Source organism: Cupressus sempervirens, chromosome 6, assembly GCF_028749045.1.
Source record: "Cupressus sempervirens isolate cs-2001-9-10 chromosome 6, ASM2874904v1, whole genome shotgun sequence".
Lineage (NCBI taxonomy): Eukaryota > Viridiplantae > Streptophyta > Pinopsida > Cupressales > Cupressaceae > Cupressus > Cupressus sempervirens.
The window spans coordinates 401,080,594-401,152,682 of record NC_143123.1 but is presented as its reverse complement, the minus strand read 5'-3'; positions in this window follow the sequence as shown (position 1 = coordinate 401,152,682).

Sequence of the window (72,089 nt, the reverse complement as noted above, 5' to 3'; positions counted from 1 at the left end):
AAATTATTAAATCCAAGGAAATAATCCTTCCTTTATACCAAGTCCTCAAAATAATTCATTGAGTTAGCCTTGATGCTTTCCAAATTAATTACAATAGGACCTCATTAAGATAACATACTATAATACATCTTTTTCATAATTAAAAAATAGAGTCAACTTATAGTCTTCATAACTTCTCACATGTATGACCTTAGAATTCATGCACTTTTTGATGTCATCATCATGTTGTCTTCTATCTTTTTTCTAACTTCATCGTCCAGATTCTATCCATGTTATGAGATATAATTCAATAACCAAAAACTACTTCTTAAGTGCTCTATTTAGAAACTATCTCCTATAAATCACAAATAACTATCATGAATCTACAAATTTTTTCATATGCACTTGAACACTAAATTAGGATACATTGTAGAACACATCTTGGACTCCATACAACATCCTCTAAAGTTTTTAGTCTATACAACATTATTCTCTATTTGCTACTCTGTCAATCTTCTTAGTATGTTGACATCAATGACAAACATAGTCATGAATGCAACACATAGTCATGCTAACTATCTCTCCATTTCTCCACCAATGCTAGTTCATACTCCCCCATAGGAATATCAACATCATTCATGATAATATTTTTAGTGTTACCAAATTTTTGTGTTAATGTGTTATGTGTTATGTATTCATGAGTTTTTATTCATATAATTAGAAGGTGGATCTGATAACATGTTGAAGTATATGATTATACTAATATGAGGTTAATGTTCAAATGGGGTTTATGTAAAGTCAGCAAATATGTTTCATGTTTGAAGTGTAAAAAGTTATATAGATCTTGTTTCACCCACCTCCCCCCCTCCTCTTAGTATCTCATTTTCCTTATTAGATTTCCAACTATGGGCATCATACCCACTAGGGTTTTCCCTCTAATCAATAGTTTCTCTAGTTAACATGCTTCTTATCATATGGTTGTTGCATATATCAGACATTGGAATTGGATTAAATTATATTAATTTGAATTTTATTAAGCACACAATCACCCCCCCTTCCCCTAGTTGTGTTAGTGGGATTTTATTTCTAACAACACTCCTACATACTTTGTGGGTTGTGTATTAAAATTGAACTACATTTATTGTTTAAAAAAAATATTATGCCAAGACCTCTAACTATCCACAATTTTATATTAGCATTGCAAATGTTCTTACTACTTCTTGATCACTTTCTATTCAAACTATTAAGTACCATCAACTTTCTTATGGCTTTGAGAAAACTATTATTAACATTGATTTGCTTCAATGAGAACAAAACAAATGTATGCTTACCATGATCTTTGTACCTTTATTGATTTAACTATAGTGCTTCAACCATGTTTAATTATCCTAATTGTTATTATTTGGAAACACTATGAAAGACCCTATGTAAATATATTTTCATATGTAAATGTTATTTAGTTGATCAATATCTTACTATGACAATTTAGAATTCTTGAGGAACTAATTGTTATTATTTGGAAACACTATGAAAGACCCTATGTAAATATATTTTCATATGTAAATGTTATTTAGTTGATCAATATCTTACTATGACAATTTAGAATTCTTGAGGAAATATCTTTACATATATGATGTAAAGCATATATACTTAAAGAAACCCTTGTTGGTTTTAGCTTTCATCAATCATTGGATGCATAAGTTTATTAATTCTAATTCCATCAAAAGTATCTTTTCATGAGACTATTTATGGCTAGGATACAATTCATCTCTCAATATTGTATTTAGATATCTCTTCCAACAACTAATACCATTTTAATATAAGATAAGAGGTATTATTTTTTTTGTATATTTTTCCTAATTTTCATAAATCTTGTAGAATACATGAGGGTTTTCCTATATGAACAATGTGGAATAAACTTCTAAAATTTGAATTCAAAATGATAGCTTCAATGCTATTTTCCATTTACTAATCAATGTTGTACTTTGTATAATCAAGTTTCATTTCATTGTGACATCTAACTGCCATTATCATTTTTAATATATATTTGAGGAAAAAAATTGATGTATTTTCCCCTATAGCATTACTCTCTATCATAGTACTTTTTGAATATATTTAAAATATTTTTAAGATTGATCTCCATTTATTATTTGATTATTTACTTTAATCTTGAATTTCATTTCCTTAATGTATATCCCATTTTTTAAGATAGCCTTGATGCTTATATTATTTTCTATAATATGTGGTGAGTTTTTTTTTAGTTTCTTTGTAATGAGCACTTCTCCCAGGCATTATTGACATGAGTTTGTATAATGCTTCTAATATATTCATGTAATTTACATGTGAAAAAACATGCTACTTAAAATTGTAGGCACCTACATCTGATTATTAATTAAGTAGTTTATATTTAACTAATTTATTCTATTCCTTAGTATATTAATTTAATTAATTGACTATAGTCCAATTGATAAATCAAATGATAACTAATAGTCTTATTATTAATTAAATCCCACTTCTTCTATTAAATTGAATAATTGCACAATACCTATTTAATTTAATTTGAAAATTTTCATTTAATTTTAATCATATGACTGCATAAATCTTCAACCCTAGCCTAATGCCCTGCCTAATCCTAACCTAGTGGTTCAAACTTGACCCAACCCTTTCACTCATATTAAACCTACTTGATTAGCCAATTAAACCTAGGTAATTAAAAGCACCCACTTGCATTTCTCTAATAAGACCACATACATCCTAATCACTCCCTAGTACAAGCCTAATCTAACTATAATCATTTGTACAACCTTAGGAATGAGGATTAAGAAATCCTAACCCAAACCCAAGTCAACACTTTTCACATCCTCTTACACCCTCAGCCAAATGTATTTAAGTCTTCCTTAAAATTTCCTAATAGATCTTTTACATTCCCTTACAAACTTCATCTCCCTCATTAGTTCTTTTACCCCTTCATAATCCCCAAAATGGTCATTTTCCCTCCAAAAACCTGATTCTCTCACATGTGCTCTCTTTGTGACACTTCTCACAAGGTTATGCATTTGAGAAGGCACAATCCATGCACTTCCATTTCCTTGCATCCTAGCTAGTCCTCACAATCTTATGAACTTGACACTTGACCATCTATTTCCTTCTCCATTTTCATATGTATTAAACTCTTCACCTTCACAAGTCATCAACCTTTTGAGATTAAGTTATAATGCCAATTTAAGAGATAAAAACTACCAATTTTCTATTATAATGTTAAAATATCTCCACACATAAATACTCCTTATTTTCACCATCCTCCATTATTGACTATCCTTTGAATCTTGGAGCATCATTGAGAAGACATCTCTGCATCCTTGAACCAAATCCAAACATCAAAGAAGCTACAAGGTTTTGAGGTTTGCATTGCTTTGTATTTGGTTTCTTTTGATTCTTTCCATAAACATTGAGTTAGCTTTTTTTTTGAATGTTATCTTGCTTATATTCATGTCAAACTCTACAATTTATCTTATACAAAATTATGATATGTTCTTCATGTTGTTGATCTTTTTCTAATTGCTAATCAATTGAAGAAACTTTATGTGGAAGTCAATTATAAAAATATAGTTTATACTATTCATTTCGTAGACTTTTTTAGAGTAACACCATTTAGACACCTCTTATAGGTGTCAATTTCTAAGGATCACATACACAACCAATTGATTCAACATACTTTGTTGGATTGTTGTAACCTTTGAGCCAATGGTGGACTTAAACCATATCTTTTCTCTTGACTTCTATATTTAGTTTCTTCTTTATGTTTATTGTGCTCTTTCCTTTGAATATTTTCTTATGGATCTTCTATAGCTTATGTGGGTTATCTTTTCTTTCATTATGGCATAAATGAAGTGCATTCATAATTTGCAATAAGATGTACATTTAGTTGAATAATATCTCATTTGAAAGAACTAAGATTTTTTCACTTTCTAGTGTATATGAATTGAATGAAAGATATTCCTTTTGAACTCTACATTTTAATCTTGAAAATTCAAAACATCAAGTAATACACTTTCTATTTCATACAAGGTAGGTAGGGGAAATGAATATATTCTAGTCTCCTAACACCTTGCCAAGAGTACACACGAAAGCAAACATAGATGTAGTAGAAAAGAACTAACTTTACTCAAGTATAGATATTGATTTATTAGATGACTCACATGATAAAAATTTATATGTCAGGTTGTAAGGCCTTCCTAGTTGTGTCCAGTACAAAGAATTATAGTCCAAGAGCTCAATCTTACTATCTTGATACTTTCTAACTTCCTACAAACTACTAGACTAGTTTCATAAACCTATTCCAAGTTCTTATAAAGCTAGAGAAACCACAAGTCAGCCTATCATGTACTTAATTAAAAAACAGATCCTATCTTGGAGAAGAAAATAAAGAACCAACAAATGACCAAAAGAGAATCTACACTCTTAAGGATAGGTCCATACATGATCCAAGAGACAACTATGGAAGATGCCATGTCATCATAAGAAACTATATTAAAATAAACTCCATTCCATGTTGGATGAACCAAGTACTAAAAATAAAGTGAAGAAAGAGGCACAAAAATCCACACACAAAGACCATTAGATTCTGTGTAGTTAAGGAAAGGATAAAAAATGGGTCCACATTAAAATGCCAACCACACACAACTTGAAACTATGAGCAACAAGGGATACTTCACAAACAACAAACTGATTCAAAAAATAAAGCAATGGGTAAAATCATAGATCTTCATCACCTTTTAGGATACCAAAACTTGTTTTGGTCAATCTCATTTCTCTATCAAAGCTCAATTTTTTTCAAAAACTAAAAATGCCCTTTTATAGATCTTTGATTCAATATCATCATTATATAAATTTTAGAGTTTTTTGATCAATCATAATATATTATAATTTTAAAATATTATATGTTGATATTCAACATTTCTAAAGTGCTCACTCAAAAAAGGAAGAAAAAATAGTAAATCATGTCAAAAAATTCAAAAAACTATATTTATCTCCATAGGAGAGTGTCCTCTTCGAGATTTTTTTTGTTCTATTCAAAAAGGTGTAAATTTGATAAGGGAGTTTTGATGAGAGGAAAATATTGTTCAGTTTTTGATAAGGTCGACCTTGAGTACGTATTAAAAAAAAAAAATTCATACACACACACACACATGTTCCCTAGCTAAATGTCATCTATAAGATATTTTCAAATTAGAACAAAAATAGATGATTTGCAAATATTTGTTTGACGGGAAGTACACCCTATATTTTTTATAGATAAAAAGGGACTTTAATTTTTTTTTTAAATTAATAAATTCTTACTCAAAACATTATAAAAAGTTATAGGAATAAAACTTACAATTCTACAAATTTTATTAGTTTACATAATCTTCAAATTTTAAACATAAATACCATTTCTTATGTCATTAATGTTGAACAATTGCATTTTGAGATCCATTTTCTTTATTTTTGGTTGATGTAAAGTTTCCCATTGACCCAAGATGCTCCTACTTCAGACACTTGGGGTAAATAGAGAATGTATGTCCACATTAGTAAACCCTAATTTCCTAACCTAAATCATAGAGATCTAGCTCAACTTGTGTTATCCATGAACTATCTTCAACTAGTTCATCATTCCGCAAAGAAAGGTACTCCATATAGGCTTTAACTCTGATGCTCTTACTTATTATGGCATCCAAAACCTTTTCAATACATTGAGTCTTCCTCTTGGGATAATCTAATTTATCTTCTAATTCATCATCTATTTCAAAATAATCAAAGATCTCTACAATATTGAATATTGGTGAAATATCCATGTTATTTGATAATTCAACTTCAAAATCATTTCCACTATCAACTTTCTTCAAGATCTTACAAGGACAAAACTTCTTCATCTTCAACTTACTATAGGTACCAATTGGAAATCTAATCTTCTTCAAGTGAACCATAACTTCATCTCCAACATCAAAAGATTTATGTCTTTTTTTTTAATTTTCCCTTTGTTTATACTCTTTATTAAAAATCTCCATACTCTTCTTGACTTCTTCATATAAAGTCCATGAAATCCACAAATTCATTTGCTTCAATGCTCCTCTTCATTTGAGTACTTAAATGCCTCAACTCAGTAGTTCCTTCAGGATGCATTCCACTTACTATCTCAAAAGGTGTCATCTTAATAATCCTATCAAAAAAATAGTTATATGAAAAATTTTCTTATGCTAAAATGAAGTCCCAATCAACATGATTATCTCCAATAAAACATCTTAGCAAGTTACCCAAACTATTGTTTACAACTTTAGTCTATCCATCTATCTATGGATGAAATGTATAACTAAACTTAAGCTCAATTTCCAACTTCTTCCCAAGTGTCTTCCACAAAAATCAATAAACTTAGTATTTCTATTTAAAACAATAGTCTTTGATAACCCATGCAATCTCACTACTTCCTTAAATAATAATTCAACCATGTATACTGAATCCAATGTCTTCTTACAAGGTATGAAATGAGTTAGTTTAGAAAATATGTCAACCACTACTACAATACAACCATTACCTCTCTGAGCTCTAGGTAAACCATGCATAGAGTCCATATGGTACCTTCCCAAGGTTTATTTGGAATATACAATGGTGAATACAAACCCAAACTCTAACTAGTTCCTTTTGTTGCTTGACAACTTTTGTAACTCTTAACCATCTTCTAAACATCTTTATATATTGAAGGCTAGTAATACATGTCAGATATCATCTTCGCTATTTTTTTCAATTCTAAAATCTCCAACAAGTCCTCTACTATGTTTCTCTTTGATGATGTTGTCCCTCATAGATCCTTTAGGTATTTATAATTGAATTCCTTTAAACAAAATTTCTTCCTGAGTGAATTAATTAGCTGACTTATTTTGTTTACTTATCATGTGGATCTTAAAAACATTCCAAGGTTCTAAAAAATTTTGATTAGTTTTATACAAATGTTTCAAATCATTAAACCCAAGTACTTGAACTCTCATTTCTATTAGCAATTTCCTTCAAAGCATCAATTACTTCATTTTTCTATCCAATTTTATGCTTTAACATTAAAAAAAAGTTATGCAAGTACTCTATCCACTTCATGTGTCTTTGATTCAACTTATTTTGACTTTCCAAATATTCTAAAGCTTTATTATTATTGTGCAACAAAAAATCCTTAAACATCATATAATGTCTTTATTTCTTCAAATCTTGAACACATAGAATTCCTAATCATAAGATAAATATTTTTTTACCATCATTCAAATTCTCACTATAAAATGCTACATGTCTCCCATCTTGACTTAAAATAGCTACGACACTTCCACTAGCATCACAATCGACCTAAAAAATCTTACTAAAATTAGGCAGCCAGGAAAAAGACAGAAGCAAGGACCCCAGTGACAATCAGGAGGACAAGATCACCCAGCTCGAGAAAAAGGTCCAAAGGCTGGATTCCGTTCACCAGGTTGTGACTAAACAAGTTGTGGATACCCTCCATACCTTGAATGAAAACATTGTCAATCTGGGGGACTATCTGACCAATGCCAGTCTTGTGGGGAACATGGAGTAGAGTACAGAGAACGAAACCAGCTAGGAGGATCCTCAAAAAGAGACTGGAGTCCAGGAAAGCCAGGGGGACCAAAAGCATTTCCCTCCTACGACCTAGGAGGAGGAAGCCATCTAGAAGGAAAGTGATGCTTCAGAAATCTTGTAGGCAATAGAGAAGAAGGGGCACTAGTCTGCCCGCCAGGCTTTGTTCCTAGCCTTTGCTTCCTTGGTTTCGAGCCTTTTTGTTTTTGGCCTTTTGTGGTTGTTGTTGTTTTTTCTGACTTTTATGCTTTTAATTTGTTTGTTGCTGTAAAACTTTGGGTTTTAGGATCCCTGTAAAACCTATTTTCCTAATAAAAAACATTTAGGTAATTATGCAATCTTTTGCTTCAATATTTTAAAACTTCTATGTGTTCTATGTATCAATTTGAAATCCATTCTATCCCCTCTCATAGTCTTATTCATGGTATTACACAGTGAACTAAAATTTCTAATGAACTTCCTATAGAAATGTGCTAATCCATGAAATGATGTAACTTCCCTAATATTTTTAGGTGTAGGACAATTAAGGATAACTATATTACATCTTTAGGATCTATCTGTAAACTATCAATAGAGATAAAAAAAGAACTAAGGTACACAATTTCTTCCTTCATGATTGAACATTTCATCAACTTAATCAATACCTTCTCTTCATTCAATCTCTAGAACACTTGTCTAATATTCTCAACATGTTCTTCTTTATTCATACTGAATATCAGAATGCATCAAGATATATAATGATAGACTTACCCAATAATTTCTTTGAAACATCATTCATGAACCTCATGAAAACACTAGGTGCATTAGTTCAACTAAAAGGCATAACTAACCATTGATACAAACCTCCATTTTTCTTGAAAGGAGTTTTCAATTCATCTCCTTCCTTGAATTTGATATGGTGATACCCACTTCTCAAACCAATCTTTATGAAATATCTTGCTCCACTCAAAAAATCCATTGTCATCCATCCTAGGCAATGGAAACCTATACTTCATTGTTATCTTATTTATAGCTCAAGAACTAATGCACATTATCTAATCTCCACTTTTTTTAGGTGCCAATACTATTGGAATACTTTCGAATAACCAAGGAGAAGGGGGGGGGGGGGGGGGGTTGGTTGGGTGTGCAGGGGGCAAATGAATTAGTTATCCAAGGTCTAGATGTATAAATAAAACTTTTCACAGCTTAGTGAACCCATACAACATTTATACTCATCTATGCATCCATAAGATTATGTAATCACTAAAAACTTGTAGGTTTCTATCAAATCAATAGGCAAAAATGCTAAGCATGAAAGATAACAGATTCATCAATGCACTTGACAAAATGATTTATGTGGAAACCCAATTTGGGAAAAACCACCTATAATATGGTAGTCTTTTCCACTCTTCTGAAGTGACACCCTATGAAAGGCCAACCCTGTTAAAGGTTACAATACACACTATTAAATGCGACCCTATTAAAGGATTTCAATCACCCTATTAGAAGTGAGCCTTATTAGAGAACTTTAGGCCATTCATTTGGAATGCCTCCTAGTTAAAGGATTTACAATTGACTGTTAGGTCAACCTTAATCCAAACTAGACTGATACAATTGTTAGAGGGTAACAATAGAGATTTGATTTGATTCAACTTACAACTTCTCTTATAGATTACAGATCACTATTCAATCCTCAATTCTACTTGGCCTTCATACTTTGTAGCTCCAATAGCTTGTTCACCCTTCAAGCATTCATCTCCTTAAGCCTTCTTGGTTAATATGCTACTGTAGACTCTTCTCTTAGGTCACTTGATAAAGGAAAACCCTTGACTCCATGTCTCTCTTATGTTCTCAAACATGATAACATTGCTTCATGAGCAACAATTCCTATAAATAGGAAATTTAGATATTTTTCCGTTCATTTTCCATCATCCAAATTTAGGATTCAAATGGATTAGGTAGGATATAATGTATCTACCCCATATCTCATATCTCTTCTAGAAACTTCTCCTAGAATCCATTTGAATTAGCCTAAAAATGGTTTACCTTGAATTATATGCCACTAGCTCATCAACCTTATCTTTCACTTGGTTCACACAATCTAAGAAAATAAACTTGTTATCTTAATTTCATCTAATATTCTATCTTTTAACTAATGTAGCATCTTGACATATCAACCTTCTGATGCTTGACACATACTGCATTGCTTGGAATTCATTTTGAAATTACTCAACACCTACTAAAGTTTACTGGTGCTCGAAATCAACTAAAAAAGTTACTTGGCATCAACTATTTTTCTCAGCATACACTAGAATGAAATTTTACTTAGCTCCAACTAATTTTCTCCTTGGCTTGCACTGACTTTTCTGGGCACCTACTATCCACTCAATCAAGCTTGGTAGAATTTTTTTGTATAACTTGTCCTTCTAAACTTTCTAAGTGTAACCACCCTTTGTAACCTTATGTAGATTATCAATACATCATGTCATCACTGTCTTAATTGATCCTTGTAGTTCATTACATAATCATAACTCAACCTTTCCTTTAGGTGCTATTGTTACATCTTTTGATCAAATCCTCTTCATTAATAAAATAAGTGATAATACTTGAATTCTATAAGTAGTTGTCTTATTAGCAAATAGTAGGTTTGACATTAGTAACAAAGCAATGATTGAAACACATCATCTTCTTCAACAATATCCCTTTATCAATAATCTCTCTCAACAATGATCTTTTCAATTAGATCTCAAAAATATCCCTCTTTGGCATTGATGGCAAACCAAACTGACTAGGTTAAAATAGTAAGATAATACTAAAAGGAAAACTTGTATTGATATCTCTCCCTTTATCAACAACTTCCATCTTATAATTAGGTTACAAAATTCACTCTTTCTTATGACTCCCTTTGACTAGGTAGATTAGGATTTCTGATTTCTCCCTCTATCTTATATTCTTCTCTATCTCTGTGACAAAAATCTCAATCTTTTAATATGTCTCTCTTTCTCATTAATCATATTGGCTCAATCTATCTCCCTCTTTGATCAATTTAATATCTCCCTATATGTTCTAGCTCTTGATTAGTAGAATATTTCCCTCTTTGACAACAATGCCAAAGACATATGCCAAAAACTTATCATAAGCATGCAGATATAGGATTTTATAGTTTTTTTAGTTTCTCCCTCTGTCACCTTGCTTGTGACTAATTTGAAGTTTCATTTCTTTGATTACTTTAGGAAGCTCCTAAAGTGAGATCCTCTAGATCAATGTATAACATATGAATATATTCTTGTTTGATGCAGGGCACTCCTCTTGTTACTTAGATAGCCTTTTATAGGGGTATCACCCCTAATTTACCTCTTAGATACTCATGAGCATACTTAGGTAATGGTTTTGTGAAGTTATCAACAATTTGTTCTTTTGTATTAACATATTCCATCTTCACCTCTTTATTTTGAACTAACTCTCTCAAATAATGATACTTGATTACAATGTGCTTTGTCTTTTTGTGCATTATTGGATTCTTTGATATATTAATAGCACTAGTATTATCACAATAAAGTGTCATGCATTCTATGATTTCTTCCTTCATTCCTTTGAGTGGCTATTTGATCCATACAATGTTTATACAATTTACAACAACAACAACATATTTAGCTTCAATAGTAGATTGTGAAGTAAAAGTTTATTTCTTGCTAGTCCATGTAAATAGTCTCTTGCCTAAGAAAAATTCTCCTCCATAGTGCTCTTTCTTTCATCAATGTTTCTAGCCCAATCAGTATCAATGTAGGCTCTCAATTCAAATTTTTCATTCTTGTAGTATAGACCAAACTCTTATGTTCCTTTCAGATATCTCATTATTCTCTTCATAGACATTAAATGATTTTCCCTAGGATTATTAGAGAATCTTGCAACTATCCCTATAGATAATGCAATATCAGGTCTGTTATGTACTACATATTGCAATTTGCCAATCATAGACCTATACATTTTTTGGTACACCTTAGTAGAATCATCATTCTTTGATAATTTGTGTCCTATTACCATAGATGTACTTACTAGTTTGGAATCCTCTAATCCAAAAGTTTTCAATATTTCCTTGACATACTTTGACTAAGTGATGTATATAAAATATTTAGTCTAATATACTTGCAAACTCACAAAAAAATTTATCTCTTCAAACATAGACATATCAAATTCTTGCTTTATTTGATTTACAAAATACTTACATAAAGCATCTTGACATCCAAATATGAAGTCATCAACAAATGTTTTATAAAAAAAAATACCTTTTCCTTTCTCTATCTTTATGTACATATTTCTATTATCATCAATCCTTTCAAATCCAATCTTCACAAGATAATTATGAAGTCTCTCATACCATGCTCTTGGTGTGTGTTTCAAATCATATAGAGCCTTGTGTAGTCTAAATACCATGTTCTTATTGTTAACATAAAAAAAAACTTTTTGGTTGTTCTATGTAAACTTCTTCCTCTAATATACCATTTAGAAATACAAATTTAACATGCATCTGATAAATTTTGAAACCTTTGTATGCAACGTAAGCAAGTAGAGTTCTTATTCATTCCAATCTAGCAACATGGGTAAATGTCGCTCTATAATCAATTCCTTCTTCTTGTGCATATCCCTTGCAAACTAATCTTGCTTTTTTTTCTTGTGACTTCACCATTTTCATCTAGATTGTTTCTAAATATACACTTGGTACTAATCACATTTTTGTCTTCTAGTCTAGGTTCCTTCATGCTCAACAAAGACTTCTTAGTCTATTTCTTGACATTGGTTTAGAATTTTTATCTCCAATTATTTGAGTAGTACGATGATGTCTTTTGACATGCTTAGATAATCATGGTTCAACTCTTGTTTCTTCACTTTGTTTTTCAAATTTAGAATCACTGCACATATCTCTATTAGGTATCTCAACATCTCTTTCATGTTCACTAATCTTAAAATCAAAATGTGCATTTACTTCATTCTATAACTTGGCATCTGAATGTAGCTCAATTCTGAATGCAACTTGGAATTCATAGGGTGTGACTCATATTTGTATTTTTCTATCTCTTTCATATTTTCAACCTCATATACTTCTGCATACTCATCAAACTTCACATTTTCACTTTTCACAATTTTGTTAGTATTAGTATTCAAACACTTATAAGCTTTACTTATTTTGGAGTATCTTAGGAATATACCTTCTTCACTTTTTGCATCAATCTTACCATTCCTAAAATCTTTAAAAATGTAACATTTACTTCCAAATACCTTAAAGTATTTTACATTAGGTGGATATCCATACCATACTTCAAAAGGTGTTGAATGAGTACCTTTTTTGATTTGCATATGGTTCAAGGTATAGACAACTATGTTTACAACTTCTCTCTATTATTTTAGAGCAACATTCTTCTCCATCATGAGTGTTCTAGCATAGTCCATTAAAGATATGTTCCTCCTTTCAGCTATTCCATTTTGTGGAGGGGTTTTAGGGGTAGATGTCTATCTTTTGATTCCCTTGTCATTATAAAACATCTCAGATTCATTTGATGTGAATTCTCCTCCTCTATCAGATCTAAAACATTTTAGTCTTTTATCTATTTCCTTTTCAACTCTTGCTCAGTACCACTTTAACATGTGGAAAATATCAGATTTCTTTTTTAGAAACATGACTATCATCATCATAGAATAATCATCAACAAATAGCATCATGTACTTATCTCCCTTTTAGCTTTGCACTTCAAATTGGTCTAGACAAGTCAACATGAAAAATCTCTAGTATTCCTTTAGAGGTATATGTTTTACTCTTAAAATTTGACTTTTTCATTTTGCCTCACAAACATTGTTTGCACATTACATTATTAGGCTTCATCAACTTAGGGAAACCTCTAACTTTCTTCATGTTACTAATACTAACAAAGTTATCAATGTTAACATGACATAACCTCTTGTGCCATAGCCATACATCATGAAATTTAACAACAAAATAAGTAGCATCCTCTATATAAAGATATAATAGATTACTTCTAGTTTGATCACCTTTTCCAATTAGTTTCCCATTTTTTCATATATCTTAGCAATCTTGTTTTCAAATTCAACCTTACATCCCAGATTGTTTAGTTGTGATACACTCAAAAAATTATAGTTTGGTCCTTCAATATAGTAAGCATTCTCACATGAAATCTTATCTATGAGTTTGATAGAACCTTTTCCTTTTATCAAATATGGTGCATCATTATCTTACACTATTTCCATCACAACAATTCAAGGTAATGAACTTAATTTTGTCTCTAGTCATGTGATGTAAACATCCACTACCAATGATCCATCTATTATTCTTGTTCACACAAGTCACAAGTGTAGTTGTATCATCTTCATTAGATTAATTCATCATTGCAACATATACACCTCATCATCATGTTCATCAGAATCATTCTCTTTAGCAATGTAGCAAGACTTCTTAGCTTTGTCTTTGTAATCTTTGTTGTCTTTAGCTCTTCTACTCTTGTATTTGCCACTACCTCTGTAGTTCTTCTTTTCTATACATCTAGCAACAATGTGACCAACCTTGTTGCAATTGAAACAAATGATGGGTAACTTACGTTTGAACTTGCCTTTACCTTTATGGAATCTTCTTTCTAGTAGTGCTTCAAGTTGTTCAACATCCTCCCCATCTGTATCATTATCACTAGACACATGCTTCTTTTTCTTCTTCTTCTTCTCATTAGGTCCCTTTAATGACACCTTATCTTTTAAAGTAGATTCAATCTTTTTAGGTTTGTAATTATCAAATTTGTATAGCTCAAAAGTAGTGAGTCTACCTACCAGACCTTCAAGTGATAGCTTATTCCTTGGAATACATCTTAGTTCTTGAATTGTAGAAAATCTAATATCATATATAGGTGGTAGTGTTCTAAAAACCTTGCTTAAAATAGTTTCATCATCTAGTTTTCCATTTTCTCCTCTTATTGCATTAATTAATTCTTTGATCCTTTCAACATATTGAGCAATATTCTCACCTTCTTCCATTATCATTTCATCAAACTTACCTCTGAGGCTTTCAACTTTGGTTCTAAGAACATTGGTGCCTCCTCCATAGATGGTAGCTAAGACATCCCACATTTCCATCACATTGTCAAGACCTTTGATATCATCAAATTCAACACAACTTAGGGTAGAGGCAATCTCCAACATTTCCTAGTTTTGTTCTTTCTTCTTCCTCATATTTTCAATAGTTGGGGCACTAGTAGGATCAACATGTTCTATAGGAATGGTAGATTGTGCATGATCTCCAAGTCCTTCAAGGTGTAGCTTCATCAAACTTTTCCATGTAGGAAAGTTATCTCTATTGAGCTTGGGTAATTCTCTTTTAGAAATCTTGATCTTTGTGCTTCTAGTGCTTTCAAACTAGTCCTTTCAAGCAGATGGCTTTGATACCAATTGTTGGAATACTTTAGAATAACTGAGAGTGGGGGGGGTGAATTATTTATCCAAGGTCTAGATGTATAAATACAACTTTTCACAATTTAGTGAACCCATAAGACATTTATACTCATGCATGCATCCATAAGATTATGCAATCACTAAAAACTTGTAGATCATTGTCAAATCAACTTGCATAAATGTAAAGCATGAAACATAACAGATTCATCAACACACTTGACACAATGATTTATGTGGAAACCCAATTTGGGAAAAACCACTAGTAACATGCTACTATTTTCCACTCTTATTAAGTGATGCCCTACGAAAGGCCAACCCTGTTAAAGGTTACAATACACACTATTAAATGTGATCTTGTTAAAGGATTTCAATTAGATCTCAATAAATACAATAGGTACAACACAAGGGCTCAAACTTTTTCTAATTGGACCCTTATCAAGAAATTCTTTCACTTGTCTATTTAGTTATCCATTTTCAGTAGGTGTTAGCCTATGTGTTGCTTTATTAGGAAAACTAGCTCTAAGTATTAAATCCATGCAATGATAACAATTCTTATAGGAGGAAAACCATAAAGTACACTATCATAAATAATACCTTGAAATTCAGCCAACAAAGATTTGATCTCAGGTGGATGCTCAAGTTCATCTTGTTTCTTAGTCTTCTTAGGAATCAAAGAAAACCAAATATTTTGTTCCTTCATGTCCTTAAAAAATTGATTTCCTTCAACCAAACATAATCTTACTATGGTACAATGATTCTCATCAAGTTTCTCTACTATAGAAAATAATACTTGTTTCTTCCCACTAACCCAAATAATATTTACTTATTTAATCTATCATTATGCAAAGCTTGTCTATTATATTGCCAAGGTCTACCCAAAATAATATGACAACAATCCATGGGCATAATATCACATAAAAATTCATCATAATAATTTCCAATATTGAATTTAACAAGGCATTTTTCACTTGCCAGTAACTTATGCTCATTCTAGATCTAAGAAACATGATAAGGTTTAGGGAATCTAAATCTCTATAGTTGTAATTTGTTAACCAACTCCCCTAATGCAAAATTATCCCAATATCTCCCTAGATTTTAGGGTACATTGATATGTTTTTTTCCATGCCATCCAAATTAACATGTATAATATCATCCTAAATTGATGCCCTCAAACCATTTAGGTATCTAGCTACTTTCTCAACCTCATTATACACATGTCTAGATTTGATATTTGATTTGTAAAATTAATCAATATATTCTTTCATAGTCATATCTTTTTTTCTTAATTTTTGTATTCTCCATAACAGATCAACCTAGTAATAAGTAGGAAGGAACTTCTTCTTCATCTTGCCAAGGATATTTTCACATGATTTGATCTTTCCTTTTCCTTGTCTTTTCCTTTTACACTACAAATGATCCCACCAAAGTGAAGCGTGACCGTTCAACTTTTTGACTACTTTCTTTACCTTTCTATCCTTAGGGGTACTTTCATAATCAAAGAAATTATCCATTTTAGAGATTTAATCCAACAATATATTAGTCTCAAGCTTTCCATCATAACAATTAATATCAATAGTAGGTCTAGATTTTATCCTAGATAAAAAAATTAGAAGTCTCTTCTCATATTGTTCCACTTTTAGTTTAGGATTGGGTTTAGTTACCACTTATTCATCATCACTAACATCCTTAATAGTACACCTCTTCTCTAGGATGTCTCAATAACTCTATGTATTTATATGATATGACTCAACATGTCCATAATGGTGTTATCTTCATTTCTCCTACCTCAAACAATCTTGAAAATAGTTCCTTGGAGAATCATAACCCTCTACAAGTTATAAGTTAAAACTTAGATCTTCCACCTTGCTATGATGTATCACCCCAAACCATTATAGCTTAGCTGATACACTTATTTTTGATACATTATATTTGATGAATTAGACCTTGTTGTTACCCATATGGACCTAGTATTTAAACTTTCGATGTGGAGTCTTGAAGCTCTTTGAACAAAGGTTCAAATTAGTTTGAAATAGTTCAAATCAGTTCATAGTAGTTCATATTGTAGGTTTAGTATAAGTAAAGTTCAAACTCATGTTCAATTTAGTACTAAGATTAAGTCCCAATTTAATGGTTTAGGTTTAGATTCAATAGTTTCAAGACAGTGTAGAAGTACATATCAAGATTGTGAAGATTTAGTCTAATAGTGTCAATTGCAAGACATAGGTTCAAATTCAAAGAATAATTTAAATATTTAAATTATAAGTTCTCATGCTACCAAGATTCCATTTGTGTCATGATGAATTGGTTGAAAAGTTCTTGATTCACTTTGTGAAAATTCAAAGTGAGCCAAGTATATCAAAATGACAAATCTTACCTGAGCTTGAAAATCTTGTATATGTATGAGGTAGTCATTAGTTCAAGCCTTTGAAATATATATGAGCCATGTTTAATGGGATTTTTGTAGATTGATTTAATTACCATGTAAGTCGACATGAATACCATAAAATCATGATGGATGTAATGAGAGGAGATAAATGTTTCATAATCAAACACAAGGTTAGATTTTTGGAGTGATGTTTAGAGCCCCATAGTAATATACATTGTTGTGATTTCTAAAACAAATGATGAATTTGATCAGTAATTGATTAAAATATTGGGCTAGTTAAAGTATCCTTCATCACTCATCATGAGATGCCAATGGGTGTGTCTTGATTGGAACCATGCATTTGCATGTCTTGCCAACACAAATAGTGCAGCCAACTTGACAAATATACGCATACCTATGGGAATTTACATGAATGAATCATGCGGTCTTCTTGGCAACACTAATCACACAAGAAAATTATATGATGCTACTAAAAGGATGCATGAAAATCATTTGAATAAGTGTCAATATGGTCATAGGTGCCCAAACCGATTAAAAATGGAAGGGTTGATGGCTCTTCAATTCAACTTTGCAATCCTAGGTTGACATGCTAAAGCTCTTGATAATTTTCCATGAAAATCCATGATGTCTGGAGATAATTTGATCCAAGGTCTTTAGATTTTGAAGAGCACATTTCATATGTGCAAGGCATAAAGAAATTCAAACCTGACATGCATGTGGGTCACAGTCATAAAGGAATGGGTGAGCATGGGTCTTAGGGTAAAAGCCACTGACCAACACATGGAAAATGAACATGTAGGCATGAAGACACACTTTAAATAGTTGATAAGATAGCCAAAGATGGAAGTGAATCCTCAAATAAGAGCATGAGATGAGTAACTATGGCGGAGATGGTCTCAAGGAATAGAGATCTCGTAGTGGTTCTTGATGTATCATTAGAATGAGTTGTTTTGGGTTTTCAATGACTACCAACAAGAAGGAGAAGAAAATAGTGTTGGCTCCAACTATTAACTCATCAAAAAATGCATGAATGGAAAAATGACTTTGAGATTACTTGTTGTCATGAGATGTTGTAAGTTTATCAATAAAATTATGTGATTTAAAGCCTTTCCCATTTCTATTATATGCGATGTGTACTAACACAATATTCATCAAAGAATTTATGGCTTGCAAATACACTGAGGCTCAAGCTACATATATGAGAGAAAAAGTCTCTAAAGGGCTGCTAAGTCAAGCATATAAGCTTCCACTTTGAGTTGATGACTATGTTCATAGTTGATTCACACTGCCAAAGGTGTCAAACCCACATACTAATGTTGAGAGCTCTAAAAGTTGTGAATGTCCCATGGAAAGACACAAGCCAAATCATCTCACACAAGTATGGGAACATAATCAAGGAAATACACTACCTATCTAAGGGAGAAAGAGTGGGTTGCTAGACAAAATTCCTTGAAGGTTCACGATGACTCAACAAGCGTAGATGGCCCATGTGAACCATTCAACCAAACACTTCAAAAGAAATAACTAGATGCCTACATATATCGAGCTCACCAAGGAAACAACAATAGAGGTGTAGGCATCCAAGGACCCACATACATGTGTGAGTTATTTCATAGGAGATCTAGAGTGCCAATAGTTTGACATAATTCTTGGGTGAATGGAGTTATTGGTGTGAAAGGAAAAACATTGACTTCATTACCAAACAAGTAGCCGCCATGTTCGATTGGGAGATTATATTGTTTTATTTCATCATACAAGCATTGAATGCCATATAATGGGGATCCTTTGGGGTCATGAAGAATGCAGATAGGAGTAGATTCAAGTCATGAAGATCGGGCTCTATTTATCTTCAAAAATTAGTCGACACTATTCAAAGGGCCTAGACACATATGGAAGTCAATGGCTGTGGTAATAACCAAGCCTTGATCAAGAATGATTCAAATGTTTAACAAAATTCACACTATGACATGGAGGAAGAAAGAATAGAGCACGGACTTCTAGTGGTATAATTAGTTTGAAATGAAATATGAGTCAGATGAGATGTATGGGTAGATATCCCATCTAATTCTCTCCAAGATGATCTAATTATCGAAAGTGATAAATACACAAAGTGGATGCAATATATTTGGCAACTCCATTTTTATTGTCTACACATGGAGGCCATACAAGAAATGACTCAACATGATAGTGGCAAGTGTCTATGAAGGGAAATTTAGAGAGAATAGAACATTATTATAAAGTTTTATTAAACATTGTGATTGCCCTTCACAATTTTTAACTTTCCTTAACAATAAGATATATAATGTTATTTATAACTTTCCTTAACAATAATATATATAATGTTATTTAAAAATTGAGTGAGCCAATAAGAGTCTAGGGTGAGAAAGAGGCATTCTTAAGAATCAATTTTGATAACTAGAAAGGATTTCATTGAAGCAAAAAGAGGGGATAGATTTCAAGAAGTGGTTATAGAAATTAAAAAGGACTTCCAGAAGTCTATTAAAGAGGGAAGATGAAACAAGCAAGGGGTTCCATTTTTTTTTTGATTTTCCAGTTCTTCATCAAAGAAAAGGTAGACTTTGGGAATGTAGGAAGAGTAGAGCTCTTGTCTTTTTCTAAACTATGTCTTAGGAAAAGCGGGTAAAATTTTGATTTTTAAATGCTATGTATAGGAGGGAATTTTTGATTCTTCTAGATAGTGATTCCAATGCAACATGTAATGAGGTTTGTGTTATCTTTTACATTTTAGAGAAGGGAGAAGATAATTGCACACCAAAACTTTGATTTTGGGCAGTTTTCTTTCCACTAATTGTTATCTTTGTGTAACTTTCATTTTTCTCTAAATGCATTTTAGTGTTGCTATTTTCTGAATATGTTTAATTTCAAGATGTCTTTGAAGCTTTGGTTCTTTGATTTCTCAATTTTTTATTCTCTTTATAATGCAACATTCAAGAAGATGAATTGTGTGTCATTTACTATTTATTTCCTTTCAATTAGATTAGTTTTTCCACATCTATTTTGTGTTTATAGATAGATGTTTGTGAACCTTTTGTGCTTTCTAGTTAAAACCATCAATATTTGTATCTGTATGTATTCATTGTAAATCATACATGGGGAGTGTTGGAATTTACAAGTGGGAAGATTTACTTTTGAGTGGATGGTGAATTAGAAGTAACTAACTTTAACCTCTTCAAAACATTTTTCCTGCAAAACATTCACATGCATCTAATTCATCTAAAAAACATAAAAGTAAAGACATGCATGAAAATAGATAACACAAGATTTTGGTAACCCAGAAACCCTCCAAAATGAGAAGGTAAAACTGGGGTGGGGATGACACCCACAAAGTATCACTACAACAATATGTAACTATTCAAGGTAACAAAATTTGACCACTTCCAATGGTCTACCCTATGAAAGGCTTGTCCTATTAAAGACTTTATAGCCTATTAAAAACAACTTGGTTATAGGATTTACAAACATTCACTTGGAATGTTACCATGTTAAAGGATTTAGCACCTTGTTTAAAGGCTTACAACATGGCTATTAAACTAACCTATCATCATAAGATTTTCATTCCTAATACAATGGTTAGAGAGTATTAGAAAGTCATGACCTGATGACTTGCAATCTTCAATTGCTGATTCTAGATCCTCATTCTACTATGTCTGTTCTAATCCTTGCTTGATCTGATATATTTCTCTTCAAAATTTTGATACTCTATTCTTGATCAACTAAATTTTTCAATTTTGTTCTGCTCTTTCTAAGTCTTTACACCCCTCTACACTTTTCTAGCATTCTCCCATAATCACTTACTCATGCATACATATAATGGGGTTTTGTCCTCCTTTTAAAGGATTCAAAGACTTAGGGTTAGGTATGAATCTATGATCAATATTAATTCTTCATTTCCCACTCAATTTTTTTCACTTTTTCTATTGGTTGCATGCCTTCTCCATTTTTCTTATTGGTTTCATGTTGATTACATAGGTAATGCAAAATATTTGATCTTATCTTCAAGATCCTTTGAGATTCATCCTAAGTTAGCTCAAAAATAGTTTACATCTGAGTTTGTGAAGATACAAACTCATATGCTAAATATGTGTTACTTGGCACTTACCAATTGCTGATGCTTGGCACATATAGGAATTATGTTTCACTCAGCATCTATAATTTTCTTGGCACCTATAGTGACTCGGCATCACTTATCACTCAACACTTGAACTTCACTCAACACCTATTGAATCTCTGGCTTGATGCACACTATAGCTCGGCTTCTATATTATATTTGGCATCAATTTAAGAATTGGTTAAGTGTGTTGATACTCAATTGTTAAAACCAATCTGAGACCAAAAATCTTCCCCTTTGACATGAGTGGCAAAAACAATTAACTAAGTATTATGAATCTGATCTCTATGAGTATACTACACATTCTATTCGACATATGTACAAAACTTCAAAAACTTGTTCAAAATTTTGTATACCTCAAAATCTTTGTAACTCCCCCTGAGCTAATGTGCCAATTCTGTAACCAAAATTCCACTCCTGCAACCAAAGACTCTTGTGCTAAATTTGTCTCATGCTGATGTGTCTAATACTATTTGCCTTGTTTGTACTTTGTATCTGTTTATTTGTACTCTCTCTTTGTTTCTACTCCCCCTTTTCACATCTTCTTGAAATTTTTGCATCCTTTTGCCTATATCTCCTTATTACTTCCTCAAAATTTGAATATCTTTCCTTTTTGGTATTCTTTATTACCTCCATCAAAGAATGTATTATCTCCCCCATTCTTATTATATGCAATAATGAATATTATCTCCAAAAACGTAATTTATCCCCCTTTTTGACACTTATGTCAAAGGGTCCTAAGAATGAATAGAATATTTAGCCAAAAAAAATTTACTTACCTCCATTATCATCTTTAGAGAAGCATCCCAATTGTCTAAGGAAATTTTCAGTGATTTGTGCTGGATGGTTGTCTCTGCTGCAAGATGTACTAGGCCTTCTAAGGTAGGAAAAATAGGATCTTTCTTTAAAACATTTTTTGCATAGGCCACATCCTTATGTAGTACTTCCAGATGCAGGGTGATATTAGATTGAATTTTTATTAATTTGGCCTTGACATTGGTCTCTTCTACTGTCAATACAACTAACTCCTTCTGAGTGTGAAGCATTGTTGCAAAATGCTTCTCACTTTGAGCTAGATCTTTATGTAGCTGTGTGCTAGATATCTTAAGATTCCATTCCAAGTATTATCTTGCTAGCTTCTTGCATAAAAAATGATGAGTCACTCAATTTGGAGTACAATGAGAATATATTCTCAAGTACTATTTTCACTTTTTCAACTTTCTTGGCCAGCTCAACTTGTGATAGTGATATCTCACTTGATATTTTCTCATTAAATTTCATTTGAAATTTCTTTTTAGAACACTCTAATAATTTAACATTTGTATCAAGGTCTTCATTTTGTACTTGATCCACTATTTTGGGTAGTTGCTCCATGATGGGCTTTGTTTCATTAGGTACAGTCAAGCTAAATGCATCAAGGAATATGTCTTTGATTTTTGAGTATCTCCTACTTCTTCTTTCTCTCTAGTTCCACTTGCACTTCATTTATCTATGGTAGGTTCATTATTTTGTAGTAATAACTAGGTATGACTATTTCCTCTTCAAGTGTAGGGTTTCCATAGTGCTTGCTTTTGTATATACTCATTTCTAAGTATCTCCTACTTCTTTCTCTCTAGTGCCACTTGCACTTCATTTATCTGTGCTAGGTTCATTGTTTTGTAGTCATAACTAGGTATGACTATTTCTTCTTCAAGTGTAGGGTCTCCATAGTGAATTACCCTTGCTACCTTGGTGGATTTCAAGCCTAGTGCTAAGATTTGCAGTGGTATTGCATCAGTGCTCGGTTGTTTGGTAGGAGTCGCCATAGTAGAAAAATTTACCAGTGTTTGTATTGCCTCTTGTTCTCTTTCCTTGGGGGTTTTCTCATCTTCGTTCTCTTCTTCTCTAATACCTTGATCAATGATAATGGTTTGAGGAGGTGCACCTTGGCTTTGTGCTATAAGAACATCTTGTCTTGTCTACTCCTTTACTAGCTCCTCGATAGTTGTTGTTGCTATTGTTGTGGGATCAACCTTAGTAGTTTTGTCTTGTTCTACTTTCTCTTTTGGTTGATCTTCTATAGCTATGGGAGGTTTTGAAGGTTGTTCTTGTGCGTTCACCTTCTCCTTAGTAATCTCTACTATAGCTTTTTGCAATTCTTCCATACTCACCAAAACAAGATTTGTGCACAATTGTGATTGCAATATGGTTTAGTGAAGGATCTTTTTGAGATCCTTTGCTCTCAATGGATTGATGTTCTAACCTGAGGTGTTAGGAACATCCTTGAAAATTATAGTTTCTATAGGTGTTGTATGTGGAGGACTTGGTGGTGGCAAATGGGTATCTTGGACACTTTGTTCTAGCTACTACTCTTGAGCTATTGCCTCTTCATTTTGTTGTGTCTTCTCCACTATTACCTCTTCTTTTTCTTTCTCTCCTTCCTCATCCTTTTCATTCTCCTCTTCTTCCTCATCATGTCTTCCCTAAAAGGGATCTTCCTACCCTTCCTTCACAATAGTCAATCCATAAATCAATTTCCATATTTGTGTGGATTTCTTTACAACATCGTCTATTTTATTCTATAAAATACTAAAGGCTTTATATTTGGGTGAAAATTTGCTCCCATGTTTCTGACTAGCCTTTCTTATTTGACCTTTAGTAAGGTTTGGCATCACATGAGACAATGTTGACTCCCTTATTTCTTTCTTCATATTAAGGTAGTAATGCCATTTATTTTCTAAAATGGAGCTTAGCTCCTTAGGCATAGAATTGTCAAGTTCAAGTGGGGTAGTCTTGAACTTGGTCATCATAGTGTAGATAGACTCTTCCACTATGTTTTGTTCTTCTCTTGAAAATTTATTAAAATCAATGGTCTTTAAATTAGTTAAATCTGCACTATCTCTAATGTTATCACAAACATTTTCCAGATTAGACTTGGTAGAATACCTTACCAATCTAAATTGATCATTGTCAAATTTTGTCTTTTCTTCATTTGACTTTGGGGGTGCAACATATTTTCTTCTTTTCTTTTTTTCTATAGGCCCTCCTTGCTTTGTGACTTTTTTCTTCCCCTATTCCTTTTTCATTTGTGTTGTTACCTGGTATCTACCCTTGTAGTTGACTTGGCTAGACTTGGGTTTATTGCTTTCTTCTTCCCCTTGGGCTATGCAACTGGCTATTTCTATGCCTTTCTATTCTTTGCCTCTAGCTTTGATGCTTCCTACTCTAGACCTTCCTCTTCTACATCTTCACCCATGCCTTGGGTCAAAACAAGTTTTTCTTGTCCTTGTTCTTCTGCATCTTATGCTTCTTCACCTTCTTCTTCTTCTTTTGTAGTGCCCTCGCCAAATTTGGCCTTTAACTTCTTTGCAAGTTTATCCTACCACATCATAGGTTCCAAAATGTTGTGCACTTTTGTCCACTTCCTTTGCTAGTAGTGCAGTTATAGCTATTGATGCCTCATCTATATTTATTTCATAGCCAAGAGGTCTTAACCATCTAACTCTTGGTATAACAGATTGAATATAGGTGTAGTCAATATCTACAAGAAAAAATACATCATTTACATGCTTTTATACCAATGAAACTGGTATTCTTAGTCTTTGCTTCATGGTCTTCTTGAAGTCTTCAAAATAGCTAGTCATAAGGGTCTCAAAATTAGCTCCCATATATTCATTAACTTGAGCTATGATAGACCTATTTTCTTTCTAGACAACTTTACCAGAAGAAGGAAATTCATTTTGTACATAGAAGAATATGCAAATCAAAATAGCACCAAACTTGCATTGTGCTCCCTTGGTTCTCCTTATTGCTACTAAATTTTCGTTGATTTGTTGGAATTGCAGTTTGGAAGATCATAAGTATGATCCCTTTTCACTAATTTGTAACCCACATCCACTGCAATGCAAGGCACACTATTAAGTCTATTGGATTGGTAAAATTTATGTGCAATAACTCTAACACCAAAGTCAACAAGAGGGTCTTGGATGGTTTCTATTTTCATTCCTCTCTTGTTCCACTTGGTACTAGTATTCTTTTCAATTTCTTCCTTAGAATCACTCCTAAGGGTCTTTGGTCGATCTAGGGTTGGGTACCCTATCACTCTATGTATAATTATCTTTGTTATTTTTACTAGACCATCCTCCAACCATAAACTTCCATCATGTATCCTGCTAAGTACTATCCTGATCCATTTGATTTTGAAAACTATAGGGAAATCTAGGGCATGTGCCAAACCCTTCTCAATGATTTGGTACTCTTCTTTTAAAACTCTATTTTCACAAAATTACTCATAGGCTTCCCTCATCTCCATGTCTCCTATGGCTCCAATTTTATAGTTGTAACATCTTCTAACATCTTGAACCATACATATCTTAGGGGGTATGACAGCTCCAACTAGGTCATTTTTATATGCCACTTTAGGGATTGGCCAAAAATCTAGTTGTTTAACTTCATTTGACACTAGTTGAACCTCAAATGGCTCTTTCTCCTGTGTTTTCTTAGAGCTAGAAGCCATTTGCATGATTTAGGGTTTGAACACAAAGAAAATATGAGACTACATAACTTGACACAAATGTAAATACCCCAAATTCAATGAAATTGTGTTGAATCACTATTGAAATTAGCTCAAATGCTAGATTTTCTATTGTGAAGTCATTTTTCACTCTTCTTCATCTTTGCTCTTCATTCATGATGAAGAAAAATGATTCAAAACATGATAATATACCTATTTTCATAGCATTTAATGCTTATTGCATTTATAGCTATCCACTCAACTTCTTAAGCATTTCTACATTACTCGGCTTTCGTTGTCTTTTCACTACTTGGCATCCATAGAAATATCCCTAACTCGGGTTAAACTAAATTTTTTTCTTCACTTAGCTTCTACTATGAATTCATCATCTGAGGGCAACTCGGCAACACTTATAAAATCATGAAATTTTATCTTTGCATCTCTATTCATGATGATCTCTTCCTTTTAGTACTTGCTTGTTTAGGAACTGATGTATGATGAAGCTTTTTAAATTAGTCCCTCATGCCTTCTTGTACTTAGTTTGATGAAGTGTGACCACTTGACCCTTTAGGTAAAGTGATCCCTTCATTTGATGTGTTATTCCCATCTTTCTTCTTCCATGTCTTATTTATTTCTCCTCTGATGCGTTCAACATCTACCTTCTCTTTACCTTTGTTTTTCTTTCAGTTGTGTGCCTTTGACCTTGTTGGACAATTCTTGCTGATATGACTAGTCTTCAAACAACTGAAACATGTGGTTTGACTCAACCATCTACTGTAGTTTCCATCAAAATGTGTCCTTATGCAATTTTTAGGAATGTGTCCATATTCTTGACTGTAATGACAACTATACTTGGTGTTATAGTCCCAATTGCAATGATGTCCATGATTGTTTTCCCTTCTTGGCTGATTAGGTGTCCACATAGGCTTTTATTTGCACTCAAAACCTCTATGTCCATATTTTTTACAATTGTAATAGTTACCTTCAAATCTTGGTATTTTGATAGTCCTAGTCCTATACTCATGTGCTTGATGTCCTTTCTTGTTGCACTTATAACAGTGACTCACATTCTTAGGTTTGTCATACTGATGAGTGTTCTTCTTCCTACATAGATTAGAGGTATGTCCCTTTTAACCATGGAAATGAAAAGTAGGTTTAGTATTCTTACCTTTGTTACTCTTTTCTTTTGTAGTCTTGGATGACTCTACTTGTTCAGTGCTAGTGTATCCTAGTCCTGAAGTATCTTTGCTATCCCTTGGTGATTTCAGCAGCTTCTCAAAGTACTTAATGGCCTCATTGGGTTTGTTGAAACTCTCTACAATCTCTTTCTCTCTTTTCAAATCATTTTGTAATTGTTCATTTTGCATCGCTAGTGTAGAGATCGCAATGTCCTTGACATTCAATTCATGGTGTGCATTCATCATCTAGCTTACAATGTCTAACTGCATGTTTGAAATTCTGGCAAGCTTAATTGATTTTTCTTCCAATCTATTGGCAAGGTTTCTCTTTTCTTCTTCTAGACTCTTTTCTTCTGTTCAATCACCTAACAAAGCATCATGGCTTGTGATTCTTGTTCAATCTTGAGAGTTCTGATTTCTTCTACGTGGGCTCTATTTTTCTCCATTAGGTCTGCTATTGCTGCATAAAACTCTTTGGAATATCCATTTACAAACAATTTTTAGGTGTCAATCTCCTTGTATTGTGTATCATTCTTAGCTATGGAAACCTCTCTTCTTCTCTTTAAGGATTTTCTTAGTTCTTCCTTGGCTTCTTCCAAAGTGTGTAGAGAAAGTTGTATATCAATTTCCTGATTCTCTATGATCTTCCCAAGTTTGTAGACTTCCATTTTCATATCTTCTCTCCAAGCTATAAGGCTTCTCCTTGTGAGAACTTGGCTTTGATACCAATTGTTGGAATTTACAAGTGGGAATATTTACTTCTGAGGGGGGAGGGGGTGAATCAGAAGTAACTAACTTTAACCTTTTGAAAACCTTTTTGCTGAAAAACATTCACATGCATCTAATTCATCTAATAAACATAAAAGTAAAGACATGCATGAAAATAGATAACACAAGATTTTGGTAATATTCAAGTAGTAGAACCTCAAGAAACATTCCTTGATCCCTAGGAAAATGGCTGGCACTTTGACTATTTTTGAATTGTTTGGCACACTTCTAGGTAGGAAACTGGTAAGGAAGAATCTTGCAGGAGGAGCTAATCTAGACAGGATAGAAGAGCAAATTTGGAGAAATCTGCTAAGCTCTAATGAGACAGAAGGGCAATTTGAGGAAAACATGGCCTTTTTTGAAAAAACTATAGATGTTGGTTCCACTAGTTATGGGGTCTGGGACCCTTGTTTGGATCCTTCTACTATAAATCATGTGATGGGCCAAGTATTTGAGAAAGAGAAAAATCCTTTGGATAGTGCAGAGGCTATTATTGAAGGGAAAGCACAAGATTCATGGAAAGGAGTAGATGATCAAAATACTTGGTTATCCCTATTTGGTAAGAAACCAAGTGGAAAATCATCCTTCCCTCTAGTAGCATCAAATGCTTGATGGGAGAAAGGTGAGTTTCAAATTTTTATTCCAGATCCCATTGATGATTTCTCTATTTCCTCTATGGAGTCTACTCTTGTGGAAAAATTTATGGGGACTAGACCAGATATAGAAACTTTTAAAAAATGGTTAAACAAAAATGGGCTATCCGTGGTCAAGTTGATATTGCTCCTATGTTGAATGGTTTTTTTTCTTTTGTATTTAACTGCAAAGAAGATATGAGTATGGTTCTTTGTGGAGGTTAATGGGTGTTCAACAAAAGTACTCTCACTATTAAAAAATGGGAGCCAAATATGGATTTATATGATAGCTTCTTCTTAACTACTCTAATCTAGGTAAGACTTCCTAGCCTTCCCCTAGAGTTTTTGCATGAAGATATCTTTAGAGGAATTGTTGGATCCTTTGGGGATCTTATTGTAGTGTATCAGGAAATGGCTTCAAAAACTAAAATTTAGAGCACTAGGTTATATGTGAAAGTGGCAAAATTGAATCACCTCCTTGAAAAAATGGAACTCATTTCGAAATTTGAGATAGGAAGTCATTTATGAAGATCTCCCAAATACATGTTTTTCTTGTAAAAAACAGGGCCATTGGGTGAAAAACTATCCTAACAAAGGAAAGAACACCTTTAAGACTAAAAAGGAAGATAAAAAGAAAGAAGCTAAAGTCCAAAATAAATTGTGGAAACCTAAAGTTATTCATGCTAAAGAAGTGAAAGATAGCTTGAACTCAGATTCTCAAAAATCTAGTAAAATACCAAAATCGGCTTTGATGGAAAACTTGAGTAGTGAAAATTAGGAGACTGGGGAGATGCTAGATTTTGCCTCACTTAAGAAAAATATAGTTTTCTTGATGGATATAATGAATAAAATAGTTATTTATCAAGAAACTAAGATTAATTGGGAAGATCTAGTAGAAATGGAGGAATTAGAGGAGGGTGAAATTCTATTAGATAGTAGCAAACTGATGGTGCAAGAAGAAGACCAAAATCTTTATGTGATTGAAAATCACATTGCTTCCCCTAAACTTCTTGAGATACCTTTATGCAAAGAAATTGTTCTCTTTAAGAATGATGATGAATCTAAGGAGAAAAAAGAGGAAGGCAAGGACTTGAAACAAAAACCAAACCAAAGGAAAAATCTAGAAAAGAGGAATAATTCAGTTCCTAAAAGAGTGGAGACTCGTAGTAGTAAATTGGAACAAAAATCCAAGGTGAAACCAAATGTTGGAACTCTAGAGAAAATTGGAAGGAAATCTGCAAGGAAAACCAGAGAAATGGAAAGTATGAAGAATATTGTTGATGGATGACAAGCAACTATTCTAGATTTTACTCCTAAAAAATAAATATGAAAATTATTACTTGGAATATAAGGGGTTTAAATAGTAGTCACAAACTTTATGTTGTTAGGAATTTTGTAAGAAAGCATTAACTAGATCTTTTGTTGCTTCAAGAAGCCAAAATGGAAAAGGAGAAAGCTAAACAAATTAAGTCTTTTAAAGATTACTATATAAAAGCTAGTAGTTTAGAAGGAGCTTCATGAGGTACTTTGATGTTATGGAAGAAATCCTTTTACTTGGGTACTATTTTAAATGCTAGAAAACATTTTATGGTGGTCAAAATTACTAGCATTGACCAAAAAAAGTTTGGTATATTGTTAATATGTATGCTCCAAATTTAAAGAATTCTAGGAAAAAGGTTTAGGAGACACTTTCTCATATAAAGAGTAAATATTACTTTGGTAGATGGATTTTTTTAGGGGACTTTATTGTTCCTCTCTATGATCATGAAAAAAATGGAGGTAATGCGAGTCATCTAGATGATAGATTGGATCTTATGGATTTCATCAATAAAGAGGGTTTAATGGATCTATATCTTCATGGAATTGAGTTTACTTGGAGTAATAAGAGGATTGGTAATGATTGTACTCAAGCCCAATTGGATAGAGCCCTTATTTCCCTTGATTTGTCTAAAGACCTCTCTTGTAAATTGGAGGCTTTATAGAAAATTGGATCTGATCATTTCTCTTTGATATCTAATGTGGAAAAGATCAATTTCAAAAAAAAACTTTCCTTTTTGGTTTGAAAAATGTAGATGCAACATCCATAGTTTGAGAGTAAACTAGCTGAATGGTGGAATATAGATGTTGAAGGTACTACTCTTTTTAGAGTGGCTACTAAATTAAGAAATTTTTAAAAGGAGGTTAAAATATAGAATAAAATATGTTTTGGTAATATTTTTGAGAATAAAGCTACTTTAAAGGAGGACCTCCAAAGTATTTAGAGCAAGATTTAGAAGGAAGGTTGTTCTTCTAACTTTGTTAGAGAAGAGAATAAAAAATTGGTTGAGCTTCATGAAATTGTCACTAAGGAGGAAATATTTTGGAGAAAAAGATTTAGATTGATTTGGCTAAATGAAGGAGATAAGAATACTAGGTTTTTTCATCTTTCCACCTTGAAGCACATAGCAAAAATTCATATTGCATATCTTTAAAAGGGTGATCTTAAGATTACTGAGGAAAAGAATATCTCAAAAGAGATGGTCTCTTTTTTCTCTTCTTTAATGATGGTTGATTCTAATATTTATGTAGGTTACCAAGAAGATCTCTTAAAGGTGATTCCTTCTTTAATTACTAAAGAACAAAACAAATTGTTAGGATCCATTCCTAAGGAAGAAGAAAATTTTAAAACTGTTAGCTCATGAGGAGGGGGCAAGTCTCTAGGACCAAATGGTTTTCCTATATTCTTTTTTCAGAAGGCTTGGTATCTAGTTGGATGAGATGTATGTGATTTTTCTTAAGGAATTATTTGGGGCCAAGAGACTACTTAAGGAGATTAACTCTACATTCTTGTGTCTTATTATTAAAAATATTGGGGTTGATTTTCCAGACTAGTTCAGACCTATTAATCTTTGTAATTCCTTTTATAAGATTATTTTAAAAGTTCTCAAATCCAAGTTGCTATTGGTGCTTCCTTCTCTTATTGTTGATTAACAAAATAGTTTTGTCCCAAGAAGGAAAATTCTTAATTTTTTTATTACTCCTCATGATATTATTCATTCCTTATCTTGCTCTAACAAAAAAGGATTCATCATGAAAGTTGATATTGCAAAAGCCTATGATAGAGTAGAATGGGGTTTTCTTGTTAAGATTTTGTAAGATTTTCAATTTAACTATAAGATTGTTAGAGTCATATCTTAGCTGATCACCACTTCTTCTATTGTTGTTTTGGTGAATGATTGCTCTTCTAAATTTTTCAGCCTCTCCAAAGGATTAAGATAGGGATATCCTTTATCCCCTATCCTCTTTATTATTTTGGCTGATTGCTTGGGAATATATATTGGGAAATTAGTTTCACAAGGGGATATTAAAGGTTTACAGCCTTCTTCTCAACCTCTTACTTGTTCTCATGGTCAATTTGTTGATGATAATTTATTTATGGGTAAAGATGATGTCAAGGAAGCTAGGAACTTTAAGAAAGCCCTTAATTTGTACTCCTTTGATTCAAGTCAATTGATTAATTGGAATAAGAGCTCCTTCTTTTTTATTAACACCCCTATTCCTAGACAAAACAAAATTACTGAAATTCTAGGGTGTTCAATAGGATCTTTTCCTTGTATCTATTTGGGTCTCCCTTTGGGACCTAAAGTTCTAGACTCTTTCTGGGAAGATCTCATAAAGAAGTTTAACATGAAATTGGTAGGTTGGAAGGGAAACCTTTTGAGTTAAGAAAGTAAAATAACCCTCCTTAAAGCTTGCTTTCAAAGTATTCCTACTTATGCTTTGAGTCTTTTTAGAATTTCAGCAAAATTTGTAGATACTATTGATAAAATCCAAATAAATTTTCTATGGTCTGAAACTGAGGAAAGAAAGAGAATGGCTTTGATAGCCTAGGATCAAATTTGTCAACCTATTTGGGAAGCTGACCTAGGAATCAAATCAATGTGAAGTATAAATAGAGCTCTTTTGGCTAAGCAAGGATGGAGAGTATATCATGATGATAAGGAATGGAGTACAATATGAAAACATAAATATCTCTTTTATGCTCATTCTTTACCTAATTTTTTGTATGCTCCTAATGTTCTTTCCCCTTCTACTATTTGAGGGGCTATTCAAGGAACTAATAATACCCTAAGTAAAGGTTGCTCTTGGAAAAATGGAAATGGGTTAAAAGTCTGATTTTGGGATGATACTTGGATAAAGGATCACCCCTTGATTGAGGACTTCAAGGATAGAACTCAAATTGACAGATGCAAACATTTTTCTGGGACTCTTGTGGAACACTATTGGCATAATAATAACTGGGCTAACCTTGTTAATGTAAACCAGGTTTTTCACAATATCCAGATCATGTTGAATGCCTTTTCCTTGCATCCCCTTTAGGAGGATAAGATGATATGGAGTGTTGATCCTAGTGGACAGTTCAAAGTTTCCTCTATTTTGCACTCAAAAGAGAAAGGTAATCAACCTTTTTGGACAAAAGCATGGATTAAGGGTCTTATACCTAAAACAAATATCTTTTATTGGATCTCACTTCAAAATAAAATTCTAACTCTAGACAATTTGCAAAAGAGATGAATTAATTAACAGGTGGAATATTTCTTGGGTCAATCAAAACAATGTTGATCTATGTTTTAAAAGTTGGATCTGTCCCTCTAAAGATATTGATGTTGTTATCCTATGGAAAATTACCCTCCCCTATCTTTGGTGGGCATTTGAAAAGAAAGAAATAACAAAATCTTTTGAAATAAAGAAATGTCAGATTGGGTGCTTGGACAAAACATTTTTAGGGCAATAACGGAAAATTTTAAGGCTTAGAAGAACTATAATAAAGATTTTAAAATTGACAACCCAATGGTTTCTACAAATTCAAATATGAAGAAAGAAGACCTTAGACTAAAGACTAGATGAAAGACTCCATCTATAGGATGGCTTAAAGGGAACTTTGATGGTGCTGCCAAGGGAAATCCAGGTAAAGAGGGTTGTGGTGGAGTCCTAAGAGATCATACAAGAATTATAATAGATGCTATAGCCATACCTATTGGAATATCTAATAGTGATAAAGCAGAGGCCACTGCAGCTCTATATACTATGAGGATTGCTATGGAAACCAGTTTTTAGAATCTCTGGCTAGAAGGAGATTCCTTAAACATTGTTAATATGCTAAATGGTAAAAGTTTGGTCACATGGTCAATTGAAGATTGTGTAAAGAAAATTAAATCATTAATGAATAAATTTGACAAAGTATTTATTTCCCATTCTTTCCATGAAGGAAATGCAATGGTTGATTGGATCACCAACAAAGTTATCCAACGACAATGCAAGATGATATGGTATGATGATTTAAGTAGGGATATGGATTTGAAATCTCTCATTAATTATGATAGAGTTCACATGATGGAGGGAAATATTTTCCAAGATTAGAAATATAATGAAATTTGGTGGTGTAGGTATGAATGTTAGAATTATTTTCCCAAGAAGGTACATTAATGTGACTTCAATCCTGGCATCACACATATTTGTTTTTATGAGTGCCTTAGCTATTATTATGAATACCTTAGTTCTATTTTTTTCTTTATTTCTCCTTCTATAATCGACTCTAGTTTTCCTTAGCATAACTAAGTCTTCTAAAATTGGCAGAGAACCACATAAATAGGAGCCTAACAATTGCAAAGCTTGGAAAGCCAAAAATTCTATTTGGAAAATTTTGTAGAAGGGGAAGGTCACCAATTATCTAGAGTGACTTCATGGATGCAAACCTCATGTCACTATGTCTTTCTTCAAAAATTGGGTGGAGGATAGGGTTTCTCTACATGGAGTGATAGTGCATTTGATAGAAGACTTTATTTCCAAGGTGACAAGATTGCTAAGGGATGGCATAAAATTTAGTAAGGAAATGAGTATTTAAAATGCAGTGTTTAAGAAGTTCCTAAAAATAGATGAGGAGGAAAAGAACCTAAAGAAGAATGGTGATTTTTACGAACTGAGCCAAATCAAGGTCATTTGGCAAGACGTGGTTTCATGCATTCATGAGTACTTTATCTTAGATGTTAGAGCTAAATGCATTCTTAAACTTCATTTTGTATTTTTGAACCACTTTAGGCACAAATATAGAATCACATTTCCTTTTTATTTGATATTTTCTTTACTCCATAGTCTCCAAGCTCATAGAAAAAAGATTCTTGCCCAATTCTTCATGAAGGGTTAATTTTACTGATTGAGAATTATTGTAAGAACAAGCAATTGTGTCTTCCCCTCCTTCTGAGAAAGAGAAGGGATATGTGAGTGAAACCTACTCTAGGAAGGGTAAAGGGGTGTAAGGGGTTTGTGGGAAAAGACAAAATCTTAAGCAAGTAACCCCTCAAAAAAATGTGGAAGAGATTACTGAGTCTGAAAACTCAAAAAATAATGAAGAAAAAAATGTGGATGAGGAGAACAAGGATATGGGAGATTTCAGCTCTAATTTGGAAGGTTACCCAGGTGACAAGGGTGAATCTAGTAAGGAGGAAATGTATGAAAGAAATGACAAAAATATTGGGTTAGGTAATATGGGTGAAGAGGACACTAATCAGAGTGAACATTCCCTGGGAGGGAGGGATGAAGAAGAAGAAGCAATGGATAAGGGAAAGGAGGAACTCTTGAATAAGGATGCTGAAAATGTGAAGGAAGACATAAGGAAAGAGAAAAATGAGTCTAGGGGTAAGGTTGATATGGGAGAGGATAAGGATGAAGATCTTGGTAGAGATACTAGGCCTTCTTTCTTGCATACTACTAAACTTAAGGTGAACTCTTTCCTTCAAATTGACTGCTGGGTGTATAAAAAAATAATGAACTTGAAAGGAAAAGTCACCACAATTGAGTAGAACCAAGAAACTGATCATGAAAAGACCACCAAGATGGAAATTTAGATTGGTAATATACGAGATAGACTAAAGGAATATGAAAAGAACCTCCAATTATTAATCAAAGAAAGTGGTAATAAGATGGAGCAGGTTACCTCTAGCATTTATGCAGCTACTACTAGCTTAGGGAAGAGAACTAATGAAGATATCATATCTCTAGGTGGTCCAACTAAAAAAACCAGATAGAGCTCCAAGAAAGAAGCTGTTGAGGGCACTGTCGGATCTATAGTTAATACCATCCAAAGTACCATGGAGGTTGGAAAAGAGGTGGTCCAAATGATCAAAGAAATGCAATAGAAATTCTTTTGTATTTCTAGTTTCTAGTCTCTATCTTGGTAGTTGTCCTGGTTTCTGGTCAATTGTCTATGTCTTTTATCTAGTTTTTTTGTTTATAAACTAGGTTCTAGGTCCTTGTAAAACCTAGTCTCATATTATGGTTTTATTTTGTGGTTTTAGTTTCTTGTAAAACCTGATTTTGAGTCCTTTAAAACTACAGGTTTTAGGTCCTTGTAAAACCTAATAGAACTTAATGGTTTATCTTTTGATTTCTTGTTAAGGGTTTTGGGTCCCCCTCAAAACCTATTTTTACCTTAATCTAAAACACAAGATTTTGGTAACCCAAAAACCCTCCAAAATGAGAAGGTAAAACTGGGGTAGGGATGACACCCACAAAGTATTACTGTAGCAATATGTAACTGTTCAAGGTTACAAAATTTGACCACTTTCAATGGTATACCCTATGAAAGGCCTATTTTCTTAAAGAATTTACACCCTATTAAAAGTGACTTGGTTAAAGGATTTACAAACATTCACTTGGAATGTTACCCTGTTGAAGGATTTAGCACCTTTTTTAAAGGCTTACAACATGGCTATTAAACCAACCTATCATCATTGGATTTTCATTCCTAATACAATGGCTAGAGATTATTAGAAAGTCTTGACTTGATGACTTGCAATCTTCAATTGTTGATTCTAGATTCTCATTCTTTTTTTATTGTTCTGATCCTTGCTTGATCAGATATATCTCTCTTCAAAATTATGATACTCTATTCTTGATCAACTAAATTCTACAATGTCGTTATGCTCTTTCTATGTCCTTACACCCCTCTGCACTTCACTAGCATTCTCCCATAATCACTTACTCATGCATACATACAATGCGGTTTCATCCTCCTTTTAAAGGCTTCAAAGACTTAGGGTTAGGTATGAATCTATGATCAAAATTCATTCTTCATTTCTCGCTCAATTTTTTTCACTTTTCCTATTGGTTTCATGTCTTCTCCATTTTTGTTATTGATTGCATGCTAATTACATAGGTAATGCAAAAGATTCAATCTTATCTTCAAGATCCTTCAAGATTCATCCTAAGTTAGCTCAAAAATGGTTTACATATGAGTTTGTGAAGATACAAACTCATATTTTGATTCTATATTACTCGACACTTGCTAATTGTTGATGCTCAAAACATATAGGAATTATGTCTCACTCGGCATCTATACATTGCTCAACACCTATAGTGACTCAGCATCACTTATTACTCAGTACTTGGACTTTGATGGGCACCTATTGAATCTCTGGCTCAATGCACACTATAGCTCAGCTTCTATATTATACTCAACATCAACTTAAGAATTGGTTAAGTGTGTTGACACTCAATTGTCAAAACCAATCTAAGACAATTAGGGGATTTGTACCTAGATAAATTCAGAGGGTGCTTATTCTTTTCAATAGTGAAATGACCAAACTATTAGCGCATATTTAGTCTTCCTACCTGGGCTTTACGGTTAATTTGTATATTGTTCTTTGGAGGAAAATCTATTCACTAACAGACCTTTATTAATATTTTTATTCCATGTGATGACTACTTCAATAGGTTGTGATTATGATTTTTATGATGATGTAGGTATATGCATGCAGTATGATTATTATTTTAGTATTTTAACTTGAATTGAGGAATATGTTATTTTATTTTAATTATGTTTATTAGGTGTGAAAATGGAAAATTTATAAAGATGAGAATATAGAATGTTCATTCAATTTATTATGCTTTTTGATTTATATATGTATACATGTGATTTTATTGAACTATGAATATTCAAATTTAGTGCACAGGAAATTACTATGGAATTTTTTGGAGAACAAGTAACCAACCTTATGCACAAACTAAAATCCAAGGTTAAATATAATAAAGAGATTCAAACCTCATTGTTAAGTGACTTATTTCATAATCATAACTTGCCTACATGTATTACATGATTTCATTGTTAATTAGTGACACATCAATGTTGTGTAATGTTATTTTATGTTGTCATTTGACAATTTCCATGTGTATATATAATGACATATCTACTAAGGTTGGCAATTTAACCCTAAATTTAACTAACCTAATTAGGAACCTAATTAAACCCCCTTGATTAAGGTAATTTAATAATCCCACCAATTAGGTAAATTGAGTTAGAATTACAATAGGAAAGGTAAACTTCTAGGGGGTGAATCAATAGTTTAAACTTTGACCCATAAAAAATTCACCATGCATCCATCTCATAAATTCAGTAAGTAAATTGAAATACCATGTAAAGCATGTACATATAAATCATGCAAACAAGTAAGCATTCACACATATATGACACTAGATATGATTACCTAGGAACCCTCCAATGAGAAGGTAAAATCGGGGTGGGCATGACACCCACAAATATTCACTACTATAGTAATAAAGTGTATCCAATGAATGAGACAATGTTTGATCATGAGACATGATCTAACCTATGAAAGTTCTACCTTGTTAAAGGCTTACAAATACTATTAGGTCTTACCTTGTTAAAGGATTTCAGCAACCTATTAGAAGTGTGCCTTGTTAAAGGACTTTAACTCACAATTAAGTAAGCACCCTATTAAAGGATTTCAATACAACCTATTAGGACTACTCTATTAATAGATTTAACTAATTCACTTGCTAGAATGAATCAGAATTTATCTTGTGGTTAGCACTTCATTTCTTGATGACATATCACCTCTAAAATGATGTATTCTTGATCCTTATTGATCAGACGTCTCTCTATTACATACTATTCCCTTCCTCTATTCTCTTCTAACTGATTGTATAATGCAACTTCACTTACAATTCCTTAGCCACCATGAATGCTCTATTTGCACATGCAAGCTTTTTTCTTTGCTTCTTCCATGTACATATGAAGTTTATGGTTTTTTCCTCCTTAAGAATGCTTAGGTGACTTAGGGTTAGGTATGAATCTATAGATGTGATTCATCCATTTTTTCTTAAACCTTCCCTTTATCTAATTGGTTGCATATAATGCATTGGTATTTCAACTTAAGATTCATCCTTATCTCCAAAATATTGCAATTCATTCTTTAAGTTAGATAAAAAATGATTTACATAGTATATTGTGCCATTACAAAAAACTATGTCAAAACTGTCTTAATTGACATCTGAAGTCTTCAATTCTTGGCATATACTAATTTCTATACTATGATTTAGCATCTGAATAACTCAACATACACTATCTATTTGACACTTGAGTGATTTAGCACATGAGTGGCTCAACACTCGCTATGGACTTCACATGCTCTATATTATACATGTTGTGCTTGGTATGTACTACTTATTTGTCATGAACTAAGTAAATGATTTAAGTGTATAGACAATAACTTGTCACAACCAATCTAAGATCAACAATCTCCCCCTTTGACATGAGTGCCAAAAACACTTGGTCATGCATTGCTATTCTTATTCTTACAAGCATAACATATCTCTTATTCTACTTTTATACAAAATTTCAAAAAGAATCAAAACTTTGTAACAACATATACCTCAAAATTTGATAACTCTTGCTAAGTTGATAAGCCTATTCTATATTCAAAATTATATACTCCTACTAATTAGATATGCTTCACTTGATACTCTTTCACTTCATTTTGTTTTGTGCTATTGTTTTCTTGCTCTCCCATTCTTTTACTCTATCTTAGCTTAAGTTTCTTTCTCTCTATTTTGACTATCTCCCTTTTTCCTTTTCTTTTCTCCCCCTTTTTCTTAAGCTTACTTTTATCCCCCTTGTTCTTTACTACTTTATTTCCCCCCCTTTTTGACACTTATTTCAATGGGGTATACATTGATAGTGTGTTTTTCCAAGAAATATTTATGGACTTATAGTATAATCTTAAGAGCTACATCCCAATTTTCACATGCTACATCCAAAGACTTAATTTGGATAGCTAGCTTGGCAGCAAGGTGCACTAGGCCATCCAATGTAGAAAGACTGATATCTTTCTTCATAAGAGTTTCCACATAGCCTAACTCCTTGTGCAAAATCTCCCTATGTGGGATCAATGTGGTTTGGATGCTAATCAGTTTGGCCCTTATGTTGGCTTCTTTGGTAGATAATGTTGCTAACTAACTTTGTGTTTGCAATAAAGCTCTAAAATATTTCTCACTTTGGGCTGGAGTCATAGGCAATTTTGCACCTAATGTATTAATTTGACTTTCCAAACTTAAAATGTGACTCCTTGTTTCTTGTGTGAAGAGTGTGGGGTTGCACAATTTGGTGTATAGTGAGAAAATGTTCTCAAGTACCTTCTTCAAACTTTCTACCTTTATATCCAATGCAACTTGTGTGAGTGTTATGTCACCTAATATTTTCTCATTCACTTTACTTTAAAATTTCTTTTCAAACCATTCTAATAATTTAGCATTTGTATCAAGGTCTGGATCATTTACCTTTTACATTATATTTTTTAGTTGTTCAATAAATGGCTTGGTTTCATCTAGAGTAGGTAGATTGAATGCATCTAAGAAGATGTCTTTGATATCCAATAATACTCCCTTTTGAGCAGTTCCTAATGCTACTTTCTAGCTAGGGCTTCTTAGAGTATGCCCATCTACTCTATTATCATTGTGTCATAATCATACTTTGGTAACATAATCTCTTCATCAAGACTTACATCTCTGTATTGTATTACCTCTTCTTCCTTTGATAAGCTTGGACTTGGAACTGAGATTTGAAATGGCGTTGCATCTATTCTCAGCTTCTAAAGAGTGTGACTAGAAAGAGTGCTAGATTTTGGCAAAGTTACCAGTGCTTGAATGGTTACTTGCTCCTTTAGCTTTGGTGTCAACTTGATCTCTTTAGGTTTATTCTTATTTCCATAATTCCTTGACTTGCATCTTGTACTTGTGCTAGAGGTGTACATAAATTTATCTGACCTATTTGACTCTATTCTTTGGTAGTGGCTTGGGTTTCCACTGTATCCTTTCTAATTATATCAACCTTTATTGGTGTAGCTTCTGGGACTTTATCTAAAGGTTGTATATTAGTGACTCGAGGGGTGATAGTGGCTGGTTCTTATTTTTTCACCTCTTCCCTTGCAGTGCCAATCACTAATTTCTATATTTCATCTATACTCACTAATATAGGATTATCACATAATTTTGCCTACAGTGTAGATTGATCAAGTATCTTTTTCAAATCTTCCTCTATTAGAGGGTTGATGTTTTGAGAAGTTAGATCAGAAACATCCTTCACTATTATTGTTTCAGTATTTTCACTTGTTAAATGTTGAGGGTTGACATTAGGAAATCGTGTATCTTGTACACTTTGTTCTTCTTGCTACTCTACCTTAGCTATTGTCTTCTCAGCTATATTCATTTTTGTACCTCTGTCAACTATGTCTTCATTGTTATCATCTTCTTCATCATCTTTTACCTCAATGGGTTTCTATTCTCCTTCTTTTACTATAACAAGTCTATATGTAACCTTCCACATTTGTGTGGACTTCTTCACAACATCTTCAATATTATTTTGCAATATGTTGAAGACTATATATTTTGGAACAAATCTAATAGCATATTTCTTCACAGCCTTGGTCATTTTTTCCTTATTGAGTTCAGGCATAACTTGTACAAGTTATGTCTAACTTATTTACCTTTCTAAATTAAAACAATGAATGTAATTTTTGCTCAACTCTTTCATATAAGATTTTACACATAGAGTTAGAAATTTCTAGTGGGCTTTCTTAAAAGTTTTCATCATGGCATATATAGCTTCTTCTACTTGATTATTTTCAACTTTACAAAGATTATCGAAATCAATATGAGAAAATCCTAACAGATGTGCAATATTCTTAACATTTTCATCTAGGTTTTCTAGATTTGAAGATGGGTTGTGACTCACCACTTTGAATTGGTTGTTCTCATTTGACTCTATTCTTTCTTCGTCTAATTCAACTTGTGTAATGTATTTCCTCCTTGGCCTTTTCAATACTCCTCCTTCTTGCTCTACTAGTTTGACCTTCTCTTTTTCCTTTTCTATAGTGATACATGCACTAGCCCTTGTAGTAGGTGTTGTAGGTCTGGGCTGGCTTAATTTTGTAGTCTTCTTGGACCTTATCACAAGTTGAGCCTTAGCCTTTCTCTTCTTTTGATTAGTAGGAGTATGTTCTTCCTTAGGTTCTTCTTCCTTTACACCTTCTATAATTTCTATCTCTTCCTGTTTCTGATCTTCTCCCATTCCTTGTGTTAGTACAAGTGGTGCTTGGGTCTAGATGTCTTCTTCCTCTTCATCCTCTTCTTCTTCATCCTCTTCCTACTCAACACCTTCACCAATTTTAGCTTTTAATTTCCTCACTAGCTTCTCCTTCTTCTTTATAATAGAGGCAATCTTTAATTCCATGGTAATTTTTGATTTAGCCATCTCATAATTACCAAATGCTTTGGCATTATTATCTATATCTTCAACAAGTAATGCAGTTATTATTGTAGAGGCATCATCTACATTGATTTCATATCCTAATGGCCTTAGCCATCTTACCCTTGGAGTTGTTGCTTGAACAAATGTATAATCAGCATAAACTAGAAACAAACATCATCATAATGTTTTTCCACTAGTGACTTTGGAATCCTCAATATTTTCTTTATAGATTGCTTAAAGTCCTCAAAGTAACTTTTCATTATAGATTCAAAATTTTCACCCAATTGTTTAATGAACTCACCAATTTGAACTGCTACTAACCTGTTTGTTTTCCATGCTATAGTGCTAAAGGTAGAAAATGTGTTTTGAACATAAAATAAGATACATATCAAAATCGAATCAAATATGTACCGAGCATTCTTTTTTTTCTTTATTGCTCCTATATTTTCAATCAGTTGTTGTAGTTGTAGCTCGATAAGATCATATGTGTGATCCTTCTTGACAATCTTATAACCAACATCTACTACAATACAGGGCACACTATTTAATCTACTTGATTGGTAAAACTTGTGCGAAATTACCCTTGCTACAAAATCTATCAATGGATCTATGATGGTGTCAATTTTCATTCCTCTTTTATTCCACATGGCTCCTTTATTCTTTTCAATAACCTCTTTTGAATCGCTCCTTAAAGTCTTAGGCCAATCTAGGGTTGGATACCCTATTACCCTATGGATTATTCTTTTTTTAATTTTGATAGGCCCATTATCTAGCCAAAGTGAACTATTATGAATTCCACTCAATACAATTCTAATCCATTTAGTTTTGAAAACATTCGAGAAATTTAGGGCATGAGTTAATCTTGTCTTCTCTACAATTTTGAATTCTTCCCTTAACACCCCATTTTCACAAATTCTATCATATGCTTGTATAATCTCAGTGTCTCCAATACTTCCAATCTTATAGTTGTAACATTTCCTCACATCTTGAACCATTAAAATTTTTTCTGGTATCATGGATAATGCATGAAAGGGATCTTGTTTATATGCAATATCAAATATGGCCTTGAAAATTAGTTGTTTATCCTCATTGTGAACTAGTTGAACATTCAAAACCTCCTTGTGTAGCTCAGCACACGATAAATACCTTGATAAATCTAATGAAATGGTGTTGAATCACTATTCAAATCTTATATAAACACTTCTGATGAGTTTCCTAATTGCCTTTAGCTCTCCTTTCTCTTTCTTGATTTTGAAATGATGTAAAATGAGCTAAAAATTGATCAAATACCCTTTTGAAAACATGTAATTAATGTTGAGTGCTTATACAGTTGTAAGCTCAACATCAAACTAGTTTAGGTTCACTTAGCATCCATTGACATTTTCAATTATTCAAAAATCATTACAAGCTCAACATAACCTAGCCAGCTTGTTAGCTCAGCATCCTCTACCATTTCACTCGATAGTCATAGTAAATTTTTCATGCTCGGCAATAGCATGAAAAACTTAAAGATTTTTCTTTGATTCCTAATAAATTTTTGCATCTTTATTCATGGTTATGTAGACTTTTTAATACTAAATTCTTTTGAACTGATGTATGATATAATTTATGAATATCAGTCCCACATACCTATTGATTTCTTAGCTTGCTAAGGTGTGATCACCTAACCCATTGGGTGAAGTGATCCCTTCTCCATTTGATGTGTTGTAATCATTCTTTTTCTACCATGTCTTATTCATTTTATTTCTAACATTCTCAACATATGCCTTGCCTTTTTCTTTAATATTATTGAACTCAGAACTTGGTGCCTTTGACTTTTCTGGACAATATCAACTAATGTGACCAATCTTCAAACAACTAAAACATGTGGCTTGACTCAACCACCTTTTGTAGTCACTTTTGAAGTGTCTCCTAATAAAATTCTTAGGAACATGTCCATACTCTTGACAATAATGATAGCTATATCTTATATTATAATTCCAATTGTAAGAGTTTCCATTGTACTTTACCTTTGTTTTCCTATTTGATGACCATATGGGTTTAGATCTACACTCAAAAGCTCTATGTCCATACTTTTGATAGTTATAGAAATATCCTTCAAATCTTTGTGTGTGCATGGTCTTGGTTCCACATTCCCTGATGACCTTGTTTGTTGCACTTATGGCAAGAAAACATGCTCTTATGCTTGACATTATGATTTATAGTCTTGCTCTTACACACATTAGTAGTATGCCCTTTCTTACCACAATTATTATAAGTAAGTTTAGAATTATTACCTTTTTTGTTCCCTTCTTCAACACTTTTGGATGATTCTCCTTCTTCAGTACTTGTGTATCCCAGTCTAGGTGTGTCATTATTAGATCTAGGGGATCTCAATAATTGCTCAAAGTATTTGATGGCTTCATATGGTATATTGAAACTTTCAACAAATTCCTTTTTCCTTTTTAGTTTATTATGCAATTTCTCATTCTACAACCTCAATGTCCTTAGCTTAATGTCCTTGATATTCAATTCATAGTTGGCATTCATCAAAGTTGGTTACTAATCTCTGTCATGCTGATGCAAAATGCCTTGATATCTAGGAAGCCCATGATTGATTTTAACTTTAACCTATTTGACCATACAAAGAAAATTATTTTTTCATTTCATTGTAAAGGTAACACACTATCTATGTTTTATATTTGAGCATTTTATGAATCTATTTGATTACTTTGCAAATGCGATTTCAAATGTAATTTATAACTTTTTACTAGTGTCACAAAATGCAGATTGGTCAGTACCCCAATTCATAATGTCATAAATCTAATTCTATAATAGATGAGATAAAATAGTTTGTACCATTGTATTCTACTTTTTAAATACTTCAAGTGTGCCAGTTTTTAAATCTTGATGATTCCATATGCACACCTTCCCACGACCATCCCATTTGCAAAAAACACTTTTCTATTGATGTTTCTAGTCCTGCAATTTTGGGTACCCCACTTGCATGCTTTCCAAATGTGTCCTGTTATTTTTCATGAGCCCAAATCAAAAAAAATCATTTTCCCAATTTTCAAATGTTCAAGTATCTATTTGCCCCTTTTTTGAAGCTAAAACTAAATGTGTTTTATGGTTTTTTAACATGTTTATTAGCAGACAATTTTGGCTAGGCAACTTGATGGTCAATATCTTTTTACCTTGATGTCGTCATGTAATGAGATCTAGTAGGGTGTAAGGATGCTAGACAAAGAACTAGTATGTCAAATCTTAGGGCTTAGTTAGGTGTTTATGTCAGTTTTTAAAGCCATCCTATAGGCCTTCCTATCAGTGAATTATAGTTTATAGATAAGTGATAAAATGAGTTCTAGATGATAGTTCAGCGGTCAAACTTGAATCTAATTAGTACCTAACATTCATTAGATCAGATTTAAATATTAGTTGTTCAAAAATGATTTTTTTTTAGTTGGACCTACTCTGGGGCCCAACTGATTCCATAAGATTGTTGACAACTAGTGAGGATTAAGGATGTTTTAAGATGAATGATGACAATGACTTATTATTTTAGGACTTTGTTCTATTTTCTTTTTCTTTCTAGATCAAGTGGGATATGCTAAATGAATGTACAGACATGGTTACTCCAACCAAGATAATGTTAAATCTATGTATGTTGATATATTGAAAATACTAAGGACAATTTTCTAAATGGATAATGATGTGCCGTCTAGACTACCACATCATAGAGATTTTGGACCTCAATTATTATGGAAGGTTTCATTCTCTAGAAAAGGAATCAATGGGCATAGATGGTCATATCAGAGAAGAAGAAATAAAGGCCTTTGATAATACAACTTTTCAAGCACACAAGTTTTCACAAGCCATAGGGCTTTATACTCAAGCTATAGAATTGAACACTCAAAATGTAGTATATTTGGCAAACTATGCTTTTTCACACACAAAACTAGAGGAGTATAGATGTGCTATTGTAGATGCCACAAAGGCTATTGAAATTGATCCCAAATATACCAAGGGATACTACCAGAGAGGTGTTGCATATCTTTCAATGGGCAAAGTCAAGGATGCTCTAAAAGATTTCCAACAAGTTTTAAGAGGCCATTTCTATGGATGACCTTGGCAAGCATTTGGTCTCTGATTCTATCAATTTTCTTTCAATGGAGTGGCTTATGGAACTCAGTTTGTTCCAACCTAACAAACCTTGCTATGTTGAAGGAGAGGAAATCGCTTGGAAGAGAGATGGAGTGCCCTTGCCCATGGCATGACGCCAAAAAATCCATGATGAAGAGCTCCATAACCAAGCAAAGTACTTCTATGGGGATGAAGGGTAAAATGATGAGCATCCACATGGGAAGGAAAAGCTCCAATCCATGGAAGAAGTGTAGGGCTACATGAGAGAGCAAATCTGCAGCCTGGTATGGGCCCCATTGATCATTACCAAACATGATATGAGAGTAGTGGAAATAGTACCAACGAGATGGGAATTGATCTTTGGATATCATATCAAGGAAATAGGAATAGCACCATTCATGGTGGAGGTTGCAAGAACCCACAATGTTGAAAAGTAGAGCAATCCTTGGTTGAATAGGAGACCCACCTCCAAGAAAGAAGCAAAACATCCCACTTCTGACACCAATAAAAACATGTGCTTCACACCATCAAAATAGAGCACACGAAGGTAGAAAGTTTCAAAAAAAGGAGGCTCCATGGTAGTTGAGGAATGGAATAGGATGCAACAAGGGGAGCTCCACTATGGAATGACCAATGAAGACAACATTTTTTCCATAATCCCACATCCCTTATGTGCATTTTTTTTAATATGTTCAAATGCCCCAACACAAACTATAGAGGTGTCTAAAAGACACACATCTTTTAAAGATGTGGAGGCTCATGTGGAAGGGCCCACCCATAGGATGTCATCAGGGTCAATGAAATTTTGATCAAATGTGCCCAGCTAGTTCATAGCATCAGAAGATTAGATTGAAGATGTAAGATTTCATTACAACCATGTGGTAGGGAGATGTAGCAAGAGGAGATGACATATTATAATTAGGTGTCCATCATATGATCACAAATATAAGGATGAAGAATTATGATCATACAAATTTTGTAAGATCAGGGAGATGAAATCAAACTGGTATGATGCTACAATAGGAAGATTAATGTGCTCATCATTATTGTGTTGTCATATAGATCAAAAAATAATGTGGAGATGTCATGCCATTGAGATATTATGATATCCTCAAGAGATCAAGAGATGAAAATATTGAACTCCTAATGCTATGAAATTTCCAATTTCAAATATTACATATAAGAAAATGTGGAGCCCACCTAGATGGTGATGGTAAATCAGAAATTGACACTTGGCAGATGTGGATTGGAGAGATAAGGTGATGAATGAAAAATTAAAGTTTAGAAATATTCAATGCATTCAGAAGTTCAAAAGTTGAATATTTGAATAATTTAATAATTTTATATAGTTTATACTATACGATCATTTAAATTTTTCTTTTTAATAACAGTTCATGGCCTATAACCTAAAATTTTGAATGGACCTTAGAGGCACTATTTTCATCAATAATGTATAGTGTAATATACCATTAGAATCAAAAAGAGATGATTTTCCATTTCTATAGTCAATTTTTATATAGGTATTCACCAAGAATAGCTATAGGAAGATTGGTGATTTTGGGGCATCCTCAGTGCAAAAGTGTAGATTTGATGTTTTCAAATGGAAATAAAATTAGATATGATTAGATTTACATAATATTTGATTTTAGTGACCACTTAAAAGTAGAATTGAATTTTTTAAAGATAGTTGGAAGAAATGAAGTGTTTCCTGATAGTATAATTGAGTTTCATGGTAAAAGGAAAACATGACAAACCAAGATCAGATTTGAAGCTCCAACATATATTATGATGTCTATCTAATATTTCTTCAGAGGATTATTTTTTGATTACTTTAAGGGTATATATCAAATATTTCTACAACTTTTATGGGTTTTTTACCAGCAGATGAAGAAATGAGTTTCAATAATATTAGGATGAAGACAATTTTAGCAAGACACATGTCAGAATCATATTATAGATCTAGAAAAATCTTCTCCTCTATAAATATTTCTTCTTCTCTCATTAAAAGGGTTCCAATTTTGACATTTTATCACTATTGTGAGACCAAAAGGGTTCTAGGGTTGGAGAGTTTCTTGACTAGTATGATACCATTCTTAGTATTCCTTTTTTATGAATAGTAGTAGTGTATTTCTTTTGAAGCATTTTATACTACATAGTCATTTCTTTGTTTTATTTTTTGAGTTTTGAAATAAACATGATGTATTGATTGCAAGAATTCCATACAAAGTTTTCATATACAGTTTGATTTTGAAGTTTATCTCCTTTTCTATGAGTTTTGTAGCTTTCTGTCATATTTTCCCAATGTGCATATTGTCCATTTGTAGCTTTTTTTGAAGTTGTATGTTGTTGTGTGTCTTGTTATTGGGTCAAGGACCTAAGTAATTTTCTTGATATGCCATTGATAGAATTGTAGGGATCATAGGAGGATTTGATAAGTACAAACTTCATTTGAAGATTGATATCTATTTGCAAGCCAGATAGATAGATCAAATGTTTGGATATATGAGTATACTTTGGGTGTCCATGTGTTTGTTAAGATTTAGTTGATACCTAATGGATAAGGGACTCATTAGCTAAAAGGTTACATGTTTTTGCTATTGCATACCTAGGTTATGCTAATGATTCAATTATTAATTGAATATCTTGTCCCTTTATGTTTAAGAGTTGAAAGACTTTCCCTCACTCGGTTTATCAAGTTCATGTGCTTTGGTATTAGCTCTTTCACATCCATGAATTCTTGCATAAATATAGAATATTAATGGGTTTTATCTATTATCTAGATTCAGTTTTATGCCTTTGCATTGCTACCATTTAAATAATTTGAGGTCCACTTGCCTAGGTCTTGCAAAGACTGAAGAAGAAGAAGGAGAGTTAAATAGCCTTATAGTTGGTCCTGGTGTCTGAATAGATGCATTAAGGATGGGAGTTAGCTGCCCCTAGGTGTAAATGTTCTTCCACTAGGCTATTTAAAAGTTGTTAATTTAGAAGTCAACACTGAGCTTGTACTACTTATCCAACATGAACTAAGTAAATGACTTAAGTGTACAGACACTCACTTGTCAAGGAAAATGTGAGATCAACCAATTGAATTCAATTTTTTTCTAGTCACATGTATAGGACAAAAATAGGGTCCTAGAAGACAATTTTAATGAAAACCAAGTACCCGTGTGGTAGGGGTATGGGTTGGGAACCTTTTAAACCCTTCAAGAACCTCCTATTAACCTTTATGACCCTCAAAATATACCATTTTCCTTTCATTGCGAAAATTTAGTAACTTCATGACCCTTCCAAAATCCTTACTCTTTTCAAAATATTTGCATTTGTAGTATGATCAAGTTGGAAACCAAGAGGCTTAGGGTCAATTTTTTTTTTTTCCCATTTTAGGTGGTTGGGTTTTAGAAGCTATTTAGAGGCCCTTTAAGGAGTTGGAGGGTGTTCACCAACTCTCTGCTTTTAGAGACATTAGGGTTTTGTATTTAAGGAACCAAAAGAAGGATTGGGCTCTTCTTAAGCACCATTAGACCATAAAACTTTTGAAGGTTGGTCTCACCATTGCCATAGAAATTCTTGTTTCTTGTTGAAAATGGGTTATTATGCATTTTCATTCTATTGGATTTATGATCAATGTTTTTTGTGTTGTTTCTATGTAAGGGGATGGGATTTGATTTTGATTTTATGTTATTGTGTTCTTCTTGATTGAATGCAAGATTTTTGTAAATGGTGTATGACATTACTCACCTTTTTGGGTAAGGGAATAAGTGGCCAATATGGAGGAAGGGGTTATTTGGACACCATGATAGTGTAGATTCTCTTCTCATGGCTAGATGAGGGAAGGAATCTAAGGTCAATGGGTCCTTGCATGCCAATATCATTGATCTTTCTTTGGGGGGGATAACAAGGAGAAAGTTTGAAAGTTTATGTGAATTTCTAGCCTTGGATAGGGCATGTATATTATATTTTTTACATTGAGAAATCTCCTACTTGGTAGTCCACCTTCACCACCATGTTATGGGTTCAATGTGAATCTAATTGTACAAGCCATGGAAGGGTTTTTTTATGTTGTGTTTCATGTTGTGATATTTTAATTAGTTGTCACCCATTGGTTACTAGTTTAACTAGATCAATGGGTGGTCTCTTTTGAGAACTAGGATGGGAGGTGAGCACTCCATGGTTAGTTTTGTATGTTTTTACAGATTTTGGGTTGGCCTTATGATGTAGCTACTTTGGAATTGGAGCATTGAAGTTGTTTTTTATGTTATAGTGTTGGAGATTTCTGAATTATAATACCATCTATTGTATTTTTTATTCATGTTGAAAATAAATATGCAAGGAATAGATTAACTATTGTAACTCCAATATTGATAATAAAAATGTAGTTATTGAATGAAATAAAAAAGTTATGTTATAAAATTTTAATTGATTGTAGATCATATCTTACTTTCAAATATATTGCTTTCCAAAAATTTCAAGTTGAATACTTTATATTTCCTTCTTGAAATCTTGGTTCAAAACAAGGTGATCAAAGTTCATGTTCTAAAATTTTCATTTAAGAATTATTTAAATTAAAGTTCTAATAGATTATCCCTAAGATCATGAGATATAACCAATGTTCAATTAAGATTCATTCATACTACTTGCACCTTAAAACCTTAGCTAGTAGAAATTTTGATAAATCAATGAATTATATCCTATATTGCTATATAAGTAAAATATCTAAAATTACTCCTAACATAGATATAAGATTAATATAAATATGTTATTTGCAATTCACTCAATATAATAAAAAAAATATTAATATATTATGCTACTATAAAATTCCAAAGGGGAAACCTTTTAGTATGAAGGAGAAAAGAAACTTATAACTCCCATCTATTTGAGAAAGCAAAAAAAGGCTCTTTGGAAAATGTATAGGAAAATTTTTAATTCCCATTTGTGACAAAGAATATGATTTCAATATTCCCTTCATTAAAATATTAAATCCATCATATTATCTTTGTTAGTGCAAGCTCATATGTTAAGTAAGAAAGGGGAGACATAAATTTGAAGACACCTTTTTTTTTAAATTAAAGTTTAAAAGTAAAGGGGAAAGGGACATCCCATGGGCGCCACCTCCACCTCAACATTTTACCACTAAATTTCCCTAAGTGGGCATATAGGTTTCATGTCTCTTCAGTAAGGAAATAAGAGAAATTCCAACTTGTTTATACCCCTCTTCGATGCATTTATGAATAACTCTCCCATTGGGCCATCCATCCTCCATGACCATGCAATCAAAAGTGTTGATGTTACCCTCCCACTTGCCTCCACTTCACTCCCCAAGGAAAGTATGTTGCATGTGGAGTTTGGAAAGGATCAAGTCAACATAAACATTATTGCAAGATTTAGTTTAAACATTTCTTTGCATACACCACCCCATGCCTTTTGCCTAAAAATTATGTGCACCCCTATGTTGTATGACCTTGGGTAGTGCTTGGCAAGCTTAGGCTAGTGTGCCATTACCTTTGGAGACCTCCCATGACCTTGGGGATAGTGTTACAAGTGGCTAAGTGGTCATGAGAGGTTAGAAGTAGGTTAGTGGTAAAGTATAAGGGGTTACGAGATGATTAGGGGGTAATTATAATTAGTTAATAGATAATAAAGGTAGTAAATATAGTAAAGGTTAAATATGGATTAGGATTTAGAAATTATGTTTAGTATTTTGTTGATTAGTATTAGTTTAGGAGGAATAAAGTTGAGTTAAATTATTGCATTCTAAAATTGAAGGGTTAGTATGAAAGTAAAGTTAGGAAGTAGTTAGGGATTTAACATTTAGTGTTTAGGTTATTAATGTATGTGATAAATGAAAATGTTAGTAATTTAATTTTATGATGCTTTTATAATTTTGGATTAAATAAATATTAATAAATGGTTTTTGACAATGGTGTCTAAGGTGAAATAACAGAGTTCAATAGTGTTAAAGGGAAGCGAAGTAGTTTATGTTTCCTGTGTATGAATATATGTATATATACACATTAGGGAATTATTTTAAAAATTATAATATTCAAATCAAATATTTAATTAATTATAATTTTAATATTTATTAATATTTTTTTTTGAAGGTGTCATCAGGTTAGTAAGTGTTCATGTAATGTTTGAAAGCAGTATAAGTCAAGTTGACTAGGTAACATAATATGATGAATCGGGTTATTATTAGAAGATAAGATAGAGGTCGTAAATATTTTACTAGTAATTATTTAATGGCTTAATTAGTCCTAAATTGGTTGTAATAATGACCAAAAGTCAAGTATTAGTATAATAAAATAATTGGAAAAGGTATCAAACCAACCTAACGCAACTTAGGTTACTAATCAAATATTCCTCAAAAATGATGTCATACCTTATTAAACATGAAACTATAGTTTAATAACATGACTTATTCAACTTGACCTAGGTCTTCTTATAGCACTAAAACCTTAGGTTTCAGACACATGTAGTAGGATGAAATAATGACTCTATATCCTCATGTATTATAATATGGACTCAATTATATACCTAGACCTGGTAACTTGAAACTAACTATATAATGTTGTCACCTTCTTTAATGCATGTGTGTTAACCTAGTTGAAATTACCTTTAAAAAAATTGTTGATAAGTTTTTGCCCCTATCTTTGGGCATCACATTTTGGTATTAGAGTGCTATCTTCAACACTAGGAACCAAAACCCATTATGTCTAAACTTATATAAACTTTAACTATTGTGTAGGATGCCTCCCATCACATGAAATTTCTAATCACTTTTGTTGAGACAAAATAGGAGATGGACCACCTCCACCACCACCACAAAATCCTAACTAGGATATTTTGGATTCCCTCTAGAACTTGATTGGGGTAGTTTAGTAGATATTACCACCCATAGTACAACCCAATAAATAGATACCTGAAGAGGAAGCATAGGTACTAGGAGGAGGCAGAACAAATGTTAAAGAGAGGAGCATGATTCCCCCACTAAGGGACAAATCAATCATGAGGGTGAGTTAGTCCATCTAATGGCACCATCATCTGATAGACCTCATAGAGATATTAGTGATAAGATTAGGGATTTACTATGACTCTAGCCACCATTATTTTTGGGTTCTATAAATGGTGTAGTAGCAAAGGCTTAGAGCCTAGAGTGGTGCTTTGGATTATTTCCTCATGGGAGTAATCTAAAGGCAAGACATGTCATTCACCTATTATGGGAGAATTCCTTGGTATGGTAGCAACAAGAGGAGTTTATAGGAGTGAGGATTGACACCCTCACATGGGAGAAATTTTTGGCCAGATTCTATGAGAGGTTTCTTTCTGATCACTTTAGACAGAGGCAAATAGAGGAGTTTCATTCTCTATAGAAGAGGAGCCTCATAGTAGCCTAATATGAGAATCAATTTCTCAAGCTCATTCCTTATGTTTAATACATGAAAGACAAGAAATTGCAAATAAATTATTTTTTTATGGTCCTTAATGTCTCTTTTTAGGGAACAATTCTCTTGGCATTCCCTACTACTTTCAAATGGGTAGTTGAGATAGCACTAGTTGTTGAGAATACTTGTAGTAGATAGGAGTCTTAGGATTGGTCTTAGAACAAAATTTCTACCCAATTGTCATAGAGGGGCTACCTTAGAGCCTATAGTTAGTGATATGGGTAGATCCCACATGATGTTTGTAGTGGTTGATAACTGCTAGGCTAAACATTATGCCTTAGTTATCAAGGCTACATGTATGATATGGTTTCTATTTGATTTGACTTTAGAGCTACTAAATCCTTTATATCTCCATTTATAGTGGAGCATTTTGGACTAGTAGTTGTTAGACAAGATGTCAATTGGGAGCTATAGTTGGTCTTAGGAGTCAGAGTATCAATTAGTTCCATGGTCCATAATCACTAGATTCAGATTGGAGACATGTCCATGATGTTTGATCTATGCATTACCCCTCTAAGTTCATATGATGTTTTCTTTGGCATGGAATGGTTTTATGCTCATAGTTCCAAGATGAATTTTCAATAGAAAAATGTAAAGTGTGTGGATGAACATGCGATTCCTAGGGTGATCTTTAGAGTGCAGAGACCTATATCTCTTTATATCCACTATATAGCTTAGGCAGAGCATGCAAAAGGGATGTTAGTTATTTGTTATCACCATTAGTGACATCGAGGAGGATTCAAAGGGGGAGCCATCCCTTGATGATTTTCCTATCCTACAAGAGTTTGAATATTTATTTCCTTAAGAACTCCCTAGTATGCCTCCACCTAGAGCGGTGGATTTTCACATCAATATTGTGCTAGGAGCCAAGCAAGAATCAAGAGAGCCATATAGGATGACTACCCATGAGCTTGGTGAGGTCAAGACCCAATTGGAGGAAATCTAAGAAAAATGGCATTTTCAACCTAGTGTACCACCTTGGGGTGCACTAGTGATCTTCATGAAGAAGGATGGATCACTTAGGTTGTGCATTGATTACTAAAAATTGAATAAAGTAACCATTAAGAACTAATACCCAATTCTTAGGATTGATGATCTCTCTGATCAGTTAAAGGGTGCTTGAGTATTCTTGAAGATAGATCTAAAGTCAAGTTATCATTAGTTGAGGATTATAGAAAGTGATATCCACAAGACTACATTTTGTACAAGGTATGGTCACTACAAATTCACTGTGGTACTATTCAACCTCATAAGTCCTCCAGCTATATTCATGAGCCTCAAAAATGGAGTATTCTATACCTTCTTGGATAAGTTTTTAGTCATGTTCATGGATTACATTTTGATATATTCATGTGATGAGAAGGAGCATGAAGATCACCTAAGATAGGTTTTGCAAAGGTTAAGAGAGGACTAGTTGTTTGGTAGCTTGTCAAAGTGTATGTTCTTCCAACTTAAGATACAATATCTAGGACATGCTATATCATGCAATTGGATTTTAGTAGATTCATCAAAGTTTTGGGCCATTGTGGATTGACCAACACCCACTAGTGTCACTAAGGTGAGGAGTTTTATGGGGTTAGAAAGATATTACTAACACTTTATTGGAGGATTCTCTAGATTGGCACACCCAATCACATCTCTTTAGAGAAAGGGGAAGAAGTATGAGTGGATAAAAGTGTGAGAGAGCTTTTTTGAAATTCAAGAGTGCCCTTATAAGTGCACCAATAATTATAATGCTAGATCCTTCTTTGGATTTTGCAGTGTGCATAGATGCATCATTGGATGGTATAGGGGCAATCTTTATGTAGGATGGATAACCTATTTTCTATGAGTTTAGGGATTTGAAGACTCATGAGCTTAATTACCCTGCTCATGACCTAGAGCTTCTAGTAGTGGTACATGCTTTAGTAAGGCGGTGACACTGCCTTCTAGTTTATAGATTTGAGCTTTATTCCAACCATTAGAGCTTGCAGTACATATTCACATAGGTAAATCTTAATACTAGGCAAAGAAGGTGGATGAGTTTCCTCTGTGAGTATGATTTTGATGTTCATTACATCAAGGGGAAGGAGAATGTAATTGTGAGTGCTTAGTGGAGAAGGCACCATGAACTTTCATCCTTAACTACTTATACCAATTTGAGAGAGCATATCCTACATCATTTTCTAAAGGATCCTTTTTATACAAAGGTTTGCAAATTGGTGCAATCTTAGAAAGACTTGGAGGGGAGGTATTTAGAGTACTCATTGGAGTTTGATGGACTAATGTGTCATAGCAGATGTATATATGTATCTTCCATTGGGGAATTGCATCAGTCCATTATACTTGAGGCTCACAAAGCATGTTATATAGTGCACTCAAGTGTTAAGAAGCTACATGCAAATTTGAGGAAATTATATTATTGACTAGGCATGAGAGTGTAGATTGCTAGTATTGTTTTGAGATGCCTCAAGTGCTAGAGGGTGAAGGTAGAGCACTGTCATCTTGGTGGGTTCCTTCAACCACATGAGATTCCAGAGTGGAAGTGAGATACTATCTCTATGGACATTGTTATTATTTTTCCCATGTCTTCTAACTACCATGATGCCATTTTGGTTATAGTTGAGACATTGAAAAAGGTCGCCAACTTCTCACCCATGCATACTACCTTCACAACACACGACATAGATCAGGTAATTTTGCAAGATATTTTTAGACTTCATGGTATTCCCTATAAGATCATCTTAGAAAGAGACTTACTTAGAAAGAGACTTACTATTCACATTGTACTTTTGGAGAGAGCTATAGGAAACATTAAGAACTAGGCTCAATTTTAGTACAATGTACCTTCCTCAAACTCTTGGTCAGAACAAGAGAGTAAATAAGGTATTGGAGTATATAATGCATATGTACATGATGGATAATTAGGTCAAATGAGAAGAATACTTGCATCTTGTTGAGTTTTCCTATAATAATGGGAATCATTCCTCTATAGGTATGCCACCTTATTAGGCCTTATATGGTTGACCTTGCATGACACCCTTGAGTTGGGATATGATCAAGGATAGAGTATCTAATTTTCCGTAGATAGTTAGAGAGATGGAGCAACATGTAGTTTTGATTTGACAACACCTTAAAGAGGCACATGATAGGCAAAAGAAGTATGCTAATGTGAAGAGGATTTATCAAGACTATAGAGTCAGAGACAAAGTCTTCCTAAGAGTGTGATAGTACAAGAGTCTTATTTGATCTAGAAAGTGCTCCAAGTTAACACCTTAGTTTATTGGACCATTTGAAATTTTAGAAATGATAGGTCTAGTTGTATATCATCTAACTTTGCCACCTAACCTGTCATGCATCCATGCTTTTGTACATAGAGGATATATATATGACAAGTCTCAAATTATAGATTGGGATGCCTTGTAGGTGGGGACAAATGGTTAGCTATCACTAGAGCCCATTCATATTTTGGCCTGATGGTACCTTGTGCTACAAGGTAGAGAGCTTGACCAAGTTAGGGTCTAGTGAGATTGTTATGATGAGGTCATGGATTCATGGGAGGATACAATATAGATAAGATATTAGTACCCATATCTATTTTATGAACTTCGGGAGAAAGTTCATGCATAGTGGGGGAGGTTGTGAAGCCTCATCCTAACCCATCATAGCTTAGTTGATACACTTATTTTTTGTACATTATGATTTGATACTTTGAGACTATTTATTTGATGGATTAAACCTTTATCATTATTTTTATACCATGTGGTGACTACATTAGTATGTTGTGATTACAATGTTTATGATGATGTAGGTATATACATGCAGTATGATGAGTATTTTAGTATTTTAATTTAAATTAATGAACATTTTATGTCATTTCAATTATGAAATAAATTATGTTTATGAGGTATATAAATAGAAAATTTATAAAGATGAGAATATAGAATGCTTAGTCAATTGATTATCCAATTTGATTTATATATGTATACATGTGATTTTATTGAGCTATTGATGTTCAAATTTAGTGTACAAGAAAATACCATGGAGATTTTTGGAGAATCAATAACCAAACTTATGTGCAAACTATAAAAGCCAATTTTGAATTTAATGAAGAGATTTGAACCTCTTTGTTAAGGGACTTATTTCATAATCGTAAGTGGTATTTATGTATTACGTGATTTTTTTGTTAATTAGTGACATGTCAATGTTGTGTCATGTTATTTTATGGTGTCACTTGACACTTTTCATTTGTATATGTAATGACATGTCTACTAAGATTGGCAATTTAAACCTAAAAATAACTGACCTCATTAGGAACCTAATCAAACCCCTTGATTAAGGTATTTAAATAATCCCACAAATTAGGTTAATTGAATTAAAATGTTGCTAGTCACTTATAGAGGTCAAAAATGGGGCCTTAGAAGCCCATGTTAATGAAAACCAAGTATGCATGTGGTAGGGTATGGGTTTGACACCTATTTAACCCTTCTAGAACCTCCTATTGACTTCTATAACCCTCAAAGTATTGTATTTTCCTTTCATTTTGAAAATTGAGGAACTTCATGACCCTTCCCAAATCCTCACACTTGTCAAAAGATTTGCATTTATGGTAGGATCAAGTTAGGAACCAAGAGGCTTAGGGTCAATGATGAATATATTACCATTTTAGGTGGTTGAGTTTTAGAAGCTATTTAGAGGCCTTTTGAGGAGTTGGAGGGTGTTTACCCCCTCTCTACTTTTAGAGAAATTATGATTTTATATTGAAGGAAGCAAATTAAGGATTAGGGTCTTCTCAAGCACTATTATACCATAACACTTGTGAAGGTCAGTCTCCCCATTATGATGGAAGTTCGCGTTTCTTGTTGAAAATAGCTTATTATGTATTTTTATTCTCTTGTACTTCTGATTAATGTGTTTTGTATTGTGTCTATGTAAGGGGATGGGATTTGATTTTGATTTCATGTTATTGTATTCTTCTTGATTGAATGAGGGAGTTTTGTAAAGGGTGTGTGGCATTACTCACACTTTTGGGTAAGTGAAGAACTAGCCAATATGGGGGTAGGTTTAGTTGGACACCATGATAGTGTAGAGTCTCTTCTCATGGTGAGAAGAGGGAAGAAATGCAAGATGTATGGGCCCTTTCATGTCAATTTCATTGATCTTACTTTGTTAGGGGGATAAGGAGGAGAGAGTATGAGAGTTTATGTGAATTTGTAGCCTTGGAAAGGTAATGTATATTGTATTATTTACATTGAGAAATCTCCTACTTGGTAGTGTACCTTCACCCCTATGTTATGGGTTTGATGTGAATCCAATTATACAAGCCTTGGAAGGGTGTTTGTATGTCATGTTTCATTTTGTTATATTTGAATTGGTTGTCACCCTTTGGTTATTGGTTCTCCTAGCTTGGTGGGTGGTCTATTTTGAGAACTAGGATGGTAGGTGAGCACTCCATGGTTAGTTCTATATATTTTTGCAAATTTTGGATTGCCCTTATGATGGAACCCTTTTGGAATTGGAGCATTAAAGGCACTCTTGATGTTATAGTGTTGAAGATTTCTCCTCTGTAATACCATCTATTGTATTGTGCATTCATGTTGAAAATGAATATGTAAGCTTTTGATGGTTTAAAACTATATATCTTAAAACAACACTAGAGTATAAAATAAAGAAAGATGATTAGGGGTTAGTTATTTCACATATTAAACAAAAACCTATTTAGATCTAGACCAACTTAAAAAATTACAAGGGATTTCTACACTTTAGGTTGTGTAGGGCCAAGGTGGGCACACCTAGGGATTTTATCATTTACTCATTTCCTTAACCATTACTTATCCCTTATAGTAGAAAAAGGTCTAATATATTCTAAAAATTGAAATCAACTATTGATTTACATTAGCCAACCATAAGCTAAAAATTTATTGTAATACCCCAAAATAGGCACATTGCCATGTCAACCAATTTTGGTCTATTTGATCAACCCTAAAGTCTTTTTTCACTAGGAAATTCTCATTCTAATTCTCACTACTTGAATTAATTGTCAGATGTGGAAAAACCCTAATCTGCATTAATCACACTATTTATTTAATTCCTAAGTATTGACTTGAATTAGCTACATTAAACCTATTGATTATATTTTATTTTATTTAAAGTATTTGTACTTTGGGTAAATTAAATTATCCCCTAAAGCTAATATACTAAGGAATTATATTAATTTAATTTAATAATGTCTTCATTTTAATTATTGAATGTAATTATTCAATTAATTGAAATATCCATTTATGAGGTCATATCTCCATTTATTAAATTAAATAACCTTCCAAATTCTTCTCTTCAGTTTAGGAATTGGGAATCTTCCATCCTGACTTAATCTCATCTTCAATCCTAGCCATTGATTTGGGTTGATCTCAATTGATTTCAAGAAGTCTATTTAAGACATTTCTAATTCCTCATTACAGAGGTTGGAATTTGAATTGTATCAAATTACTATCAAATTGTATACTCATTTGCTTAATATTTTCATAGCTTTCATTGATTATCATTAAATATCATATAGATTAAAATACAATCATATTGTTTAATTTTCTTTATCTATTATTATATTAATTGCATCTCTCATCTAGATTAATTGAATTATCATTTAGTTCCATAAATCCTTTGTACTAAAAGGTCTAGTTGCTCACTTCTTGGTTTGAGAGCAAAGGCAAAATCTTTCTAGTTAGAAGGCAATAGGTAACACTGATTAGATTACTCGGATGAACAATTCAATGTTCATTCCAGGATGATCTCTTAGGTAAAGACCATGTTGAATTGTGTGTGAGAATTCAAGGCCCACTATTCATGCATACATTTTTTGGTGCCCATCGTGGGGCTGAGAAATTAGTTTTTATGGCCTCATCTCCTTTGTTTTTCTATTAATTTAATGTTTTTTTTGCACACATCCATACAAATTTCTAGATTTTTGTGTGAGAAATCTCATTTTTGTGTAAAGATCTAAAAATTTTTCCCATTTCTCCACACTTCCTCATGTGAAAAAGTGCACAATTGCACAATTCCTTGTGTGGTGCACAACATTTTCTCACGCAATCTTGTGCAAGATTTCGTGCAAAATTTTGCAACAACACATGCAAAATGCAATTTTTCCATAATTTAGTTTATCATTTTGTTTGACTAACATGTTTTCTCTAAAGACTTTTCCTTTTGATTTATGGTTTTCTATAGCATAATAGTGGTTTGCAGGACTCTTGATAAAGACACCTTTCTATAAACACTTCAAACACATATTGACTATGTGATTATAGGACAATTTACAAAGAAACACATGTCAAAGATTAATTTCTAACCCACTTTAACCATCATGTCTTTTTATTGCTTTCCACACATAGTATAATTAGGGCTTGTGAACTTTGTAGGGTGCAAGATAGGGGAATAGGGGAGTATGCTCTTTACCACTTGGAGGTCATGACCAAGGGTAAATGAAAAACCTAGAAGCCTTTGAAAGATAGAGCCGAGGGAGGAAAGAAAGTTAGTGGTTCTCTAGTATGATTCCTCTTCTATGAAGGGATGATGGTTTCCTTTTTAGGGGATCAAAATCTTGAGAAAGGATGAGTCTACATTGATTAAGCTAAATCAATGATTAACATGTCTTGCATGTTTGGGCAAGATGATGAGGTAGAGGAGTATGCTCTTTCCCCTTGAGGGAAATTAGAAACTTGGACCCTTAGATCTAAACCCCCAGTCTAATTTCAACCCTTAGAGGGCCTATCGGAGTGATCCAACCTCCAAGAATGACCCAAGTTAGTACACTCCTTTCACTAGAGATTCCAACTCACTAGAATAAAGAAGCTTTATAGAGAGAAAGACTCCAAAGCCATATTAATTTCTTCCTCTTGATTATACCCATATTAATTCTATCTATTGCACTAGCTAGCACTGGCCCCAGTTTGCTAGTCAAGTGTGTGCACTTTCAGATGCTAGTGTGGGTTGCTAGTCTCAACTCTGCTTATGGAGCCACTAGGGATTAATATGAATGAAAACCAAGTAAAAATTTCTTAGTTAGTTGCTACCTGTTTACCTCCAAAAGGGGGCATAATCTTTGTGCAAGGAGGGGGAATAATCTCTCCTATAGAACTCGCCATAGGCATGTATCTAGATTTTGGAAGGTGGTATACACACTTGACCCCTACCACAAGGGTTTTTATATAGTGTATATGTTATTAAGCCCATGGAATACACCAGAAAGATAGTCACCTTCTAGTGGGGTGACACAGTTGTGTAAGGTGAACTCAAGCACATAAGTTGTGGGACAAAGGTTTTGCTTACTCTACCATTTTTTTTTATAGGGATACAACATGTTTTTTATTGAGTCTTAAACTTGTCCAAATCTGTCAAAACAAACTCAAAGTCAAGACTCCCACATCCCTCTTAGTTTCCTTGTCCTCGATTGGATTGTATGTGACTGTTGCTTTCTTTCTGTGTCTTTTTTAAAATAACTTGTCTTGTTCAAAACCAAAGACTATCTAACGACTTGAAAACCAATCTTGATATCTATTTGAAACCTATCAAAACAACCAAAAATATATCTAGAATAGTTTGAAACCATCAAAATATCTTCTAAATTCAATCTTCGTTGTCAGTTTATTCCTTATTTTTACACCCAATTTTTCAAAATTTTGTGCGAGAACCTTTTGTTTGACACTTCTTTGCATGGCCCTGTCTAGATCTTTACATGGTCCTATGTAAATCTTTGCATGAGATATTTCAATATTGTCCTTTTTGTTAGAATTATGTTTTCTTGTTAGTTGAGCACATCCTCATGCAAATTTAAACAAGTCATCACATGAGAAACCTTTGCAACATTTGTTGTTCTAAGTCTTCACCTAGTTCTTTGTACTTTCTTGTACATTTCCTAGAGAATCTTCATGTGGGATATTGCCTTAAAATTGTCTGTCAAAGCTATCTGTACTCTAAGTTTTGTCTATACTTGCAACTTCTTACCTCATTTTCTTCTGCAAAGTAGTCTCAAATAGTGGCATCTTTCTTAGCTAAAGACTTATGAACTACACTTAAACTTGTCTAGTCTCTCATTTATCTTGTTCTTGTCCTTTAATTCTTTTTATACTCCATGTCATGCTAATCATAATCTTTGGCTATACTAGCCTTTACTTAGACTACGTGTACCTTAGTATACAACACTCTTATCTTTCCTTTTTTAATACTATGTTTTAATATGCTCCTTGTCTAGTTTTTTTCTTTTTGTCCTTGTCTATGACTATGGAAATGAAGTAGAAATGTGTTTTATCCCCTTAGACTTAGATGAGGTAGAGCCCGGGGTCATAATTGTGATAGAGGTCACTTTCTAGTTTATACATGGTCTATGCCCAACTCATCTAGTAAGGAGTCTTCATGATCTCCTTCACCAATCAGATCACCTCATGTCTAGAGAATGTTCTCTATAAACTTACAACAAACTAGGAACCCCTTGTATCAAGAGGATCCTAAAACTAGCAAAGGTCCTACATCTCCAAACAACCCAAACATGGCAAACATAGTAGAGACCAAGACCAAAATTTACTAATGATAATGAAGAAGAGCTAGAAATACTCCCTCATCATATCGAGAAATTTTTTAAGGACAAAAAGTTCCAAAAGGTCATGGAAATCCTGCTAAACAAAGAGAAAGAGAAATACTTTCTCAAACTTGCTGAAGAGGGAGCTAAGATACCTCATCAATTTAATGTGGAAACCATCATTACACCTAAATGGAAACTAAAACTTCCAAATTGCAAAAATAGTTGAAGATCATGCATGACCAACTATCCCAAATGATATGTGATAAAGATAAACCTACAAAAACCTACACCATAGACACTCTTTGTCTATTCCCATTTGATAAGAGTATAGACATGCCTCTTTTTCCAAGAGGAATTGAGTTACCTAAGTACGATAAATACTTTGGAACTACCAATCCCCAAGATCATTTGTTGTAATTTGGAGCATTGTCTATGGAATTTATGCATGACCGAACATATCTCATAGATCTATTCCCAAGAAGTCTAAGTGGCCACGCTATGGAGTGGTTTTTGCACTTGCCTCCTGGTATCAAAACATTTGACAAGATTGCTAACCTGTTTTTCCAACAGTACTCTCACAATATACAATGCTCAATTAACATTTGAGACTTGTGTAACCTTAAACAGAAAGTTGGGGAACCTTTCCACACATTCCTTCAAAGATGGAGAAAACTTTATGCCAAATATTCATGAACGATTCCTAAAATTGAAAAGCTTAACATCTTTATTGATAATCTCCTACCTAATTTTGAGTATAGAGTTCAACTTCAAGGTCCATGCATTTTTAAAGATATGGTCACACAAGCTATCCATATAGAGGAATTCATGGTCAAAAAGGGTGAACTTACCCTCCAGAAGGACACAAAACAAGGATCCACCTCTAATAAGGAAAAACCCAAGTATGTGAAAAAAAATTGAGAGGTTGTATATTATGGGGTTGTTGACAACATCACTCCTAAATTTTCTAAGGAAACCTTTAATCTTATAGACAATCTCAAAGCATCCAAGGATGTTGAGAAACCTCCTTCTGACAATAAGATGTCTAGAAACAAATTGAAGAACACCTCTTGGGTTTCATGCCAAAAATTAGAGTATACACCTCTTGGTAAACCTTTAGATGTGGTCTATCAGACCTTGCTACAAAAAAAGCTCATTTCTCCATTAGACAACTCTCATCCTTACAATCTACAACCATGACCACCATGGTGGAAGGAAACTACATTATGCAAATATCACCAAAACAAGGGTCACAAAACTAGCAATTGCATAAACTTGCATCATAATGTCCAAGACTTGATTGATGATGGTGACATTTTTTTGGATGGACATAACAATAACTTAGATCACAAAGCTTTCAAAGAGCCATTACCATCTTATGAAAAAGGAGAAACTTCAAAATAGAAATCTCATAAGAAGATCAATTATACATATTGTAACAATGATGATGAGATAGTTCACATGGTTGAACCTATGGATGCTGAGTATTGTGATGGCATCACCATCAAGGGAAAGAAAGATAACAATAAACCTAAGACCCCACTTTTCTTAAGGGGCCTTACTTCCAACACATTTGACAACAAATCATCACAATCTTGTGCTAGAATTGTTATGCATTCTCATGCTAAGTTGGTACTGAAAGGCCCCACTCTGTCTACTCCTAATCTCAAACAACACAAAGACAAACCTCTTGTTGGTCCTTCTACAAAAGGAACAAAACTTCCAACAACTTCTATGGCTACTAGCTACAATATTATCAATTAGTTACAACAAACTCATGCTCAAATCACAATATTTAGGCTACTCAAAATCTCACTTGTTCATAGGCAGATTCTCGAAAAAGCCCTCATTGAGGCAATCTTGATCTTGAGAGGTTCCAATCTATGGTAGGTCATCTAACCTCACCTTACTATATGTCCTTCTCTGAAGAGGATGAAAATTCACTAAGTCATCCACATAATCAACCTCTACACATTGAGTTTATGATATACTAGAAACATGTTCGTCATGTGTTCATTGATAATGGAGTTGGTTTAAACATTGTCTCTACTACTTTGGTCAGACAACTAGACTATTGTGAAGAGTCCACTGATCCCTATCACAAGATCACCATCAAAGCATATGACAAACTCAAGAAAAAATCTTTAGGTTTGGTGGTGTTGCCTCTTCATGTTGGTCCTATAGAAAGGGATGTCACTTGTTAGGTCCTCAACATTTACTTAGCTTACAATATTTTACTAGTAAGACCATTGATACATGAGATGCATGCTATGTCATCCACATACCGTCAATGCATAAAATTCCCATTTCATGGCTCTAAAGTCACCATACCTACAAGTACTAGCTATACTTGTAATATGTTGAAATCTACTAAAAACTTTGTACCTACTAATAGGGAATCTACAAACTATCATGATAACAAGGTGAAGCAAATTGAGTAGTCATTCAAGCTGAAAGAAACTAGAATGGGTGAATATCACATGGAACTAGTTCTATCTTTGACATCTATTCCTAAGTCTCCTCATCATTATGGGAGACCACCTAAAGCTAATAAACCTTTTGTGTTGACATGTCAAACTAAGTTTGATGGTACTTTTGTCAAAGCTACTCTTCCTCTTGAGGAGGAAGCTGAAAATAGAGCTATGTTGCATGGATCTACAAAGAGGAAACTCGATTCGACCTCACCAAAAAGTCTCATGAAATTACCCCTAAGAAGTATTGTCTTAGTCTTAGGCTCATGAAATGCTTTGGCTACAAGGGAACTGGTCCTATTGGATGCCAAAAAAATAGTTTGATTGATACTATTAAAGTGATAGCTAGAAGGAATCGAGACACATTTGGTCTAGGCTTCAAGAAGATTCCCTTCCATCTAGGGAGTAACAAATTCATATCAAAACATGAGAATTCATCTGAACATGAGTCACAACCTGATTCTTCTGAGGATACCACTGATTCACATCATACCCAATAGGAACAAGGAGAGTGTACTCATGCTCTATACATTGAGTACCTTTGTAAAAATCCAAATGATGAAGGAGAATTTGTTCCTATCACTGTTGGGGAATTCTATAGTTTGTCTCCGTGTAGTACAAATTCTCGAGAGTATGAATTCAACTCTCTTAGAAGCAGCTACAAAAAATACATAGATCAAGTTCATGTTTATAAAAACCTCCTCAAAGTAGGTGAATCATCTAGGGTTTAGTTGGATGCGTCCTATCCAACTAGTATCCTTGAGTCTTTGATTGATGATGTTAGTGCTCAAAGGCATTCAAACACACTTACAGACAAAGACACTCTATGTCTTGAATTGCTTTTCCAAGCATTTAATGATTATATTGTAAATGCACTTGAACCTACTATATCTCTTTCACTCACCTATCCTAAGCTCATAGACTAGAATTTCAATGCATCTAGTGAAGTCCTCACATTCTAGAGAAACTATGCTCTTTCCGGCTACCTAAATATTCTCGAACCAATAACATCTTTCACCAGCAAACAAAGCATCAACATTACTGAAGCTGATATCAAATATTCTAGTCACACAATCAAAAAGAAAATAAATAAAAGGTTTGATGGAGAAAACCACATTGTGACAGTGTCAAAACCTTAAAAAGTGAAAATAAAAGATGTATCCAAGGGTGAAAACCTCTCTGAGGTGCCCAATGATGAGCTATTTGATGCACTTCCTAGTCATTTTTAGTAAATATCATTAGTATTGATAGAATCAACACAGCCGATCAACTTGGGAATGGAGGAACAACCTCACATGATACATCTTGCACAGTTGCTATCTCTAGAAGAAAAGGAGGAATTCATTTCTTTCTTCCAAGAGAAAAAGGTAACCTTTGTGTGGACATAATTAGACATGCTAGGATTAGATCTTGATCTCATTATGCATCACTTGTCTATTGCACTAGGAGTTAAACCAATCAAATAGAAGCTTAGGAAAATACATCGTCATGTTGCATTGTTTGTCAAAGCTAAACTGGAGAAGCTTTTGAAAGATGGTTTCATTCACGCTGTTGATTACATTGAATGGATATCAAAAAAATATTTAGTTTCCAAGCATGAAAAATCTATCAAAGTCTATATAGATTTCTGAGACCTAAACTTAGCATGTCCAAAAGATGATTTTCCACTCCTTAACATTGATATGATAGTAGACATGACAAAAGGATATGAAATGTGCTCACTCATAGAAGGTTTTTCTGGTTATAATCAAATCAAAATTGTACCAAAAGATTAGGAAAATACTACTTTCACTTGTGAATGGGGACCTTTCTCTTGGAATGTGATGCCATTTGGTCTGAAAATGCTAGTGTTGCATATCAAAGGGTAGTCACTACAATTTTTCGCAACATGATGCATAAGACCATGGAGGACTATGTGGATGATACCTTGGTTAAGAGTGCAAAATTCCACACTCACCTTCAAGATTTAGGACCTATCTTGGATTGTATAGAGAAATTTAGTCTGAGACTTAATCCTAAGAAATGTGCATTTGGTACAACATTAAGGAAATTACTGGGCTACATTGTGTCTACAAAAGGAATTGAGGTTGATCTAGAGAAAGTTCAAGATATCATGGACATGACTTCACCTCATAATATCAATCAAATGAGGGGCTTACAAGGAAGATTTCAATCCATTCAGCAATTCATCTTACAGCTAGTAGATAGGTCACAACCTTTTACCAAGGCTCTACATGAATGTGTGAAATATAACTAGAGCCAAGATTGTGATCAAAGTCTAACACAAATAAAACAATACCTTGCTAATCCACCAATCTTGATGCCTCTTATTCATGGGTAGCCTCTTATTCTATACATCTCAAAATAGAGACATCTCTGGGTATCTTGTTAACTCAAGAGGACAATGACAATAAGGAAATAACCATCTACTATCTAAGTCACATGTTGATCTCCTATGAAAAGAATTACAATATCATTGAGAAGGCTTGCTTGGCAGTTGTCTTTGCTTCCCAAACTATGAGACACTACATGCTTCTTTTGTGATGGTATAGTTGCAACAACATCCCATATGGAGATATTGACACTAAAAATTTTCATTTGATCTACTATATTGAAAGGAGTATTAGATATTTTAATTGAAGCCTTAGGAGCTACATGGATCAATGGCTAAATTTGAGAAGTTAGAGGCTCAATAGATTCCTTGTTTCTCATATCTTGTCTCTATTAAGGTGTAGCATTGGATGTGAATTCATCACTGGCACATGAGGAGAAGCCTCTAAAATTGAAGCTTGAATTGGGGGAGGAATGATATCCTCAATATATCTTCTCTTACTTCTAGCATTGTGAGCTATGACATCATGCTTGGCATGGTAGTGCTCCCCTTGATGATGGTTCATGAAAGAGAAATCACCTTTCTATTGTAGATGAGAAGCATTAGTAGGTTGATTAGCATTGTATTTCTTCTCTACTACTTGCTCTTGTGTAGTTAATACTAACTAAGACTCTACCCTCTGACACATACAATATCCATAAAATTAGTTATAAGTAAGGGTATAAGTCTTGATCTTGACCAAGATTATTTTGAGGTACTAAAGCCCTATTTAGGTTGGTACTCATAGTAGGGGCATTATCAATAGGTTTATTCTAATTTTAGGGGACATGACTCTGGTTTGTGGGTCTATTATGTATGGGACCTTGATACTAAAGTTGGGGAGGCTTATTGTTTTGAGCTTGTTGCCTTTCTAGGCTTACCACCATGTTACTCATCTTTTGTGTCACTGAGAAGCTATCCTCTAGCTTCTTCTCTTGGCCCTACACCAAATTGTCTATATTTTGCATCATATACTACGTCAAATCTTTAATTTCATCTATTCTATTTGAAGATGTGGAGGCTAAAGGAATAATAGCCAAGGAATGACTTATAGATTTTGTTGGGATAGGGGCTACAATAGCATGATGATTAGGCATGTCAAGAAAGAAAGGCATTGGGGGCCTTGGAGCTAACTTCCCTCCTTGTATCAATATATTTTCTGCCCTTATAGAAATTTCATAGGCATCAAGTAAAGTATCCTCTCCCATAGTTTGCACTATGGTAGCTATGTCACTATAGAAGGCTCTCAGATAATGTAAGAAGCCATTACCTAGGGAAGGCTTTACTACAGTAGGTATTCTATCCCATGTCATCTAAAAGCTATAATTAAAATTAGTCATGTATTCTTGAGGTACCCTTTTGGTAGTTGTTAGCTGCTCTAAAAGTGATAGGTGATCACTTTTGTCCTCAAAATGTTTATAAAGCCTTGGTCCTAACCCATCCTAATTAACAGTAGAGATTGTGAGGTAAACCTATATACTATTACAATGCTTTTACTTTAAGGATGAAGCTAGAAGCCTTAAAACAACATCATCTTATGTAATGTCATGTATGTTATAAACAATTGAAATCTCTTGAATATGTTCTATGGGGGAGATGGAAGTTTCACTAGTAAAATCAAGTATACTTCTGAGAGATGACACTAGAATATCATGTCTTTGAGCCAATAGGAGAGGACTTCCACCACTAAAGGTGGAAAATGCATGTTCTCTAGGTTGTTCCATTTGGAATAATGCTCTATTTAAATTAAAAGATGGAAACCTAGGTTTTGATCTATCAATATGATGAGTGGAGAGAGATCTTGCAAGTGTGTGTTACTCTACACTCCTAACTGGTGATAGAGATAATCTATTTCTGATTCTTCTAGGGTTTGAAAACAAGAGCTTAGTGTATTGCAAGTTACCTCTAGAAGATGCATATGAGCTTTGGGCATGAATCACAACAACTTTGGTCTAGAAACTAGAATGTAGAGTTGGAGTCACCAAGTACTTTTAAAATGGGCCTCTTGAAGGCCTGAAAATACTAAGAACAACACTATCTTCTCAAAATATATTCAAAGTTCCTTTCTTGACACCAGTGAACTAAGAATGCTTCAATATTTTGGTCCCACTAGGCATGCCAAAAATTATTGTCATAAAACATTGCACCTTTTCCTAATTTTTTTACCTACAAGCAACCTTGTAAAACATGGAAATAATCTCCAAGCCATGGGACTTGAAATGTGAGATTGAGTCTCCAGAGAAGGCCAACTTCATTACTATTAGGGTTCATCTAAGTACTCTTTAAGAGGGAAAGGGAGAAGGAATGCATGAAATAAAACTACCTAATCTAATCTAAAGGCGGTGGTACACCAAAATAATTTGTTTAGTCATATCTTTGCCTAATAATGCACTGTTCATGAATATAATCTTAAAATACATTGATTCAACCTTTACCTTAATCTAACAGATACACACAGATCAAGGACCAAATGAAATTTCATAAGGAAGGAACTTCACTCTATAACATTCTGAGGAAAGAATAGATACTGATGTGCAAATTTGAAGAGTGAAGACAAAACACCAAGAGAGGTAAGAAGGTTTTGTACTAATATTGATGGGAGAATAAGATAAAGTAGAGGATTACATTGACTCATAGACAAAAGGAAATCATAGCAATAGAGTAGAACACTACTACTATAGAATTAGAGAAGAAATGATTGATCCTAAGAAGGGTTACAAAATCTTCTTTTATAATGCAAGCATAACTTAGATAGCTTTTACCATAGGGAAAAGAAAAAAAACTACATTTAAGATGGTAGAGAACAATCACTGCAAATATGGGGAAGAATCCAATCATGGTACACATCCAGATTTAGGAACATCATATCTATTTACCAAATACCATCCTAAGAAGATATAAATGGAGGCCAATATCATTCTAACTAGGCAGATGGATACCCAGGTGGTGAGGGGAATGTTCTTTATATTTACTATGCATGGGGAATGACAAAGATTCATTGTGGACAATTGAAAAAATTAGATCTAACATTAAAAGAGTTGTTTCTTTCTTTGATCAGCACACCAATTCATCGATGTCATCGGTCAACTAGAGTCAATCCTCAAGTTATGCCATGTGGACCAGTCATATTTCATTATTCTTCCATCCTGCCAGTATTCAAACTTCATGTTGACCTATATAACCTACCCTAGTCATAGATTTGCTACCCTTTTACCTTAATTAATTATTTTCCTTGTGAAACTGTGAACTAATAATAACCGCTATTGCTTCTTTGCAACTTGAAGATGAAGTAACATAAAATGCTCATGACCTTGCAAGAATGAAACTTATGACCACTTCTTACTCACCACTCAGGCTTGCTAAGACATGTGTCAACCCGTCATTATGTTGCTATGGATAATGGCCTCACATCTTTGGTTAGCTTCATAATGATGATGCTTGATCTACTTTCAGTCTCATAGTTCTAAAGATGCATCGACCTTTGTAAGTTCCTCAACCAATAAAAAACCTTCCTTATGCGAGCTCATTCTGACATCCCTTTTACTTATGGTCCATATCTTGATCAATGGTGAATAAAAGTACATTAAGAAATTGGTCTATGTTGTAAAACATGAATAAAACTTCACTAGTTGTTACCTCATTTGATAACTCCACTAGTTGCAAGGAAGGAAAGACCACTAGGATGCATGGCATACTATCTCTATGTCACCATGAATTTTGGTCATCGAAATTTTGATAATGAGAAAGTGACGATCATCAATCTCTTTTCATTAGATGGTTGAGAAGATGCGGGTCCACTAAGTTATTAAACTGCAAAGCAACCCATAGAATTTAGGATATAAAATATAACCAAAGCTTTAAATATATCGTTATACTATTAATTCATTTTAATATTATAAAATATGTGTCTTCTGGCCATGTTTGATAGGTAAAATGTAATTTTTGGTAGGA